Source organism: Lontra canadensis, unplaced genomic scaffold (genome assembly GCF_010015895.1).
Source record: "Lontra canadensis isolate GAN:19392208 unplaced genomic scaffold, GSC_riverotter_1.0 scaffold155, whole genome shotgun sequence".
NCBI lineage: Eukaryota > Metazoa > Chordata > Mammalia > Carnivora > Mustelidae > Lontra > Lontra canadensis.
In genome coordinates, this window is record NW_022631149.1 from 675893 (window position 1) to 747981 (window position 72089).

Consider the following 72089-nt stretch of genomic DNA (forward strand, 5'->3'; position numbering starts at 1 on the left):
TTTGGCTATTGTGGACATTGCTGCTATAAACACTGGGGTGCACGGGTCCCTTCGGATCACTACATTTGTATTTTTGGATAAACACCTAGTAGTGCAATTACTGAGTCATGGGATAGTTCTATTTTTCACTTTTTGAGGAAACTCCATACTGTTTTCCAGAGTGGCTGCACCAGCTTGCATTCCCACCGGCACTGTAAGAGGTTTCTCCTTTCTCCCCATCCTCACCAACATCTATCGTTTCCTGACTTTTTATTTTAGCCATTCTGATCAGTATAAGGTGTTCTCTTGTTGTGGTTTTCATTTGTATTTCCCTGATGATGAATGATATTGAGCATTTTTTCATGTGTCTGTAAGCCATTTGTATGTCTTCCTTGGAGAAATGTCTATTTGTGTCTTCCGCCTATTTCTTGGCTGGATTTTTTGTTTTCTGGTTGTCTTGTCAAGGCCTCTACCATGCTAGCTGCCTCTTCTTCATCGAGCCTAAACAACATAATAGTATCAATATAATGGATCTGTATGATGTTCTTACAGGATATCTAAACTGTCTGGAACTCTTCAACATCTATGACTATACAAATAGTATACTATGATTATCTATATAAAGGTATGTTGTTTCCGTTCAAACAGAACATAGACAGTTTGTAACTAAGATAGAAAAGAATGCATTCCCCTGAAATCATACCACGTAAGTGACGTAGTATTGATCTGCTCGAAACTGAGCACCATATGTCCCATGGCAGCTGTGAGTGGAATTACTGCGTGGGTGACCTGAGGTCATTTATGGCCATTATCAAGGATCTAACCAGTCTTGAGAAGGAATTGAAAAAGATAAGCTGAATACATCTAATGGTGTCAGACCAGGGAAACTAATAAGGTTTAGCAGGGTCATGTCAAAGAATACATAGGGCCGATTAAAGGAGCTCCAGCTAGCTAAAGATAGAAAAATGTGAGCATCACAAATGTCTGAAATTGACTAAAATACATCATTTTTCAAAAAAGTGTGCTTATAGTGATATTTAAAAAGCAAAAAGCTCATTGATCAGCACTGGATGTTGCTACAGCAGCAAGTCAATATTCTGATTTTGAGAAATAAAGGTTAAAGGAAACCTATTACTTATGGGGTATCTGGGTGTCTCAGTTGAGACATGAGTCTGACTCTTGGTTTCAGTTCAGGTCACGATCTCAAGGTCGTGGGATCGCGCCCTACATTGGGCTCCGCACTCAGCATGGAGTCTGCCTGAGATTTCATCTCCCTCTCTCCTCTACCTTTGGCCCTCCCCCAACTCTCATGTTCTCTCTCAAATAAAAAAAAGTAATAATAAGTAAAATCTTTTTTTTAAAGATTTTATTTTATTTATTTGACACAGAGAGAGAGAGAGAGAGAGTGAGAGAGAGTACAAGTAGGCAGAGCAGTAGTCAGGAGGAGAGGAAGAAGCAGGTTCTCTGCTGAGCAGGGGGCCCCATGCAGGACTCGATTCCAGACCCTGGGATCATGACCTGAGCCGAAGGCAGACACTTAACTGACTGAGCCACCCAGGCACCCCAATACACAAAATCTTTTAAATAAAAAAACCTATTACTTATCCCATTTTTCCTGAATAAACTGTATTTTAGAGTAATCACATAGTCAAAGAGGGAAAATTCTTTCTCATATAAGAATTCCAGCTTCTGGGATGCCTGGGTGGCTCGGTTGGTTGACTGCCTTCAGCTCAGGTCATGATCCTGGAGTCCCAGGATCGAGTCCCTCATCGGGCTCCCAGCTCCATGGGGAGTCTGCTTCTCCTTCTGACCTTCTCCTTGCTCATGCTCTCTCTCACTGTCTCTCTCTCAAATAACTAAATAAAATCTTTAAAAAAAAAAAAGAATTCCAGCTTCTAAATGCAGAACGAATGATAAGATTAGAAATTCACCAATTTGCAGCCTCTGAAGAAGTAATGCATCAAGGCAACATTACTCAATAGATGCTAGAACCATTAGGTTGGATGAGGGAATTTTATAGTGGGGAGACCTGACTGACAGCCATCCCAGCACATTATTCAAACGCCACATCATTAAAGTTGAGACATACAGATATAATTTACCTCATAAAATGATATAATAGAAAGTATACAAACAGCACCTCTGACATGTTGTGCCAAAAAAATTAAAATTGAATCTAATCTATCTCCCTGATTTAACTAGCAGTTTACAGGAAATAGAGGATAAAGATAAACACTAAGATAAGGAAGCAATCAGTCAAACGCTGAATGTATTTCACAGCTGAACTGCCCAGTTTTTCTAACAAATCAATGGTATAAAAATAAAGTGGGGAAAAATGACTCTGACAAACAACAGACAAATTCATATGTGGACCTTGACCTCATTTGAATCCTAATCTGAACAGATATAAAGTAAGAAGAAATTGAGACAATTTGGAAATGCAAATATGTAGGATTCAATATATAGGATTGAATATGGATTCAGTATGGGATGATATTAAAGCTTTTTTTAACATAGCAACAACGCCATTGTTCATCCATCTACAATGCCAGTATTGCTATGTTTAAAAAATATCCTCAGCTAGGGCCCCTAGGTGGCTCAGTGGGTGACTCAGTGGGTTAAGTGGCTGACTTTGGCTCGGGTCATGACCCCAGGGTCCTGGGATCGAGACCCACATCGGGCTCCCTGCTCAGTGGGGCATCTGCTTCTCTCTCTCTCTCTCTGCCTGTGGCTCCCCCTTCTTGGGCTCTCGGTCAATTAAATAAATAAATAAATCTAAAAAAAATCCTCAACTAGAGATGCATGAATGACATGATACCTGGGATTTGCTTTAAAATATTCTAGACTTCTCCCTCTTTCATCTAGAATATAGATGAAAAAAAAATTGGATGACTTTTGACAATTGTGGATACTATGTGATGAGTACATGTGTGTCCATTTAGGTTCATTTACATTTTGAGAATTAGATCCCTACCTTGTTTTCATACCTGGCACAGAGATAAGTGTTAAAATCAAAACTCTGAAATGTATAGAAGAAAATAGAGGATAATACGATTGTGATACTGGGTAAGAATTCCTTAAACAGGACACAAAAAGCAAGAAACATGAAGGAAAATTCCATAAATTTGACTAGGTCATATATTTTAAAAATATATATGAAAAGCTAAAAAAGAAGCTAGAGATTAGCAGATGATATTTGTAAACTGTATAACTTAAAACAAATTTGCATCCCAAATATATCATGTATTTTTACAAATCTAAAACCAAAAGGTATACACAAATAATACAACCATAGGAAATAAAGGGGTCTTTATAAATGACCAGCAAGAATTTGAGAAGATGCTCAATTTCAGTAGTATTTAGAAAACAGAAATATGTTGCTATTCCAAGCAAGTAGATTGACAATAATGAAAAAGTACGCCTATATCAAAGATCAGAGAAAGGAAAATGTTCATATGTTGTTAGAAGTAATATAAACCAGTAAAACAATTAGGAAAAGTAATTTAGTTATAACCTGTAAAACTGTAAATGTGCTTATCACTTCTAGATAAATCAACTTTTTACCTATAAGTAATTTCACCTGTACGAAAGGAAAAATGCACCTTTAAGGTTTAGTCCAACATTTTTTCTTATTAAAAAGCCAAGAACAATTTAAGTGTATACCAATGGAAGTCATGTACAGTGATGTGATATATTCATTCCGTGAAATTCTTTTTTTTTTAATTATTTATTTATTTATTTGACAGACAGAGATCACAAATAGGCAGAGAAGCAGGCAGAGAGAGAGGAGGAAGCAGGCTCCCTGCTGAGCAGAGAGCCCGATGTGGGGCTCCATCCCAGGACGGTGGGATCATGACCTGAGCCGAAGGCAGAGGCTTTAACCCACTGAGCCACCCAGGCACCCCCATTCCGTGAAATTCTAAAGAACAATAAATGGTAATTCACTTGATACAAATCAACATAGATTTCAAATAATGTAATTCTGATAGAAAACAAAGACTTTCAGAGATTCACATCATGACACACGTATATAAAGTTAAATAGAACACATACTTAATTATATATATCATATATATATATTCTAAAAATACAGACCTAATATATAAAAGGTTTTTTTTAAAGATTTTATTTATTTATTTGACAGAGATCACAAGTAGGCAGAGAAGCAGGCAGAGAGAGAGGAGGAAGCAGGCTCCCCGCTGAGCAGAGAGCCCGATGCGGGCTCGATCCCAGGACCCTGGGATCATGACCTGAGCCGAAGGCAGAGGCTTTAACCCACTGAGCCACCCAGGCGCCCCAAAAGTATTTTTTAATAAACATGAAGGAGGCACAATACACTCATGATAATTGCTTCTTCTGTATAGAAAGAAGAGAATCAGGGGCGCCTGGGTGGCTCAGTAGGTTAAGCATCTGCCTTTGGCTCAGGTCACGATCCCAGGCCCAAGGCAGGCTCACTGCTCAGCAGGGAGACAGCTTCTCCCTTTGCCTCTCCCCCTGCTTGTGCTCTCTCTTGCTTTCTCTCTCGCTTTCTCTCTCCTCAGCGGAGAACTTGTTTTTCTCCTCCTTCCTCTGCCTGCCACGCCCCCTGCTTGTGCTCTCTCTTTCTGTCAAATAAATAAATAAAATCTTAAAAAAAAGGAGAGAATTAGAACTGGAGGTGGGCTCAGCTCTCTATGTTCTGTCATTAAAATAACAAGTTGAAATAAATATGAAAATATAGGGTAATTATCAATTCTTGATGATGGGCACAGGGATGTTTTGATATTCTTTGTAGATTTTTTTATTTTTTTTTAAAGATTTTATTTATTTATTTGACAGACGGAGATCACAAATAGGCAGAGAGGCAGGCAGAGAGAGAGGAGGAAGCAGGCTCCCTGAGAGCAGAGAGCCCTATGTGGGGCTCGATCCCAGGACCCTGAGATCACGACCTGAGCCGAAGGCAGAGGCTTTAACCCACTGAGCCACCCAGGCGCCCCAGATTTTTGTATTTTTTAATTTGTCAAAATAAATAGAGGAAAAGAAGATTGAAAGGCCTCCTAACCTATAGGAAATTGAATAGTAAAATTAATAGGTTAAACTTTAAGAAGCATATTAAACTTTTTATATTACCATTGAGAATACATATTCATTTTAAATGCAAATATGATATTTTAACTGTACCTTTTAAGTAGATAACTCAAATAAATTCCTCAGTGTAGTAGAAATCATAATAGTCAAAATCTATGACTATATTACAAAAACCCTAGAAATTACCAAGAAAAGCAAATAACTTTGACTTTGAAAAAAAATCCAAATTGATCTTTCAAAAAGGTGGCATGGAAAAGGAAACAAAACTACAAGTAGTGTTATAATAGAAAATAATGACAATTAGATTTGTGATACAACAAAACTCTCCTCAGAAGATTTTGAGAGGATAAGTGCCTTTGTTATAAAACAAGACAATGTAAATAAATAAGCTAAGCTTTAAACTAAATAAATTAGAAAAGCAACAACAAACTAAACCCAAGGAAAATATTAAAGGATCAATTTAGTCACTGAAGCACAAATCCATGAATCAAGATAAAGAAAAAAATAGAATTAATGAATAAATGGAAATTGAGGCTAAGGCTTTCAACAACAGTTTTAAAAATACCGACACATTCTTCAACAAGGATGAATCTCAAAAACATTATGTTAAGTGAAAGAGCCAATCATAAAGGACCATATATTGTATGATTTCACATATATGAATTGTCCATATCAGAAAGCAGATCAGTATATTTGTCTGGGGCTGGGAATGAAAACAGGAATTGACTACAAATAGCACAGGGGATCTTACTGGGTAGTTGGAAAAGTTCTAACACTGGATTTTGCTGATGGTTAAACACCTCAGTAGATTTATTTAAAAAAATATTGAATTGTACACTGAAAGTGGGTAACCTTTATGGTATGTAAGTTATACCTTAACAAATTGCTAAGTCTAATTTTTCAGCCTTATACTTAAAATACTAACTTCATTTAGGAATGAGGAATATCTCCACTGGAATCAAATAGTTCCTGTGTTTTATCAATATTAATAAAGGTTAAATAGTTAATTTGGGGCAGCTATATGAGGAAAGAGGATTCATTTCAAAGAAGAGAAAATTCAAATTCTCTTAATCCAGTGCTTGCTTGGCATGTTTGGGAACTTTATAGATCAAAGAGTACATATTTCCAGTTATAAGAAGAGTAAGTTTTGAGATTCTAATGTAGTTAATAACACAGTACTGTATGCTTGAAAGTTGCTAAGATTAGGTCTTAAGCATTCTTATCACACACACGTAGAGTAAACTGAGGTAATGAGTGTGTCAATTAATTTGATCTTGGTGATCATGCCTATATATAAAAATATATAAACAACATATATTACAAATATATATAATATAAATATCATATATAAGATATATTATACATATAATATGTATAATATATTACAAATATATATAATATAAATATCATATATAAGATATATTATACATATGTATAATATATCTATATAAATATATAGATAGATAATCATTATGTTGTACACTTTAGATATATATAATTGTATCTGCCAATTGTTCCTCCATAAAGGGGGGGGGCGTGGAAACCCAATTTGGTTGAAGTGGAATGAGAATGGAAGGTAGCAGGTAAGGTAAGATGGTAGAGGGTCAGCTCTCATAGGAACTTCCCAGGCCATTGTTAGGATTTTGTCTTATTATCAGAAGGAGATGAGACGACATTGTATGGCTTTAAACAGAAGAGTCAAATCATTTGACTTAAGTTTTAAATGGATCACACGGGTTGCTGTTTGAATGACTGACTATAGGTGACAAGGGCAAAATGTAAGAAGCTAGTTAGAAGAGGCTACTGCAATAATCCAGGAGAGAGATTCTAGTGGCTTCATGACTTTTCTCTTTTCCAGAACTGTATTGTCTCTCTGACATCCAGGGTATCAAATCTAAATCCTTCTGTCCTAGAATTCCAAATCAATTCAATATTTATAAACACTTACTTGGCACAGTAATACGTAGAAGGTGCTGTATTAAGAAGTTGGTGCATCCGCCCACAGAGTTCATGGTTATGGCTGACCCCACTGTCATCAATGAATCCTAGATGTGTTGGATTTAGAGTAGCAAACCTCGTTTTATATAAATGGCTAAGGGTTGCAAGAAAGTAAGGTGGGGGTTGCTGGCAAAACAAAGAGAAAATCTAAAAAACAAAAAATAAAAACAAAAAACCGTTGCAAACAGAGCTGAAGCTTCAGCTACTCAGGGTGGGATGTTGTAAGGAGGAAAGTCTGCCTGTTCAAATTTTTTGGTAAGATTTTATTTACTTTGAGAGAGTAAGCGCAGGAGAAAGGCAGGCAGAAGGAGAAGTAGGCACTAGGCTGAGCCGGATCCTGGGGCGGGGCTCAATTCCAGGACCTTGGTATCAGGACCCCACGGAAGGCAGACGCTTCACGGACTGAGCCACTGGGGTGCCCCAGACCGCCTGTTTAAAAAGAAAAGTGGCCCAATAAATTAATTAATTAATTAATTAATTAATTTTTAAAAAGAAATTTAAAAAAAAGAAAAGAAAAGTGGCTTGGGGCCCCTGGGTGGCTCAGTCCGTGAATCGTCTGCCTTCCACGGGGGTCAGGATACTGGGGTCCTAGGATCTAGCCCCGCCTCCTGGCTCCCGCTCAGCGAGGAGCCTGCTTCTCCCTCTCCCTATGCCTCTCCACATTCTTGTGTTCACGCTCTGTCAAATAAATAAAATCTTAAAAAAAAAAGAAAGAAAGCGGCTTGGATTTCAACAATCATTACTTGGAAACAAGATGAAATCTTGAGACTGAGGAAGGTAGGATTTGGAACTAAAATCCTTGAAGAAAGCCAGAACAGCCATAGGGCTACATTGTTTGAAAGAACAGACTAGGAAAAAATCCACCTACAGATAATAATATGATAAAGTATGTGTATCCAGAATATACAAAAACTCTCAAAAAGGATAAACTCCCCAATCACCAAATGACAAAGTATTTGAACAAACACTACACCAAATAAGATATTTGGAAGATAGGAACATGAAAAGAAGTTTAACGCATTATGATTAGGGAAATGTAAGTCAAAACCAAAAGGAGATTCCACTTTGCACCTATTAGAATGGCTAAATTTAAAAAAACTAACCAGACTAGGGCACCTGGCTGGCTCATTTGGAAAAACATGTGACTCTTGATCTTGGGGAAGTGAGTTCGAGCCCCATGCCTGGGTGTAGAGATCACTAATAAATAAATAAATAAATAAATAAATAAATAAAATGAAAAAAAACTAACTGTACAAACAACCGGAGAGATTTGGAGGAACAGGAGCTCTCATTCACTGCTTGTGGGAAAACAATTTGCTAGTCTCCTGAAAGTTAAACCTACCAAAGGATCCAGCCAGTCTATGCCTAGATATTTACGTCAGAGTTAGGAAAATATATGTCCATGCAAAGTCTTGTGCATGAATATTCATAACAGCTTTTTTTGTGATAACCAAACTGGAAACAACCCAAATATTCATCAACAGGTGAACAGATAAGTCATAGGACATAAATATCATAGAATAGTATAGAACAATAAGAAAATGATGCATACATGCTCCATACAGCATAACACACATGACATGAGTGAACCCCAAATAATCATACTGAATAAAAAAGCCAGACCCCCCAAAAAAGAGTTAATACTACATTATTCCATTTATATAAAATTCTAGAAAATGAAAGCTAATCTGTAGTGACAGAAAACAGCAGATCAGTGGTTGCCTTGGAAGGAAGGTGGCACTGAAGGCAGGTACAATGAAAAGATCCAAAGAGCCTTTTGGGGTGACAAATGTGTTCATTATCTTGACTGTGGTAATGGTTTCTTGCTTGTAAACACCTGTCATATGTTCTTGACTAAATGAGTATTATTTAGGAACACATACATTGGTAAGCCAACTATAAAGGAAACAAGAAAACTATTGGTATAGAAGTCCAGAGTTTATCTCTGTCAGGAGGAGAAATGGAACAAGGGTCAGAGTAACACCTTGGAAATGTTCTATTTCTTGACCTCCGTGGTGGCTTTTTGGATATGCGTTTTATAATTATTCATTAAACTGTATGTGTATATTTCATGTAACTTTCTGAAATTACGTTTTATTTCATAATAAAAAAGAAAAAGAATAAGCAATGGTTAATAAAAACTGGTGGTTATCCTAATAAATTTAAATAAGTCTTGAGAATATAAAACAAACTTGAGAAGTTTTTAAAAACAGATTAGGAGAGAAGTCAACAGTTAGAACATATAAAACTTGGAATATTTGAGGATCTCTTCTCTATTTATCTCACTAAGTCCCATGGATTTAAGTATATTGATATGCTGACAACTCCCAAATTTTTATCCCCAGTTTGCTTTCCTGTTAATTTTCAGACTTGTATGTCCAAATGTCCACTTACATTTTTATTTGAAAGTCAGAAAGATCTGAAAATAACATCCTGACATCATATTGGCAAAATTATAAAAGCATTCCTATTAAATCATGAAGAATACAGTATTAGCTATTTTCAACACTACTATTTAACATTATCCTGGAGCTTGTAGTTAATGCAATAAAATGAGAAAGAAATGAGAAGGGAGGCAAGAAGGGGTAGGAGAGAGAAAGGGAGGGAGAGGGAAGAGAGGAATCATAAAGGAATGTGAAAGAGAAGAAAAATTGAAATTATTTGAGATGATTAATTTGTTACATAAAAAAATCTAAGAGAGGGCGCCTGGCTCAGTTGGTTAAGTGACTGCCTTCAGCTCAGGTCATGATCCTGGAGTCCCGGAATCGAGTCCGGCATGGGGCTCCCAGCTCCGCGGGGAGTCTGCTTCTCCCCTCATGCTTTCTCTCGCTGTCCCTCTCTCAAATAAATAAATATTTTTTAAAAATCTAAGAGAACCTACAAACTATTAGAACTAATAAATTTGGCAGGTTGCTTATACTATCTCAGTCAACAGAGATCAATAGAGCTCCCATCATTAAAATTTACCAATCAGATAATGTGATAGAAACACAGCTATAATTCAAAGTAGCAACAAAAAATTAGGTACCTACAGATAAATCAAGAAAAAGCTGTCTCCACTTTTTAAAGATAAAATTATACAGCATTCCTGAATGCCAGAAAAGAAAACTCAAATAAATAGGAATTTGTATCATGATTATGGATAAGAAGATTTATATGAAATTTTAAAATGACAATGTTTTCCAAAATAATTTATGAATTCAAGATAATTCCAATCAAATTCACAGTGGGATTTTTTAAAAGATATTATTTATTTATTTGACAGACAGAGAGCACAGCAGGGGAGTGGCAGGCAGAGGTAGAGGGAGAAGCAGGCTAACCAAGGAGGGAACCCAATGTGGGGCTTGATCCCAGGACCCTGAGATCATGACCTGGGCTGAAGTCAGATGCTTAACAACTGTGTCACCCAGGCACCCCCAGAGTGGGATTTTTTTTAATGGAACTAAATCAGTTGATTCTAAAATTTATATGGAACAATTAATATTTAACAGTAGCCTAGAAAATTCTGAGAACAAGAAGGGGAAACTTACCCAATCAGATTTGAAGGCTATAATAAGCTGTAATCATTTAAATATCAGGGTAATTTGCAGAGATAAAGTAGATGACTGGAACAGATACATTCAGAAATACATTTCATCATAAATAAGAACTTGTTATATAAAAGATGCAATCCTACACATCAGATTGGGAAAGGTAAATAAAAAGATGTTGGAAAAATTGACTCTGCATATAAAACTTTAAAATTAGATTCATATTCTAAATTTCTAATTTTAGGTTCTTCTACATCTACACCTGGTTAATTAATAATGCAAACATTAATGTTGTATAAATTAATCACTTAAACTAGTGATATATATTTTTAAAGATTTTATTCATTTGTGAGAGAGAGAGTGCACAAGTAGGGGGAGGGACAGGTGGAGGGAGTGGGGAAAAGCAGACTCCCCACTGAGTAGGAGGCCCGTTGTGGGACTCGATCCCAGGAACCTGGGATCATGACCTGAACCAAAGGCAGCCACTTGACAACTGAGCCACCCAGGCATGCCTAAACTGGTGATATTTTTTAGGGCAGTTTTAGGTTCACATCAGAAGTGAAAGGAGATACAGAAATTTCCCATAACCCCCTACCTTTCCCCCACACATAGCATCCCCAATTATCAACATTGGGGAGAGCCCAATAGTGGTATATTTATTACAGCTGATGAACCTACGTTAACACATCATAATCCCCCAAAGTCTATAATTTATCTTAGAGTTCGCCCTAGTGTTGTACGTTCTATGAGTTTGAATAAGTGTATCATGGCATGTATTCCTTATTATAGTATTGGTACAGAGAATTCTCATTGCCCTAAAATTCCTCTGTGCTCTGCTGGTCCATCGTCCTCCTCAATCCCTGGCAACCAGTCTCTGTCATTTGTCTTTTCCAGAATGTTGTATAGTTGGAATCATACACTATGTAGCAGCATCTCAATTGGGCTTCTTTCACTTAGCAATATGCATGTAAGTTTCCTCCACATCTTTCCCTGCATGGCTTGATAGCTCATTTCTCTTAGGGCTAAATACTATTCCGTTGCCTGGATGTATGCCAGTTTATTTACCTACTTACCTACTGAAGTACGTCTTGGTTGCTTCTGAGTTTTGGCACTTCTGGAAAAAGTTGCTCTAAGCATTCAAGTGCAGGATTTCGTGTGGACATAGGTTTTGCAATTCATTTTGATATATAGCAAGGAGTGGGATTGTTGGGTCACATGGTACAAGTATGTTGAATTTCATAAGAAAATTACCAAGTGTTTTCCAAAGTGGCTGTACCATTTTGCATTCTCACCAGAAATGTATGAGAGTTCCTGTTGTTCCACATTCTCCTCAGTGTTTAGTGTTGTCAGTGTCCCAGATTATCGCTTACAAGGTGTGTAGTGATATTTTATCGTTGTTTTAATTTGCATTTTCCTGATGACATGTGATGTGGAGCATCTTTTCATGTGCTTTATTTTCCACCTGTATATCTTCTTTTGGTGAGGTGTCTAAAGTCTTTGACCAATTTTTTAATCAAAAAATTTGGTTTTATTCTCATTTTTGAGTTTTAAGAATTTTTTACACATTTTTGGATAACGGTTTTTTATCAAATATCTTTTCCAAAATATTTTCTCCCAGTCTGTGATTTGTCTCTTCATTTACTTGACATTGTGTTTTGCAGAGTGAAAGCTTTTCATTTTAATGAAGTCCATCTTATCAATTATTTCTTTTGGATCTGTCTTGGATCTACTTCTGCCTTTGGTGCTGTATCTGAAAAGTCATTGCCATACCCAAGGCCATATAGGATTTTCTGTTATCTCCTAGTTTTAAAGTTTTGTGTTTTACGTTTAAGTCTGTGATTCATTTTGAGTTCGTTTTTTTGTTTTTGTTTTTTTTGAGAAAGAGAGTCTGTGCATGGGGGTGGGGGAAGGGCAGAAGGAGAGTGATACAGAGAATCCCCAGCAGGCTCCATACCCAATGTGGAGCCTGACATGGGGCTCGATCTCATGACACTGAGTCAAAACCAAAAGTCAGATGCTTAACTGACTGAGCCACCCAGGTGCTTCCATTCTGAGTTAATTTTTGTGAAGGGGATAAGGTCTGGGTCTAGATTCATTTCTTTGTATGTGGATGTCCAGTTGTTTCAGCACTATTTTTTGAAAAGATTTCCTTTGTTCCATTGATTTTCTTTTGTTCTTTTGTCAAAGACCAGTTGACTGTACTTATGTGGGTCTATTTCTGGGCTCTCTATTCTGTTCCATTGATCTGTTTATTCTTTTGCCAATACTACTTATCTTAATTACTGTAGATTTATAATAAGCTTTGAAGTCAGGTAATGTCAGACCTCCAACTTTGTTCTTCTTCAATATCGTATTCATTATTCTGGGTCATTTTCCTCTCCACATAAAATTTAGAATTAGTTTGTCAATATCCACAAAATAACTTGCAGGTATTTTTTGGTATTTGATTTTGGTAAGGATTGCATTCAATCTATAGATCAAGTTGGCAAGAGCTGACATCTTAACAATACTGAGTCTTCCCGTCCATGAACCTGGAGTATCTCTTCATTTATTTAATTCTTATTTGATTTCATTCATCAAAGTTTTGTGGTTTTCCTATATATAATCTTATATATAGTTTGTTAGATTTATACCTAAGTATTTCAATTTTCTGGGTGGTAATATAAATGGTATTGTGTTTTTAATTTCAAATCCCATATATTCATTGCTGGTATATAGGAAAGTGACTGACTTGAACATATTAACCTTGTGTCCTGCACCAGTACTAGAATCACTTATTAGTTACAGGAGCATTTTTTGGTTAGTTTATTCAGATTTTCTATATAGACAATTATATCATCTGCAAAGACAGTTTTATTTCTTCCTTCACAATCTGTATACTTTTTATTTCCTTGAGTGTTTAAATTTATAAAACTTATGGACAACAATCAACAGTATTGAAAAACAAGTCATTTTCTGGTTTTCTAGAATCTCTATTAAGTCTTTGGAATATGAGGGGAGGCTGGGGGGCTCAGCTGGTTAAGCATGTGCCTTTGGCTTAGGTCATGATTTCAGGGTCCTGTGACTGAGCCTTGTGTGGGACTCCCTGCTCAGTCTGCTTCTCCCTCTCCCTCTGCTGCTCCACCTAATTGTGCTCTCTCTCTCTTAAAAAAAAGACTTTAGGATGTGGGGATTTTTCTTTTTTTGTTACTGCAGCTTGAGTGTAAACATGAACATCCAAGGGCTTCAAGGACTTTAAACATAACATTTATATCATAGAAATTGGTTAGGGAAAGTTCATAATTACATATAAACAATTTTAATGCTCTAAAAAGAGATGAGTTTGAACCAGTGGGGAGAGAGAAAACAGAGGAGAACAATGAAATTAATAGACAGTGAGTATCTCTAATCATGAATCCTATGTTCTCCAGACTCATCTCAGTGGAGAGATGGGGTGACAAAAATCCTAGGTAAGTTGAAGGGAGCTCTCTAAAGCAGAGGAAATCTGTCCTGCTGCTCAGGTTGTTAACTGAGGATATTGTGAGACACACAGTAAGCAGAGGACTCAAATATCAATGATTTCGTGAAAGTCAAAGCCAAGCAGATGGATCTGGGGGTAGCCACACTGAGATCTATGTACCTTACTGTAGTATGGAAAATTCCTATTCCACAGATGAGTACAGAAAAAGGCTGAAATAAGGCAGGCCAAGTAAATGTGGGCTAGTGGTTAGAATAAGCAAGACACAGAGTACACAGTCTATCAGGAGCCCTCACTGGGACCAAGGTCATCAAAGCAAATGCAAGTGGAGGTGAAAGACAAAAACCAGCAGTTATTAGCTGCAGCTTAATTTATGCCTGCAGAAGATATAGGACAAACACGGAACAGAAGTGTATCCTACCCACTGCCATGCCAAGACAATATAGAATCCTCCCAACTGCATCCCACTTTTTGTACTGAGGACACAAAAAGGAATAGGTATTCCACAAATCATGTAATTCAAAACAAGAATCATAAAAGCAAAAAGGGAAATTTTGGTAACATGTTACCAGATGGTTCAGTTGATAGCAGTTCACTTGTGTTTTTTTGGTTGACGTGTTTGATTTTTGTGAATTTTTTAAAAGATTTTATTTATTTATTTGACAGACAGAGATCACAAGTAGGCAGAGAGGCAGAGAGACAGAGGAGGAAGCAGGTTCCCTGCTGAGCAGAGAGCCCAATGCGGGGCTTGATCCGAGGACCCTGGGATCATGACCTGAGCCTAAGGCGGAGGCTTTAACCCACTGAGCCACCCAGGTGCCCCAATTTTTGTTAATTTTTAAATAAATTTAGATTTAGGGAAAAGCTGCAAAAATAGTACAGAGAGTTCACATATATTCTTTACTCAGTTTCTCCTGCCATAAACATTTTATATAGCCAAGGTACATTGATCAAATCTAAGAAATTAACATTTATACAATATATTCAATAAATTATATACTTTTTTCAGATTTAATTTTTAAAAAAAATTTTTAGAAGATTTTATTTATTTATTTGAGAGAAAGAGAGGGAGAGTGACCATGTGAGAGAGAGAGAATGTACCAGTGAGAGTGAGGGGACACATAGCGGGAGAGGGAGCCCAACACGGGACTCGATCTCGGGACCTTAAAAGCATGACCTGAGCAGAAGACAGACCCTCAACCCTTAACCAACGGAGCCAATCAGGTGCCCCTACTTTTAACCAGTGTATCCACTAATACCCTACTTGTATTCCAGGATCCAGTTGTAGATCCCACACTACACTGGACTCCTCTGAGCCATGGAAATTGTTCAGTCTTATCTTTCATGTGCTAGTTGTACTGACCAGGTCTTTTCTGGAATATCCCTCAACTTGGGTTTCTCAAATATATTTTAATGATTAGATTAAAGTGAAGCATTTTTTTTTTGTAAGACCACTACTAAGGTGGTGTTTCACTTTTCTCAGTGAGTCATGTCAGGGAAATGTGATGTCTGTATGTCTTAGTACTGGTGACCATTAACCTTGATCACTTGGTTAAGGTAGTGTCTGCCAGCTTTCTCTATTATCAGGTTACTATTGTTCTCTTTGTAAGTAATAAATATCTTGGAGAAGGTATTCTGAGACCATACAAATATGCTGTCTCTCCACAAAACTTTGCCCACTAATGTTAGTATCCTTCAGTAGATTTTTCTAACAACAGTTGTTCCTAGGGTGTTTTAATAGTGATTTTCTTTTACTCTCTTTCCTTCTACATTTGTTAAGTGTATTTTTCTGTAAGGAGGAGTTGTTGTTTTTTCTGTAATTTATTTCTATCAGCGGACTCAGTGGTATTTACTCTGTGGATTATAATCCAGTATTATTGTTATCATTTAACTTATTCCATTTGTGATGTAAAGCCTAAAATGAAGGCCTAATAGGATGCGCAGCCTTGAGACCTAGTGAAATCAGGAGCGCCTCCAATGGCCTAATCACAGTTCCCCTCCTCATTCTGTTTCTGCAGTAAGTCCCCTAGCCAAAGGGGCCCAGGCTCTGTGCCTGCTTATCCCAGAGTAGAAGGTTTTAGTTCCTGCCGAACCATGGAATGACTCCAACAAGCCAGTCACATCTTCCTGCAGGAACCAAGGGTCATACCCCCCTCTTGATACCGCAAAACTCACCCCCCCAACACTCTGTACTTGTTCACTGTGCTCCCTTGTGTCCTTATATGGCATGTGATACCCTGGGCTGTGAGTGTATGTGACTAATACACTTCCTTCAGTCCCATCTGTCCAGGATTGGGTTCCCATGTTTGGCCATTCCCATACTACTAGGGTGGGAATCCTTCTCTCACTAATAGGGTGAAAAGGAAGAAATTAAAACAGCATTTCAAACCCCTAGTAGTTATCTCAGTCTGTTCCTGTACTCTTTTGACTTGCAGAAGTGGTTGATTCTTTGGCTGGGCAGGGAAAATTCCAGATGAGCCTTGAACATATTGTGATGCCAGTAAGAAAGTGTTTCTTTTCGTTTTACAAAAGAAAAACACAAATCAACATTGCCCCCCCCACCGCCAAGATTTTGGCAGTTTCCAAAGTTGTAGCCCTAATAATTCTCTGTTCACTCTAATCATTTTCATATCCTTTACTTTAATTATAATTCTCAAAGGACTTTGGGGGCAGTAATACTAAGGCCAGGCTTCCAAGAATGTACCAGACTTTTTCATTGCATGGAGTCTACTCACAATTGCATTTATAACACAACATTAGAAATGTCCTGTGCATGTTCAGTTAAAATGCTAGATTCTCCACATATCTTGCCTCCTCACAGAGAGCCCTGTAATGCTCCTTGGTAAGTCACGTGAAGTCATATACAGTAATCCCCATTTAACCAGTTATGGACTCCTTTGGCAACAGTCACTCCTGGGAAGCTGGAATCATAGTAGGAGGCAAAGGAGTGTCTAAACACTGGTACTCCAAAGATGCAGGTATAGAAGTTCATAGATAATCTTTCCAGCCTAAAGCAAGTGTACTTTGCTTTGTTTTATTTCTAGTTTGTCTGTTTTTGTTTTTGTTTTTAATCTGGGGCTTCAGATGGCTGAGGTGTATACCTCAAAATGAAATTCTATCTTATAAATGGAAAATACTAAATTATGAGAATGACTATTACGTAACAAAACATAATGTTAAAAACATTAATTTTGTTCAAGTGTTGGGGTTACAAGCACTATTTTTCTCTAACTAGCTGTTTTTTTAAAAAAGATTTTATTTGTTTGAGCGAGCGAGCATGTGCACGTGAGCAGGGCAAGGGGCAGAGGGAGAGGGAGAAGCAGGCTCCCGGCTGAGCAGGGAGCCCGAAGTGGGGCTTGATCCCAGGACCCGGAGATCATAACTTGAGCCAAAGTCAGAGGCTTAACTGACTGAGCCACCCAGGCGTCCCTAACTAGTTTTAAATAATAGACTTTTATGTTATTAATTGTGATTAAAAAACACATAGAAAAAAGTGTACTTCAAATGAAAGTGGGTCCCTTGAAGCTGTCATCTTAGAAAAATACACACTTTGCAACAAATATGCTATGGCTTCATGATCCTTTTAGAACTTCTTTTTGAAAAATGTCTTTAGAGAGGTTTATAAGCCATATAAGAAAAATAGGATCACTATTTGAATAGCCACCACCCATTTGTTTAAATCAAAATCACATTTCTTCGTTTATTCACCTACTTTATTCACACCTTTGCCTCCAAATTTTGGCTGATTCTATAAATAAAATTGAAACTCCCCAAAAGGGAGAAAAGCATGGGCTACGGCTCAGTCTATTCAAATAACCTGGGATAGACTGACTCAGTAAGATATTGCAGCTAGCTTCTAAAATAGTCCAAGTTTCCTTTACCATGTGGTATTAAAAAATTTATATACCGTTGTCCCCTCAATCATCACATCCAAGAGTGGCCCTCTTCCCTTCCTAATGTAAAAAGGTAACAAAGAAGTTCAGTCATTGTCTCAGAATACAATTTCATCAAAACTGAGATGGTAATCAATTTATTCACAGACTATCAATCCTTCCTCACCCTTTAGCGCAACACTTGACATATAATATATGTTAAATAAATGTTTCGCTACCAGGCAATAATTGGGCGAATAAATGATAGTATCCCCCTAGATGCTGATCTCTACCATTTATCAAGAACTCAAAGTTTCAAAATACCTGGACATCTGTCTACTGTTATCCCAGTGGTCTAATGGTCACTTACCAAAACTAAATGACAGTTTTTATTATGTTTCACGAGTTACAATTCACTTGCATTACTTTATTTTCCTCATAGTCTTCTGAGGTAGTTACTTTTGCTATTCCATACGAGAGATTATGAAACCAAAACATGGGAAAATTACAAAAACCTCATTGTAGATAAATGGTAGGATTGGATTTTATTCAAGCCTTTCTGTGTGTCTATGAAACAGATCGCTTTTGTTATTCTGACGACCCAAGACAATGAGCAATCACCTTCAAGCAAACTGACTGTGCTCCCTTAGCAAGATAAATTTTAGTTTTTGACCAGTAAGGACCCTTATTCACTAGTTTTTTTTTTGGGAAACCAACTAATCAGGGTAGAGGGATTTCTTTCTTGTTAGGTCCTCCTTTCCCCCTTCTACTTTATCCCAAGGAGGTAATGTGAGGACAAAATTCATATCCCTAATATTCACATAAAAATTTTTGCTCTTGCTTCGGTTTATATAGGGATAAGGAATCGAGAAGATGCACTACTGATTATCTCCTGGAATAACCAACCATCTGGTTTTCCTAGGACTGAGGGGTTTCCCAGGACCTTGGACTGAAAGTGCTGGAACTGAGATAGCCCCAGGCAACACAAGATGGTCGGTAACAACTTTCCATATACAAACCCAGAAAGGTCAGAAATTTTTTGAACTGAATTACAGATTTCTCCAAGACTGCCTCCATGTCCGATGGGCTGACTTTAGCACTTAATACACACTGTTTGTTTAACAGAGTGAAGAATTCACTAATTGTTACAAGAAAAACTATTCACCAGTTGTTAAAAGAAAACCCTTGCACTCCGACTGCTTACCAGGGAGGAAGGGTCTGAAAATAACCAGGCAATAGAAGATGGTGCTCAAATTCTATCTTCTTATAGCTCTTAGATTCATTAAGGACTGCAATGATCTATGCTACATTAACCACACAGTCACTGGCTATTTATTATATACTAGGTCTCTGATAAGCAAGGAAGGGGAAATCCTTGTCCTCAAGGAACTTGCAGTCTAGGATGGAAGGCATGTAAGTCAACAATTCCCAATGCATTGTAATAAATGCGGCAACAGAAACAAGCTCAAGTCACAGTGGCAGCACAGGGAAATGATTTTTTCTTTCTGAAGTTAGAGGAAATCTCAGAGAAGATGAAAAGCAACTGGATCATGGTAAGAGAAATGGAAGTTAACCAGGCAGAATGGTGCAGAAACAGCATTCCAGAGAAGGAACAGCATGTACAAAGATATGGGGACATGACTTAATAGACTATGTGCAGGAAATTACAAGCATTCTGATATTTATGGAGCATAAATTATATGAGTGGGAACAGTTTCCAAGAGAGGCAAAGGTGGAGATATTTGTGGGGCCAGAACACAAAGTGTCTGTTAAGATTATTGTGTCCGTTCCCAGAGGGAATGGGGAGGCATTGAAGGCTTTCGAGTAGGGGAGTGAGATGTTCAGATTTACTTTGAGGAACGATCGGGGTAGAGGATGGAAAGGGCCAGGTCCAGAGAGGTCAGAAGCTTTGGGACATCCCTCAATTAATGAGTGAGAGACCATAATGTTCTCTCATTTTTGTCTCAATTTTTCATAAGTGCAGAATGAAGAGAATGAAATCCAACTTTCTACTTCACCACATCCAGGCATCTCTAGTGCTATCTTATGTTCTTTGGCATTTGTGGCATTACATGAGTTCAATTTCTATCCATTCCCCAAGCTCAGCAGACAGTAGCTAGGCAAATCAAAGCCCCATTTGGTTAGTCAGTATTGCAATATGGTGACTGTAACACAGAAGTTATATTTGACTTCATTTACTCCTCTGGATCTTTTCCATTGTTAAAAGTTTTACATCTAGGGCCACCTGGGGGGCACAGTCAGTTTCTAACTCTTGGTTTCAGCTCAGGTCATGATCTCAGGGTCATGAGATCAAGCCCGTGTCAGGTTCCATGCTCAGCATGGAGCCTGCTTGAGATTCTCTCCCCCTCTGTCTCTAACCCCCAATAGATAAATAAATCATAAAAAAAGTTTTTCATCTAGAGAGTCTTCCCTTTTTCCCCTTCCAGGTCTCATCCCACAGAGGCAGATTCACCATAGGGTGCTTGCTAGCAGCTTGCAGATAGAAACAAAGCACAGCTGGAGTTCCCGAAGGCAGCAGTTCCCTGAAGATTTGCTGAGGCGTCACTCCGGGGACCCCATAATGGAGGGATAAGAAAATATGAAGCTGTGAGTTTAGTTCCAAGTGTCTTTTAGTTCTATGTCTGCTACAGTACTCACCTTGAATTTTCCAACTTCAAAGGGGTTTGTTACTTCACAAAAGTTGGCAGCCTCCCTTCACCTCTGCCTGTACCCCATCACCATGCCACCAGCAAGTTGAAGTGCCACAAATACTGATTTGTTTGGGCACAAGTACCACTCCTGAGAGTTAGCAAACAGGAGACTTATCTTTTGTTTTTACAAGGCAGAAATCCTTAGCCTTGCTGTGTGTGTGTGTGTTGACTAGAACTGTATCAGCGATTTCTTGGCTCAGTTCACATCCATATCTAACCCTTTCTAATTTCACCCCATCCTACATCACACACACACACACACACACATCTCTTCCCACCTCCCTTTCTAAGAATATCTTGTCTGCTCTGGTCATCCTGGTCACCCAACACGGCTAAGAATAGGTCCAACATTGTTTATCAACAAACCTTGGCCAATGCAGACCACGTCAATTTCAACTACCTCCATAGAGTATGTTCCATTCAATGTATACTGAGCCTATTAGCATCTTACTATGTGCCAAGAATTGCGCTAAGCATTGAATAACACTTATTCTCATTTGATCTCCAAAACAAACCTATAAAGAAGATGGTGTTATGGTACTCAACTTTTTTTTTTTTTAGATTTTTATTTATTTGACAGAGAAAGAGAGATCACAAGTAGGCAGAGAGACAGGCAGAGAGAGAGGGAGAAGCAGGCTTCCTGCTGAGCAGAGAGCCCAATGAAGGACTCCCCCTGCCAGGACCCTGAGATCACCACCTGAGCAGAAGGCAGAGGCCCAACCCACTGAGCCACCCAGGGGTCCTGGTACTCAACTTTTTAACAAAGGAAAAACTTAAGCAGGCACTAATTTGACTTCTTCATATATGCTATATTTTTTTATTTTTTTAAAGATTTTTAAAAAATTTATTTATTTGAGAGAGAGACAGAGAGAGAGAAAGAGAGAGAACATGAACAGGGTGAGGGGCAGAGGGAGATGCAGACTCCCTGCTGAGCAGGGAGCCTGATGCAGGACTCAATCCTGGGACTCTGGGATCATGATCTGAGCCAAAGGCAGATGCTCAACCAACTGAGCCACCCAGGCGCCCCATGTATGCTATGATATTAATTATGAGTGTGTATGTGTGTACCACTTGTTCTACATTTTTTCCCTTCTTTCTAGCTGATCTGGGTTTAATTGAACACTTCTATGATTCTATTTTATCTCCACTAATTATGTATTACTCATACCTCTTTCTCTCATGCTTTTACTCATAAAGGCAAATACTATTTTTTTTTTTAAACATTTTTTTTTAAGATTTTATTTATTTATTTGACAGAGAGATCACAAGCAGACAGAGAGGCAGGCAGAGAGAGAGGAGGAAGCAGGCTCCCTGCTGAGCAGAGAGCCCGATGCGGGGCTCGATCCCAGGACCCTGAGATCATGACCTGAGCCGAAGGCAGCGGCTTAACCCACTGAGCCACCCAGGCGCCCCAAGGCAAATACTATTATATGCACTTTTAAGTAAGTCCTATTTCTCCCTATAGGTTCCCATAGGTTTTTTTCTGGGTTTTTAGTTATTTGTTTGGACTACAAACTTAGTTCTCTGAAAGATTCAAGAAATTTCATTAACTGGCAGTTTATCCAGCTTTTCTTGTTTTTAGGGTGGGGGCAATGTTCAGTCAAATTCTCTACATCTCAGAGCTGAAAACAGAAGCTCCAATACATTTTTTAAAAATTATTTTCTTTAGCCAGTGCAGAAAGGAAAATATAATTTATCCTTTTTTTAATGTATCAAGTTTTTATTTTAATTCTAGTTAGTTAACATACAGTGTAATAGTTTCAGGAGTAGAATTTAGTGATTCCTCACTTACATACAATACCCAGTGAAAAATGGGTGTTAGAGAGGGCACGGATTGCATGGAGCACTGGGTGTGGTACAAAAACAAGGAATACTGTTATGCTGAAAATTAAAAAAAAATAAATTTTAAAAAATGTACATTTGTCAATAACATGATCAAAAATATCTAACAAATATGAACTCCACAGTTTTAAAATTATTTTCTTTTCATTAAACTGGAAGGTTGTATATATCTTCATGCTTCACTGATAAAATTGATGTCTAGTTTATGAAAGCACTTATTAAGTGCTTATATGATTTTGACATTTTAAATTTCACTTCATACTTAGAAAAAATAGCATAAATTATACCCTTTATTATACACATACACACAAAAATTATACACATGATACATATAGCAAATAAATGAGTTACTACTGAGAAACTGTCTGAATGCCAGTCTCTGCATACAGAGGAGAATTCACCAAGTTAATTGTCCATTTATGAGAACTGTCTAGAGAGTTAACCAGATTCTCCCGGCTGACTCCTTGCTCACCTTTTTAAAACTCTAAACTTTCTTTATAGAATGCCCTTTCTCTTTCCTTCTATAAAGACTAGTGCAAATGTTAACTTCTCCATAAAGCTTTCCCCATGGTTCCATCTCAAATAAATTGCTCCCTCCTTTGTACTCTTAAAACACTTTTCTAGATTCCTAGAATAGTTTCATCCTATAAATCCTAAAAGACCCTGGAAATGAAGCAGCCAAATAAATATCTTCAATGATATTTAGTTAGTATGTGTTTTTCCTATATATATTCATTCACATGGGTTTTTATGTATATATATATATATCCATTTCCAAAGAATGCTATGTGGGATATAAAGAAATTCCTCTGCAAATCTCAATTGTAGGTGAGCTATTGTTTAAGTAATTAAGAACCTGGAGTGCCTGGTGGCTCAGTCAGCTAAGCACCCACCTCTTGATTTCAGCTCAGGTCGTGATCCTCAGCTCAGGATCATGGGATCAAGCCCTGCATCAGGCTCTGCACTCAGCAGGGAGTCTGCTTGAGATTTTTCTTTCTCCCTCTGACTCTCCCTCCCTTGTACGCTCTCTTTCTCTCTCTCTCTCTCTAAAAAAGAAATAAACAAATCTTTTTTAAAAAGAAATTAAAAATTTTATTTAAATCAACAACAGTTGTATTATTACACATGATATATATATGATGTTACGATGATGTGCATTCTTCCTGGTTGGCATAGAGACTTGTCTATTATTTAATATTGGTCAGAAAAATCAGGTTATGAGATAGTATTATGGTATAATACTGTTAAAGTATGCAATTTATAGCATTCTCTATAATATTTATTAATATATATGCATACTTCTGGAATGATAGACACCAAAAGTGTAACAGTGGTTTTGTCCAAGTAGCAGATTTATAGATACTTTTCACATACTTTAAATATTTTTTGGTAACATCTGAATGTTTTATAATGAATGTGTATTGTTTTTAAAATCAGAACGCCTAAATAGTTATTTCATATTGGGAAAAATATATATGAAAATAGTGTTGGGGTGGTGCCTGGGTGGCTCAGTGGGTTAAAGCCTCTGCCTTCAGCTCGGGTCATGATCCCGGGGTCCTGGTATCGAGCCCCATATCAGGCTCTCTGCTCAGCGAGGAGCCTGCTTCCTCCTCTCTCTCTGCCTCTCTCTCTGTCAAATGGGTGGATAAAATATTAAAAAAAATAAAAGAAGAAAGATACTGAACAGAACACATTAGCCAAACATCTAACCTCAAAATATTTACCAGTTGCTGATGGGGTAGGGTAATTACAATATTGGGTATAAGGGCCTTAATTTTGTTGCACTCCACTATGAGGCACCATTCATTCTTTCCAGGTTTAAGACCAGGCCAAAATGGGATGTTCATGGGGAAGCAGTAGGAAAAAAAAAAAAAAAAACCCTTTCACTCCCTAGGTCATATATAACATGTAAGTTTAAATCCTTGAGGACCCCGGTTTAATTTACACCAGGTGATATGAACTATTTTAACCTGGGGAAAGGGGATTGTTCTGAGATACTGATGAGTTGTAGCAAGACAGAGGGAGAGCACAAGGTGGCATCCACCAGCCCATGTTCCCTGAGAGTGCATCCGCAGATCTCTAAAATGCACGTCAAATTTGAAGCCCACCACTTGGGCCAAAGCTCTAGGACAAGCAAAGAGGGCTCTTTCACAGAAAGACTAGGGGTGTGTTTCAGTCAGCTCTCTGTGCAGGGTCCTGGGGGTGGTAGCCTGCCAAGAACCATCTCTCCAATTGTTGCAGTCCCATGAGACCCAGGAACACAAGTCCTCTGGCTACCTTAGCCAGGTGATCCAAGGGCATTCCCCTGAGTGGCAGCTGCAAAAGCTGGGGCATCAAACATGAGTAAAAGCTACCCTCCAGGAGATACTGACATTCTAGAGTAGAGCAGCAGAGAGAGAGTGCAAAGATGGCACACTCCAGCCTCTGTCCCTGGAGAGTGGCGTCAGTAGGCCCCCAAATGTGTGTTAAAGGCCTACCCCTCAGAAAGTCTGACACATCTTCATTGGCTACTCTTTTCCTGGGTCCTGGAGAAGATTGGTTCTACTTTTCCTGGGCCCTGAGGCAGGTGAGCCTGAGCCTGAGTGTCCTTTAAGACCCATTTCATAGTTTGCTATAGCCTTGTGGGTTTTGTGAACATAAGCCCTTTTGGTTTTCAAAGCTAGATGTTTTGGGAGGTTTGTCTCCCAGGAGCAGGTCTTAAAATTCCCGATGTGGGGTTCAAACCCTCTGCTCCTTAGGAAGAAGCTCCAAGTTTTAAGTTCCTTCTGGACTGTGGCTGCCATGCCAGGAGCAGGGTTTATGGCAAGACTATGTCTTGACTTCACCTACCTGATTCCATGTGTTTGTTTGTTTGTTTGTTTCTTTCTTTCTTTCTTTCTTTTTTTTTTTTTTTTTCATTTGCCTGAGGTGTAGGAGTCACTCAGCTAGTTTTTGGGTTTTTTCCAGAGGAAACTGTTCCATATGTAACTGTAGAATCAGGATGTCTGTGGGAGGAGGTGAGTTCATGGTCTTCCTACATCACCAGCTTCGGTGCAGTTTGACTTTTGCTTAAAACCCTTGTATCTAGGAACTAGAATGTCTTGACTGACAGTCTGTCTTTCTTCCTTTTTATCTGTTTATTTATTTATTTATCTATTTATTTGACAGAGAGACAGCAAGAGAGGGAACACAAGCAGGGAGAGTGGGAGAGAGAGAAGCAGGCTTCCCATCATGCAAGGGAGCCCAATGCAGGGCTCAATCCAAGGCCTCCAGGATCATGACCTGAGCAGATGGTGGATGCTCAATGACTGAGCTACCCAAGAGCACCTCAGTCTGTCATAACAAAGATGGCAAGATACCCAGGGGCCAGATGCCATCTTCTCTGCATGCTATTTTCTTTCCCTCTAGTACCTGGGTCACCGCCACACTGGGGAACCCTCTGCACATGCTAATCATTTCAGGGCAGCCTCCGTTCAACTCAGCTCAGAGGCACAAAAAAGACACTGATGGAAGGAGGGTGGGAAGTGATCTACACGGGCATGCAGGTTTATGTCACTCTAGACTTAGAGTCTTGACCCTGGAATGCAGTGTACTTCTATGTTTATGGCTCCATATTTTTTTCTGTATCTGAGATAGCAAGCTTACGTTCCACACAGTGATTAAAGGTTGCACAACTCCCTAAACTGGCTAACTGGTAGTTGGATATTTTTGTCTTTAATTACTGAGGTGCCATTAACCCATCTCTTAGAGTGTCAGAGAGCCCAAATAGTTAAATTGAGCTTGTACACGCTTATAAAAGGAATATCTGACACACCAACCAATAGTTGTGACAAAATACTTGTCATTCCATCCTCTGGAAGCTTTTTGAAATTTAATTTAGCAGAAGTTCAAAAAATCATTTGGTAAATTGTCATTTGCTTGCATATTTTGTTCCTCAAATAGTTCTTCCTTTCCATTTAGAGAAAGAAGGAGGGGGAGGACAAGAAGAAGAAAAAAATGTATAAGTCCTATGATTTTTCTCCCCACCTGCTTTTCCTGCTTTTAAAATCACCTGATGCTGCAGTGGAGGTGTCTCTAAGCAAAATTAATCTAGTCTTTGTAGATCTGGAAAATTAAAGGATTCCCAGTGTTTGCAGTTGAGAACTCCCAATGTTTAGAGGGGTGAGTGGACTAGGAAAGGGAAGTTCAATACACTAGCTGTATCTCACCTCTCCTACTTCAAAAAACATCTCTATTTCTATCTTCCCTGTTTTAGGATAAGGAGAGTCATGCCTTCTTCCTGCCCTTGCAATATTCTATGTTGGAAAGTATTAATGTGTCTTTCCCAGTACAAAGGGCCCACCTTAGTTGATCCAGAATACTTACAAGTATCTGCAGGGGGTAGTGATGTCAAGGAAAAGGATAATACTACCAAAGAAATGCAAAGGAGAATATTCAACTCTTGACTTTCAAAATCTGATTTGGCACACATTCTAAATCGCTAGCTAGTACATTTGGTGAGTAGCAGACTTCAAGTGTCCCTAGGGATAAGGGTAGCACTATCAGAAACCAACCACAAGTTAACCCTATCCTTATACAATTTGTTTATAATATATTTTTTGGAGAGAGAGAGAATGTAAATGAGTGGGGAGGGGCAGAGGGGGAAGGAGAGAGAGAATCTTAAGCACGCTCCATGCCCATTGATGAGCCTGACACAGGGCTCGATCTCACAACCTTGAGATCATGACCTGAACTGAAATCAAGAATTGGATGCTTACTGACTGAGCCACCGAGGCACCCCAAGCTTGTTTATAATATTAATAATCTTTTTATTTTATTTTAAAAATAATTACAGTAGAATAAGAGAACATAGTCTATATGGTTGATTTTTTTAAATTTCAGACTTGATTTAAGACATAGAGGTTGTTCTACTTTCACATAAATGTTGTCATATGCTGAAGAAGGATATAGACTCTGTAAGTGCTAGAATGGGGTAACATACAAATATATGTCTTCTAAACCAATGTGTTGATTAAGTTTATCAAGCCTTTCAAAACTTTATTATTTTGTTCACTTCACCTAACAATTAGTGAAATAGACATGTTAGAGAAATTTTTCTCATGCTGGATCTGTCCATCTGTACATGAAATTCTGTCAATTTTTTTGTTACATATTTAAGGATAGATTATGACATTCACCTAGGTTTTAGAATTTCATATCATCCTGGTGAAGTTAAATTTTTCTCATCATGCTGTCAACTACTTCCCTCTAAATTCTATTTTACATGATATATGCGATCAGTATATATATATATTTGGTCTTCACAGCAACAATTTTATTAACTGATTCAAAAGCTAGAAAATAGACAATCAATGTATTTTTATGTTATTTTTTCCCTGGTGTATTTTTCCTAATCTTCTATTTTCAACATTTCTGTTTTTGTATCTAAGTTTACTTCTGATAAAACTGTACAGCTGTATCTTTAAAAAGTCAATATTAGAGTATCTGTCTTTTAATTGGTGATTTCGGTTACTTTACATTTATTGCAATTACTTATTGATTAGAATGCTTTCTCCTTTTTTTTCCTGCTTTCTTTGTATTCCTATTTTTTACTCTACATCCTTTAACCTTTTCTTCCCCTCACAGAGCTTGAAATCACAACCCTGAGATTAAGATCCTAGTGGAAATCAAGAGTCAGATGCTTAACCTACTGAGCCACCCAGGTGCCCCTTAACCTTCTTTTACTGCATTCTTTATGGCCGGGAAATGTTTTTTTTCTCTATTGTTCTGGAAGCTTTGTACTTAGTGCTTTTTTTAAAAAAACGCAAGCTTAAAAAAAGAAAAAAGTTAGATATTCAAAAAAATCAGATTGTGCAGGCAAAAAAGTCTTGCAATCCAAGCAGCTGTCTTGTAGATTCCCTCCCTCTCTTCCTCCTTTGGTGTATTAAGGGCCAGGCTAACACAGAGTTCTATGGAGGGAATAGGGAATAAGCACTCAGGAAGAAGAAAGAAAGATCTGAATTTTTCTTGCCCCAGGGGATTATGACAAGGAGACCAGTGGTATTTACTAAACAAATAACAACCAAATTGTGAGTCCCAATTAGTGTATTAAAGTAGTGAGGGTAACCCTCAGGGCAGAGGGCATTCTTCCTCCTTATTCCCCACTTAGGACTCCAGAGAGCAATATCCTCTCAGATTGTCTCTGCTTTAACCCCAGGCACTGCCTTATCAGTTTAGCTGTGCAAACTGAACTCCTAGGGTTTGGCTTTCCTGAGTTACCCTCTTCTTAACTGGCTTGGAAAGCAGATTAAGAGTCAGTGGCACTGCCCGTGGACCCTCCAAAGCAGGAGAAAGCAAATCAGCAGAACAGGCTTCATCTGGACCACTGGGTGAGTTGGCTTAATAGAGGGCGTAGAGACAATGAGGAGTAAACAGCCAGTGCAAATTGAGGTGATTTCAACTTTATCAAGAATGGCAGCAGCCCTGAAAAAGCCCAGAGAGTGAGATGGGGACCATCAGATATGCTAGTCACATCTTTGACTCTGAGTGACAGCACAGTGATGTAGGTGGCAAGGGGTATCAGCACAGAGAACAGAGGTCAAGGACCTGACATGCGAGGGCCCCACATTCCCTCTGCCATTATGCTACCTGAGCCATATCCCTCTCCCCCCATAAAACTACACTTCAACCCAGAAGGGAAGCAGGGAGGAGGGGAAGTTGCCCTAGAAACTAAGCTGATTTACCAAGAGAATCTGAACTATTTCTAAAGAGACTGTTTAATTTTTAGCTCAGACTAAGGTTTAAACTGGATTGGACATTAATTTTCACCCATCAACCAGAGGGTGGGGAATTCCAGAAGGAGGCCAGATTAGTTATAGATAAAATAAGTTACATTTTCTCTGCACGATGAAGTTTTAGTGTGAGGTAAAGTTTTTAATATTGCTTTTGAAACATGAAGAGGATGGAAATGCTAGATGTAAACCATGCTTCTCAGTGATTTTCAGCTGGCTATTTTTGCTTCAAAGCAGGACAAAAAATGCTTAAAGAGGGAAGAAATTATAGGAGAGTTCAATTCCACTTAAACTGATCCCTGATTCCTGTATAAATCTGAGTGAATCCCCTGTTCTTAGCAAATGGTGTTGAAAATATAAAGTTTAAGAAGGATTTCCAGAGATGGATTGGGACCCAGATGCTTGCATAATGTTCCCTTCCTGGTTTGGAGTAATAATAAAGGGAAGAGAGTACAAACTAGACCAATGTATATGGTACCTCAATATCATTACATATTGGGTAAAAGAGTAAGTAAAAAAAAAAAAATATATATATATATGTATATAAAATTAGGGTCTAAACTTATTATCACTTGGATGAAGGTTTAGGTAATAGATTTCATGACATGGTGTGCCTGGGTGGCTTGGTTGATTAAGCATCTGTCTTCGGCTCAGGTCATGATCCCAGGATCCTGGGATCAAGCCCTGAGTCACTGGGCTCTCTGCTCATCTGGGAGCCTTCATTCCCCTCTCCCTCTGCCTGCCAATCCCCCTGCTTGTGCGCTCTCTTTCTCTCTGTGTCAAATAAATAAATAAAATCTTTAAAACATAGATTTTATGACTGTTACAAACCATTTGATTTACTTAACGCAGATTATTGCAAAGAGTAATTATAAGAATATAATGTGGATTGAAAAGTAGGAAAAAATCCAACTTGGAAAAATGTTACTGTTATTAATAACCCATTTTTATATCATACTTTATAGTTTATAAAGCTCCTTCATATTCATTTAGAAGTGATAATTGATTTTTAAATATGCAAATGAATAAAAATTATTAACTAAAGTATTTCAAGTGAATTTGAGTGAAATATACTGAAAAGATAGGTCCAATATTTAAATGTCACATGAATCAAGTTGTATTTCTAGAATTAATTGATTCAAGTGAAAATGATTATGAATTTCTTACTCTTATATACAATATTTTCTCTTTTTATATATTGGTTCTTCTTGGGAAAATGAGACTCAGATTTTTTTCTCACACATTTCTCCCATTACAGTCATAACAAAAAATATATGTTATATTCTCTGTGAATTAATTTGAGATTTGGGGTCTCTGACATGTTTAGGTCTCTAACCTTGGTGGAGGCAGTTACCTAAGCAAGATGTAGTTTCCTTATTGCAAATTGGGAAGGTTGGATTAGCTGCTAAGACTATTTTCAACTCTGACATCCTATATTCTATGAAATATTCAATATAGTCTTTGTACCGTAAGTGTATCTACAACTTCTCATCACTGACATGTCCCCTCTAATTTATCAGCTATCACTATCAGGGAGAGCTTACCCACATGCTCCATGAACACACTTTCAATGAAGTGGAAAACAAAACAACAAAGCCTGGAAGTACTCTCTGGATACTAATGCTTCAGTGTTCATCCATGTTCTAAATATGATTTCATTCAAGTGTCAGTGAACACCAAAGACCATCTGTCTTTCAAAAACAAAGCAAATGCTTTGATGCTATAGAGATTGCAGAAGGGCATAATTGGTGGAGAAGACTTAGAATGGAGTACTGTTTCCAGTTTTTCACCGGGATCATTGAGAGAAATGGGTTCCTTCATCCATCTACTGGTTTCTCCATTTGTATAATCAGATTCTGTATCTGGACCTTCAGATGCTTTTTTTTTATATTCTATGCTCTATACTAAATGCTTATTGTAAGAAATTTTGGAAGTCTAACAGGTGCTTTCAAAAATCACTTTTTTATTATGTCTGAAGCCTGTAATTCAAAGCTCATTGGTTTTAAAATAGAGATATTTAAGGAACTTGACCCAATAATGAAGAACTATTTAATTTAACCACCTCTTTAATGGGAAAACTAGTGCTTTTTTAAAGGAAAATATAATTCTGGAAAGCCTTTATTTGGTCACATTATTACTACCATTTCTAGGTGAGTCAACATTTGATACACTGATTAAGAAGCAAATTTCTACCCAAATACTTGACACTGAAGAAATAAAGATATATGTTCTCTTTGGATAAGCAAACAATTGATGAGGCTAAATAAAACCATACTTTCCTTCCTGCCCAGCTTTGTTGAGATATAATCGACATAAAACTTTAAGTTTGTGGTATACAACATGATGATTTGACCTACATATATGCTACAAAATGATTACCATAGTAATGGTAGTTAACACATTCATTACCACATATACTTACTTTGTGTGTGTGTGTGTTTTGAGAACTTTTAAGATTTATATTCTTAGCAACCTTCAAATATAGTATACAGTTTATTAACTATAATTGCCATGCTGTACAATAGATCTATTATTCTATCTCAAGATGCCTCAGCTCTTCAGGGTCTTTTGTGGTTCCATACAAATTTTGGAATTTTTTTTCTATTTCTGTAAAAAAAAAATGCCATGGAATCTTTTTTTAATTTTTTATTTGATTATAGTTAACACACAATACTATATCAGTTTCAGTTGTATGACCTAGTGATTCAAAATCCCTATACATTATGCTCTGCTTACCACAAGTGTATCTACCATCTGTCACCATACAACACTATTACAGTATCATTGACTATATTCCCTATGCTGGACCTTTTATCCCCATGATGTATTTATTCCATAACTTGAAGAATATATCTCCCACTCCCCTTCCTGATTCTGCTTTTTGTTTGTTTGTTTATATATTTTTGTTTTTAAGATTCTACATGTAAGCAAAATCATATGGTATTTTTCTTTCTCCGTCTGACTTATTTTACTTAGTATAATACCCTCTAGGTCTATCCATGTTGTCACAAATGGCAAGAGCTCATCCTTTCTTATGGCTGAGTAATATTTCATTGTGTGTGTGTGTTTATGTGTGCATGTATATATAGATAGATATGTATATAAATCTATACATATATAGATATACATATACATAGATATGTATCTATATCTATATATATCTTCTTTATCCATTCACCTATTAGTGGACACTCAGATTTCTTCCATATCTTGGTTATTGTAAATAATGCTGCAATTAACATAGTGGTGCATATATCTTTTTGAATTAATGTTTTTGTTTTCTTTGGGTCAATACCTAGGAGTAGAATTGGACCAAATGGTAGTTCCATTTTTAATTTTGGGGGAAACTGTATTACTGTTTTCCACAGTGGCTGTGCTAATTTACATTCCCATCAACAGTGCAAGAGGGTTCCCTTTTCTCCATATCCTTGCTAACACTTGTTGTTTCTTGTCTTTATTATGGTAGCCGTTCTGACAGGTGTAAGGTGATATTGCATTGTGGTTTTGATTTGCATTTCCCTGCTGTTTAGTGATACATAAACAGTCAATTCTACTTACTAGAGTCAGGGGAGTAGAAAGAAAGTCAAGACTCTTTCCCCATATTAGAGTTAAAATAAAATGTCAACCACATCTCAATTATTTGGGTCGATTGGCTGAATCAGACTAGAGAAGAGACCTAGGGAATGTTCACCACACAAGGATGATAACTAATTAGACTATGGTTGGTCATCTGTCCCTCTTTCCTATCCTCCTCCTTCAGGCTGAGCAAGTAAGCCCATGAAACTGGGGAGCAAGGGGATGAAAAAGGGAGAAAAAAAATTTTCATAAGTCCAGAAAATAATAAAGAAAAACCAGCATTATATTTTATTTAAAAAACTAACAGAGTAAGAAGTAAAGTGCTCTGGAAAAGGAATGAAAACCGAACAGTGAGGATACTTTGAAAGAATTGGTTTCTTCTGCCTGGAAGAGTAAAGATCTCATAGAACAAATTCCATATGACCTTGACCTAGAAGGATGGTTGGGAATAAGGATTTGGACATTGAGGAGGGAATGGAAGGCATGTGAAGTGGGAGTAACATGTAGAGACATGGGAAAGCACAGGGTATATATCTCAAGTGATCTGTTCATTCTGTCTAGAGTCTGAGATGGTAAATGAACGAGAGAGAGAGAGAGAGATGTAGGAGATAAAGATTGTAATAGTTTAAAGCTAGATTGTGGTGGGTTCAGAGGGCAGACATAGAGATTGAAGCTTGTCCTGAAAGCAGTGGAGAGCTAGTGAAAGTATTTGAGCAGAAAAAATGACAACTTCACCATCAGTAGCTTATAGAAGGCAAAGAAGATTGGAGGGAAAGCTAGTAGAAAGAGAACTAAGAGTATGTGGTCACAGCTGGTGAAAGTAGAGAAGGGAACGTGAAATATGCTATTCTGCTCTGAATGGAAGTCTCTCTCCCAATCTGCCAACTATCCTTTTCTTGGTTCATTTGATTTCCTCCTTTCACTTGATTATAATTTTCCTGATGGCATTTTTATGTTGGTGTATTCAGTAGGGAGCTGGGACCAATATTCTCTTCCTGCAAAACGTGCTGCCTCATATCTAGAGAATTTCACAGACCTCCCTGCCTTCCACATTCTTCATACTTAGACTTCCTGAGATTTGCAACTACTACGGCAGTTCAATGTCTGAGAAGGAACTAAAGGACAGAAGCTAAAGGGATACAGAGAAGTGACTTGGTAATTTTTTGTATGCTAAGATGAGTTGATGCAGGGAAATTGATGAATCTCAAAGAAAAAGAAAATTATGTCCAACTTTCCAGCCTGTGCCTATCATGACAGTAGTAGAAGAGGGTCCTTACAGAATATTGAGGGGCTCTTTACTCCCTTAAAACACCTATGCACCTCTGAAGAAAACTTGATGGAGAAATGAGCTGCTCTGAAAACATTTGGACAAGGCCCACTACTACCTGGAAAATCATTGCTACTGTATCATTGACAGGAAAATTGCCAAATAATTTTTGAATGAATTATTTTTCTCCTTTCAGGCATGAATACAGATCAGCAATATAGTTTGATTTCTTGCAAGAAGGGATAGAAAACAACTTGCTCAGTGAGGTAAGTTCAAAGAGATATTGCACACATGTTTTAAAATGCCAAAGCAAAAACAGGGGCACCTGGGTGGCTCTGTGGGTTAAGCACCTGCCTTTGGCTCAAGTCATGAACCCGGCCAGAGCCTGTGGTGGGCTCTCTGTTCAATAGGGAGCCTGCTTCTCCCTCTCCCTCTGCCTGCTGCTCCCTCTGCTTGTGCTCTCTCTCCCACAAAATAAATAAACAAAATCTTAAAAAACAAACAAACCCCACCAACTCCTGACAATGCCAATTGCTGGTAGGAATGAAAAATGGGACAGCTACTTTTTTTTTAAGATTTTTATTTATTTATTTGACAGACAGATCACAGGTAGGCAGAGAGGCAGGCAGAGAGAGAGAGAAGAGGAAGCAGGCTCCCCACTGAGCAGAGAGCCCGATGCGGGGCTCGATCCCAGGATCCTGGGATCATGACCTGAGCCGAAGGCAGAGGCTTTAAGCCACTGAGCCACCCAGGTGCCCCGGGACAGCTACTTTCGAAGACAGTTTAGAAGTTCCTTATAAAGCTGAATATAATCTTACCATGCAATCCGTCAATTATACTCCCAGATATTGACTCAACTGAGTTGAAAACTTATGCCCACACAACACATGTACACAAATGTTTATAGCAGCCTTATTAATAGTCTTCCAAAACAAGCAGCAACCAAGATCCTTCAATATAGGAATGGATAAACAAACTAGGGTACATCTATAAGGTGGGATATATTTACTAAAAACAAAACAAAACAAAAAAACAGACAAAACACAAAAAGATGACCTCTCAATCCATAGATGAATCTTAAACAGACATTCTTAAATGGTAGAAAGCATTCTGAAAAGGCTATATATTACATAATTTCATTCATATGACATTTTGGAAAAGGCAAAACTATAGACAGTAAATACATCAGTGACTGTTGGTGCTTTGGGGGTGGGTAATAAGCAGGTGAAGCAGAAGGGGGTTTTTTAGGGCACCAAAACTATTCCATATAATACTGCAATGGTGGATACATGACATAATGCATTTGTCAAATCCCATAAGACCTGACAGTACAAAGAGTAAACCTTAATGCACTCAAATTGTTAAGTCTATTAGGAAGTTAAGGGTTATCAGAATGAAATACAGAATATAACATAAGATTTTAACTGTATTAAAAAGGCATGAAATGACCTCACTGAAGGAGTAGGAGAATAACATGCTGACCTAAATACCTTAGAAAATAAATAGACTGTAGGAATTAAGTCGAAAGGAACTGCACTCTGCTTGATAAAGGGATTTCCCGTGGAGGTGAGGGTTAACGGTTTGAAACCACTATACCTGTATACCAGAAATGAACAATTCACTAAATGGATGGCAGATGGGAGGAGCTAGGTTTCTTGCTGTTGGAGTTGGGAGGTTACAGGTAAGCAAGAAAATGGGGCTAGTGGGATCCACATAGTAATGGATTAGAGTTGGAAACATCCGTAAAAACCCATATTTGCCTTAATATAGATAAAGATAAATTTCTGTAGAAATACTTCTAGAATGTGTATTTACATGGGTTAGTATACACAACTTTCTTTGCTCGCTCAGTTGGGAAGGCCTACAATAAAGGCCACTGCACTGACAATGAAGATGCCTAGCACAAAGATCTTTGTTTCTAATACCATTCTCCAGTAAAAGGAACCAAGAATTCTTAGAGAAATGACTCATTCTAGGACTGGGGCAGGAAATACCCATTTTTCTAGTGCCAGAACATCCTCTCGTGCAGAAAACTAAGGTCGTTCTCAAAACGAAACAAAACGCAAACACAATAATGGGGATACATCAAACGGACAGAGAAGCCAAGGGAGAGCACTCCCAACGGCCAACGCTGGAACCATTTGGGCAACAAAATAAGGTCGTACTGGATTATAACACAACTCATAAAAATAAATTGTGAATTCATACTAATAAATAAATGATGGAGGGGTACCCGGGTGGCTCTGTCGTTAAGCAGCTGCCTTCGGCTCAGGTCATGATCCCGGGGTTCTGAGATCAGAGTCTGACATCTGGCTCCCTGCTCAGCGGGAAGCCTGCTTCTCCCTCTCCCACTCCCCCTGCTCGTGTTCCCTCTCTGGCTGTCTCTTTCTGTCAAATAAATAAAATCTTTAAATACACACACATATATGATTGAATAAAGAAAACAACAGGTGGGGGAAGAATAGACAAACCTTCCTTGTGATAGATTTATGTAGACTGTCTGCTTTCAAGGAGATGGAGCATAGTGGAGATTGTGTTCCTTTCCAAGAGCTGAGTACGAAAGAGAGTGAGGGGGATAGTAAATTTACATTGGAGAAACCTGACACCACCACCTCAGCCAGGTGATCGAGGTTAATACTATCAGCGATAAAACACGTGGAGGTTCACCCGGTGGTTCAGTCAGTTAAGTGTCTGTTTTCTGCTCAGGTCATGATCTCAGGGCCCTGGGCTCCCTGCTCAACGGGGAGTCTGTTTCTCCCTCTCCCTCTCCCCCTCCCCCTGCTTGTGCTCTGTCACGCTCTCTCCCTCAAATAAATAAAATCTTTAAAAAACAAAAAAGGTGGACAGTAGGTACCCTTGATACGAAGTGACGAGAGTGGTTTACCTGTGATCTTCCTTCATGGAACCCATAACATCAGTCTAATTATGAGGAAAACTCCAGAAAAGCACCAACTGACAAAACGTGTGACCAGGGTTCCTCAAAAGTGTCAAAGTCTTCACTAACAAGGAAAGCCTGAGCAGCGGCCACAGCTGAGAGAGCCTCAAGAAACCAGACGACTAAACGTAATGTGGCATCCCCATAGAACCTGCGAGAGAAAAACAGTAGGTACATACTAAGGAGATCTGCATAAACTATGAGCTTTGATTAATAATAATGTATCAGTATTTGTCCATTAATTGTGACATTTTTCTTTACTAATATAAGATGTTAAAATAGGCAAAACTTGGCATAGGTTACTCAGAAACTTTATATCAGCTCTAGAAATTCTGCCAGTCTAAAAATGTACTAATATGAGTAACTATTTAGGGGCGCCTGGCTGGTTCAGTCAGTTAAGTGGCTGCCTTTGGCTCAGGTCATAATCCTGGGGTCCTGGAATCGAGCCCCGCATCGGCTCCCGGCTCAGCAGGGAGTCGGCTTCTCCCTCTGCCCCTCCTGCTGCTCGTGCACGCACTCTCCCTCAAATAAATAAATAAATAAATTTTAAAAAAGAATCTATTTAAATCAAAAGACATAGCAGAACCATTTGAGGTTATTAAAATCAATCTATTCTTAATCATTAACAAGGTGTTGGACTGAGGTTCAGAATTTGTTGACTCTCCTCTCGGCCTTTATACCCCTCCTTTCTTAGGAAAATTCATCTGAGTATTTTCTTAGTGCCTTTTTGTTTTTCAGGGTTTGTTTTGTTTTGTTTTGTTTTTTAGGCTCTTTAGGGAGGGTGGGCTCAAGTGAAGAATAAAAACGGCCCGATTGGGACTCCTGGGTGGCTCAGGTTATGATCCCAGCGTCATGGGATAGAGTCCCACATCAGGCTCCTTGCTCAGCAGGGAGCCTACTTCTCCCTCTCCTCTGCCTGTGCTCACTGTCTCTGACAAATAAATAAATAAAATCTTTAAAAAAAAAAAAAATGGCCCGATTGTGAATATAGCCTTTTGCTGGAAGAAACCACACTTAAGGTTTGATCGTAACTTCTCTTTGGGGCTTGCATTTGGCACGATTTGGAAAACGAAGCCCCTGCAAACTCCAGATGGAGAGGGAGGGAGGCAAAGAAAGCCCGCTGTTTCAGTTTCCTTTGAGCATTAGTCATTCCAAAGCCCATGTCAGACCTTAGGACTGGGCTCTGTCATTCAGGTTCCTTCCCTGTATGACAAGATGGTAGACTTTGGTGAATTCTCAAGCCTTGGGGAAATGTTTTCTGGTTCATTTTAGAGGATGAGATGAAAGCCTTCTGTATATATTGGGTTCACCTTCTCTTTAAACTGTCGCCTAAACAGAAACATACGAAAGTTTGAAAGCTTCTGCAAAGATGCTAATCTCACTTCTGCACAGGTGCTATACACAGAGCACGGAATAGAGCTGCCTGGTCAGAGAATCTTATGTCTCAGCTAAAGATTAGGTCAAACTCTTTTAAAGAAAATTAAAAAAAAAATTTCACTAAGCCTACATATTGATTAAATCAATGGAAGGGGCAACATTCCAGGACTATTTGAACCAAGATCGAAGTCAATGGCAGAGAGGAATGCAGTTTGGGGAGCAGAAACAACTACTGAAGAATATTTAGGCATCTCGCTCCCTCGATTCATGAAACAAGTCTCTGCAGAGAAGAAGGCTAAAGGACTATAGCGTTTAGCAAATGAGAAAAGTATTTCAGGAGGGAAAAGGTATCCTGTTAAATGGAACTTGAACAAAGAAAAATCAGAACTTTAAAATATCTCAAACTTGGAGCTCAATAGGATATATTGTATATGGTGCTGATAATTTATAGAATTGATCTTCCCTTTATCATAAGTTTCTTTAAATCCCCAGCACCACTCCACTGCCTCCTGCCATTACCCATTTGATACTTACATGTTACAAGAATTGTCCTTTTCTTTTTATTTATAGATTGCTGATTCTGCTGGTTCCTTGCCTCTTTCATGTTTCCCTGTTCTCTTCTCTGTTCTGTCCACTGTTTATATTTAGAAATAAGCTAGCAGCATCCACAAAATGGTAGGAAATATGACTCCAAAATCCACATGCATTGACCCTCAGAACTTGGGAAAGAAGTGTGCTGATACGAATTGGGTAGATTTTTTTTTTTTTAGTGGATTTCGTGAAACTAGCAGGTTTATGTTTTATACTTCTAGGAATTTTAAACTTTTGTTTACAACGTATAGGTCTAAGTGCCATGGTTTTGGGTTTTTTTTTTTAAGATTTTATTTATTTGAGGGAGAAAAAGAAAGTGAGAGAGAGAGCACAAGCAGGGGGAGCAACAGGCAGACTCCCCATTGAGCAGGGAGCCCAATGCAGAGCAGGGCTGGATCCCAGGACTCTGGGATCATGACCAGAGCCAAAGGCAGATGCTTAACCAACTGAGCCACCCAGGCACCCCTAGAATATGGTTCTTATTCTGCTTTGTAACCCTTGTATTTTATTTGGTTTCATTTTATCTTTTTCAAAGAGTATATCTCTTATAATGAAAGTCAAGGCAAAAAGGGATTCAAAATATATACATTCAATTATGAAAAAATAAGGTCCAAAATGTGAATGAACTCCCCCACCCCCACCCCTGCCAATAAAAATCAAAAAAAACAAAGCCTATTATGCCAATGTGTTGACTTTGGCCTCTAGAACTTCTGCAGTTCACTGCCAAGATTTAGAGACTTAGAGAAGCGTCCAAACTGTGCTTATATGGCAGAAATATGGCAGCATGATTGAATCAGTGTTTTGGATAACTAGTCCTTTATCTGGACAAGTGTTGTTAATGTAATTAAAATCATAATATTGACAACCAAACTGGTGGTGTGATTGACTCAGTTAAATCATGGAGATTATGGAGTCATGTCTTTTAAGTAATAATAGTGCTTAGTGAGAAAGGATTCTCAGGTTCTTCTGATGGATATCTATTCAGTTTCCTGACTCTGAAAAGACACTAGACTTATTCCTCTCCTTTTTCTCCCTCTTCTACTTGCCTTCTTTACTTCTATTCAACATATAAGTCTATACCATACTCCTCCATTAAGGTATGGAGATAGATAGATACAGATACAAATAAAGATTAGATGTAGCTATTTCAAGGAAGAAAGATGGTTTGGGTTTGTGGAAGAGAGAAAGGGGGATAGGCAGAATGGAATTCTCTTAGACCATCTGCAAATGGAAGGGAGAAATGATAAGCTTTCTTGATCAAAGACTTAATCCATTTTGCAGATTTACCCATTTCCCAAGGACTATAGATCAAAGGTGTTTTATTTGCAGTTTTCATAGACTTTTATGAAGGAAGAGGTGGTAGGCAAAAAGGAGGTTGTGCAAAAAAATATTTTACAAGGAAACAACTTGGTTTATTCCTTTCTTATGATACTTCAGACATTCTAGTAGATAACACACTAATGTGGGTTAATGTTGTACCTCTCCTCCTGTACTTTAAGCTCCTCAATGGTAATGACAGTGTTTTATTCTTATTTTATCCATCAAGGTGGCTGACATATCACCTGGTACAAAGCAAGACTCTTTAAGTGCTTCTTGAATAAATGAACCCTAGGGAGTGGAGGGCTGTAAGACAACTTTTTCTCTTTGAAGAAGACTGTAGTCCTTGAGGTACATTACCTGGGTTCTGTATACATTTCAAAATGATTCGAAAGGTGAAAACTTAGCCTCATTAATTATAAAGGTTTATGTTGGCAACCACTTAGTTCCTATGGTTACATCTCCAAGAAATTATAAAATAAGCACTTCAAGGATTTGGGAACAAGAACAAATTGGCTGTTATAGAATTCATGAATGCTAATAACTCATTTACTTATAATGCTTATAATTAATTGGTTTAAAATCATCTACTGCAATCTTAAAATGAATAGAATATTTAAAGGTCACCATTGCTCTTGGCTTTCATTTAGAACTCTAATCGAACAAAAATACATTGCGGATATCAATTAAAACATTTGAAAGTCTTCTTTAGCCAAACTTGGCCTAGAATACTAAATGAGATATTCACTTACTATCTTTTAACTCTAATGATCTATACTCTGTGATTAAGTTATTATAAAACCATAATTTCCAGGATTTAGGATGATGGAGGATATGCCCATAATTTATGAAATGGAGTGAAGTAGAATGAATTAGGTACACATGAAGATAATGCCTTGTGAGATGTTGAGCAACGAATCTTCACTTTTTTTTCCTTCACTGGAAATGCCGATTGATAGCATGTGCTACACCAAGTTTAACACTAAAGCTATGAAATTCAATGAGAAAGTCTTTTTCTCAATGGAGGATACAGCACATAACAATAAATCTCAACAAATGAAGCAGCCTATCTCCACATAATGTTAACACAAAGAAACAGCATTTCTTGTCAGAATTTTTGACAGGAGGTGTTCAAGCAGGTGTATTGATACTATGAAAATTGCCGATTTGTCATTTTTAAAATTATAAATCTTTACAAAGAATTATGGTTTGTAGCAGAAATCCCCAATGGAAATGGAATGCTGTTTTGGAAAATGTTGATAGAAGTGCTATTGATAAGGCTTTGCAACCAAATACATTGGGAGAATTGGGCATATTGGTTGTTTTACTGTATCTCCTTAGTCTAAACAGGTTTCTCTATAGACCCACTTAATGATGTCTTTTCTATGAAAACAAACTACTGATCCCAACATTTAAAAAAACCACATTTATTCAGTATGATGCCTAAATCAACAACATATAAAGAAACACAAATGCCAAGTCTGACAGATTGTATTTTCCAAAGATAACTACAACAATATCTCCCACCCCACATGTTCTTCTTACAAAGTAATGTTGACATTTTCCCTTTGGAGAAGTGGGGTCTGCATTGCGTCTCCTTAAATCTGGGTGGGCTTATAACTTTGTAGTACTCTGCATGCAGAAGTAATGCAATTTGACTTCTGAAGCTAGGTCACACCAATGATATGGTGTCTGCCTGATTCTTTTGGATACTTGCTTGGAGCCCCGAGCTGTCACGTAAGCAGTCCAACGGTCTTGAGGGCTCCATGCAGTGCTATGAGCATGGCTTAAACTAGGCCATATGGAGAGGCCACGTGGAGAGGCCCTGAGACTACATAAAAGGCAAAGAATGCCTGGCACTTTCACTCCCCTAAAATTCCAGCTCCAATCACCATCTGACCCCAATTACATGTGAGACTCTGAGCCCAAACCACTAAGCTGAATTCTTCCTGAATTTTTTGGCTCACAGAAGCCAGGAGAAATAATGAAATATTTTTTTGTTGTTTGAAACCACTAAATTTTTGGATGATTTGTTATGCAGCAAGAGCAGCTGGAACATTGGGTACCATGTTCAGTATAATCTATAGTAATAATACTAATTCTTTCACTGTCATAATAAACCATTCATAGTTTCTTTGACCGTCAGCTTTTATCATTGTGAAATGACAAATTTTTGAATTAAAAAAATGATTATGAGAAGCAGAAAATATTTCACAAGCTCCAAATCTTGAGATCTGTTGTAGACAAGCTGTGCTCACTGTCCAAAGTATTTCCAGGAACATAATTTAGGGTTACTAAGTCACCAGGAGCATATGGTTTAACTGTTCTTCTTGAATTATTTAAATACAAGAGGATATTGGGAATTTTGGCACCTGTTTCTTTACCATTCACTGCCCACAGAGACCTTAATGTGATTCAATCACTCAAAAGGAGTTGAGCCTTCAGATGCCTATCTAGACTTGAAAAGGCCCCATGAATACCTAAGAGCAATCAGATTAATTTAAGGATGATGATTCAAAGACTTCTTGCAAAATAATATTCCCTCACATGGAGGAAAACCAAAAACACACTGCAAGATTTCCCAAAGAGAGGAATCCAATATGCTTCATTAGTGATAAAAAAAAGCCTGTTCATTTGTCTGGTTGCCAGTGTTCCTCCTGGGGAAGGGAGGGAGACTTTGTAGTCATTATTTAGCAAATTTGAAAAAAGCTATGTATTTTTTATTTTTAAAAGATTTTATTTAAATCCCAGTTAACATACAGTGTAATATTAGTTACAGATATACAATATAGTGATTCAGCACTTCCACTCATCACCCTGTGCGCATCAGACAAATGCCCTCCTTAATCCCCACCCCTGTTTCTTCCACCACCACCACCCCACGCCCCGAACCCACCTCCCTCTGGGAACCATCAGTGTGTTCTCTAGAGTTAAGAGTCTGTTTCTTGGTTTGCCTCTCTCTCTTTTTCATCCCTTTGCTTTTGTTGTTGTTGTTCCTTAAATTCTACACATGAGTAAAATTATATGGTATTTGTCTTTGTCTGACTGACTAATTTAACTTAGCAATGTACTCTATAGCTCCATCCATATCATTGTAAATGGCAAGGTTTCATTCTTTTTGATGGCTGAGTGATATTCCATTGTGTATATATACCACATCTTCTTTATCCATTCATCAGTCTACAGATACTTGGGCTGTTTCCATAATTTGGTTGTTGTAGATAATGCTGCTATAAACATTGGAGTGCATGTGTCCCTTTGAATTAGTATTTTTGTATGTTTTTTTAAAGATTTTATTTATTTATTTGACAGACAGAGATCACAAGTAGGCAGAGAGGCAGGCAGAGAGGTGGAGGGTGGGGAAGCAGCCTCCCCACTGAGCAGAGAGCCCGATGCGGGGCTCAATCCCAGGACCCTGGGATCACGACCCAAGCTGAAGGCAGAGGCTTTAACCCAATGAGCCACCCAGGTCCCCCAAGTATTTTTGTATGGTTTAGGTAAATACCTAGTAGTGTAATTGGTGGATCGTAGTGTAGTTTTAACTTTTTGAGGAATCTTCATACTGTTTTCCAGAGTAGCTGTACCGGTTTACATTCCCACCAACAGCACAAGAGGGATTGTTTTTCTCCACATTCTCGCCAACCCTTGTTATTTCTTAAGTTTTTTATTTTAACCATTCTGACAGGTGTGAGGTGATATCTCATTGTGGTTTTGGTTTACATTTTCCTGATGATGAGTGATATTGAGCATCTTTTTGTGTGTCTTCTTTGGAAAAATATCTATGTCTTCTGCCCATTTCTAAATTGGATTTTTCAGTTTTGGGGGGTTGAATATTATAAGTTCCTTAATATTTTGGATACAGATCTCTTAATGGTTACATCATTTGCAAATATCTTCTCCCATTCCATAGGTTGACTTTTAGGTTTTTTGATCATTTCCTTTGCCATGCAGAAGATTTTATTTTGATGAAGGCCCTATAGTTTATTTTTGCCTTTGTTTCCCCAGACTTGGAAGACATATCTAGAAAGAAGTTGCTATGGCCAATGTCAAAGAAGTTACTACCTATGTTCTTTTCTAGAATTTTTACGGTTTCCTATCTCACATTTGGGTCTTTCATCCATTTTGAATTTATTTTTGTGAACAGTATAAGAAAGTGGTCCAGTTTTATTCTTTTGTATGTTGTTGTCCAGTTTTCTCAGCACGATTTGTTGAAGAGACTATCTTTTTCCTATTGGATATTCTTTCCTGGTTTATCAAAGATAAATTGGCCGTATAGTTGTGGGTTCTGAAAAAGGCCATTTAAGAGAAGAGCTGATGATATGCACTTAAAGTAGGGAACAATATATGCCTGGGAACATATTTTAAGCTTTAGAAATCCAGTGTTTGTCTAAGAGTGTGAAATATTAACTACCTCTTTATAGTCAAAATTTGTAATTTTCTTTCTTCAAATATTGACAGGTAATGTTATCTTAATAAAGAAGCAATTTCCTCTTTATCATCTAACCAGTGAATGATTATTCATCATCTTCATTTATGGGCAATACTACCTAGCATTTATGCATCTTTTCCCAAGTACCTGGTACATGTATTAACCCTTTTAATCTTCATAACTCTATGGGAAAAGTACTGTTATTCTCCCCATTATACAGGGGAGAAAACTGTCTGCTCAAAGCTTAACATGATCACACACAGAGACACACAGGGACAGATATGTAACTCAGCAGGCATTGGATGATGTATTTGAGGAGGTGAAGACCTCAAGCTTCAGACAGAGATGATTCCCTTGGGCTATCCATCTGCCCTATGGCATCAGAAAGAAGCAGATAGAGTAAGGGAAAGGCCTAAGACAGTTCACTGATCCTAAGTCTCCCAAGTCCGTCCTTCCAAGGTTTATGCAAGAGCAAGGAGGAATTGGCAGTAAGATTGTTGGATGCATCTTTGAACATGTAAATTTGAAGTTATGATTGCAAGAGTAAGCATTTTCTTAGGAAAGCTCATTTGTATTTTAAAATGTGCTGAAAATCCATAGAAACATATTAGAAACAGCTTAAGAGACTATAATTATAAACAATAACAGAAAATAATTATGATAATGATATTCCCAAAGTCTTCAGATAATCTTTTCCTTTAGAAATGATTTTGGACTATTTATAGTATTCTATGGGAAAATATATCTATTTTTAAAGTGCTTCAGTTAAATAACTAGGACATGATAGCAATCTTGTGATTGCTTTATGATGACTAGGTGAATATATTGATAAAACATCTGTATGGAAAAAAATCAGATGCAAAATACCCATGTGTTTAGTAACATCCAGATAAGCTTGCTAAAGTTGACAATTGTTTTATGGTTTAAATGTCACAGTGGGCTTTATCCCTACCTCCTTTACACAAACTTATTTCTAGGAATTGTTTTCAACAAGACGAGTTAAGAATTTGGAAAACTAAATATATCCACATCCCCCAACCACTAAACCCACACTTTTAAAGGTGCTTTAATTATTTTAAAGAAGAAAAACTACCAGTTATATTTTATTTTACTCCTCTTGAATGAATTCCTTAAAAACATTTTATTGACTGTAAGCAGAAGCAAATGAAAATCTCATTTAATAATTATGTTTGGTAAAATATACAATTTGACGATATCAGCCATACCAGTAATTTGTCAATGAAATTTACTGAATTCACTTTGTAGCACCAAAGACAATTAAACCCTGAGAAGAGACACAAAAGAAGCTGAAGACATACAATTATGTATTAAACTCTGTTTCTTACATTTTAGCCTTTATAAATATAACTTGAGGAGCTTGTTTAAAATGGAAACTCTTGGGTCCTCTCTCCCAGGAATCTAGACTTATTAGGGCTTGGGTAAAGTCCTGCAATGTGCATTTCCAATAATCTTCCCAAGATGATTCTGATACAAGTGATTCTTAATTAACTACTTTTAATTCTAGAGATAGATATATTCATGCACACAGTGGGTTTTTTTTTTCAGTATTTGCAGTGCATTGGAATCCTCTGGGAAGATTAAAAAATACAAATGCTTAGTGACCACTTCTAGACTGTCATTGCCAAAATATATGAGAGAAATACCAATCTAGGATGTGCTAAGAATGCTCTTATCTCCCCCATTCAATCTCTTGTTTACCTCCTATTGAATTTACTCCCAGTGGATTAGAAGAGGTCTGTGTCTGCAAATTTAAATTAAATTCCATTTCATGCAAAGCATATGCATTTAACCCTCTTACCAGTTTTTCTTGAGGCATGAACCCATGGTCCAACTATATCAGAATTATTTTTGTATCTTCTTAAAAACGCACATATGTGGTCCATATACGCCATGGAGTATTATGCCTCCATCAGAAAGGATGAATACCCAACTTTTGTAGCAACATGGACGGGACTGGAAGAGACTATGCTGAGTGAAATAAGTCAAGCAGAGAGAGTCAATTATCATATGGTTTCAGTTATTTGTGGAGCATAACAAATAACATGGAGGACAAGGGGAGATGGAGAGGAGAAGGGAATTGAGGGAAATTGGAAGGGGAGGTGAACCATGAGAGAATATGGACTCTGAAAAACAATCTGAGGGTTTTGAAGGGGCGGCGGGGGTGGGAGGTTGGGGGAACCAAGTGGCGGGTATTAGGGAGGGCACAGATTGCATGGACCACTGGTGTGGTGCAAAAACAATGAATACTGTTACGCCGAAAAGAAATAAAAAATTTTTTAAAAATGCACATACCAAGGCTTAATCCCCAGATATTTTAATTCAGTAAGCTTTGGACAGAGCACAATCTACAGTAATGAAAGTGACCCTTTAGATGATTACAGTCCAAATGGACCATTATCTATACTGAGAAATAATGATTTTCAACAGCCCAGAAAATGCATCTGTCTCCTCTACTACAACATCTCCAGTAAAAAAAAAACTCACAAGTTCCTCAGGTAGCCAATTCTTTTGAAAAGTTTTGGTTTTTAAGTTCCTCCTTAAATTCAACCTTTAAAATTCTTCCTTAAAGCGTGCCTGGGTGGCTCAGTGGGTTAAGCCTCTGCCTTCAGCTCAGGTCATGATCTCAGGGTCTTGGGATCAAGTCCTGCATCGGGCTCTCTGCTCAGTGGAGAGCCTGCTTCCCTCTCTCTCTTCCTACTTGCGATTTCTCTCTGTGTGTGTCAGATAAATAAATAAAATCTTTTTTCAAAAATTCTTCCTTAAAATCAACCTCCTAGGGGCACCTGGGTAGCTCAGTGGGTTAAAGCCTCTGCCTTTGGCTGGTCATGATCTCAGGGTCCTGGGACCAAGCCCCGCATCGGGCTCTCTGCTCGGTGGGGAGCCTGCTTCCCTGTCTCTCTCTCTCTGCCTGCCTCTCTGCCTACTTGTGATCTCTGTCAAATAAATAAATCTTTTAAATCTTAAAAAAAAGAAATCAACCTCCTAGAGACTTTGACCTATTGAGATCTTTTTTTCTCCCAGGGCCATTTCTCCAGTGCCCACCCCACACTCAATCCCCACTCTCAATACATTTCCTATTTTGCAAACTAGACATCCCTTGACCTCATATGACATAGACCAGATGTCGATATTATTTGTCAATGTGTGTTTCTCCACCACCTACACCACAGTCATGTGAAGGGACTTATTAAGATTGAGACATCTGAGCTCTACTCTAAAACTATTGAATTAAAATCTCTGGTGAGGAGACCTGAGGGCCTACTATTAACAACCTATGTGGAGGGTGTTCATGCTGCATTGGTTCCCACAGGGGTTGGTGTATCTAGGCTGTGGGCTGGAGGAAATGATGTCCACCAGTTCCTTTATTCTTGGAGAAGTCTCTCAAAGATCCCTGTCCCTCCAACACAGACCCTGAGATTAGCAAACAAATTGTTCCCATACACCCAGGCATCTTTCAAACTGCTTCTTGCATGCTGTCTCCCAGTGGGGCTGTTTGTTGTGCTGGCTCTTCAAGGGTGAGGACTCAGTTTCCCATCACCCTCTGGCTCTCCCAGAGCTGAGCCCACTGATTTTTAATTTTCCAGGTGTTAAGCCCCCTGATTGTAAGAACTCCAGAAATTAAGCCCCTCTGGTTTTCAAAGCCAAATGTTATGGGGATCAGTCTTCTAATTGTAGATCCTTCATGCTTGGTGTTCCTGGTGTGGGCTCTGCTCCTCTCTGCCTCCATGTCTGTTGTGGTGTCCCTCCCTCCCATGAACTGTCCCATGAGTTCATTTGGCTCTTGGCCATGTCTTTGCCTTTCCTACACTCTTCCATGTGGCTTCTTCTTTACCTTTAGCTGTAGAGAATCTATCCTGCCTGTCTTTAAGTTTTTTCCTAGGTTATTCATACTGATGTGGGTGCTATCTAGGTGTACCCTTGGGATAAGGTGAACCTAGGATCCTCCAACTCTGCCATCTTCCCCCTAGCTCCAAGGAACATGTATTTTTGACCAGAACACCAGGCCAGATTGATGCAGAGGTTTGTAGATCATAGTTTGAGAAGCACAGATCTAGGAGCTTATAATGTAATAAAGGCAGCAAAATAAATACTTATCTTCTCAGACTGTATCAGATGAATGCCAGCCATGGGCTAGTATTATTGTAGAACCATCAACATGTACACAACGACTCTTAGCTCTAGAGATAGACTCATTCTTGTATAGTGTTTTTCAACTCGTATTGTGGATATTTTTTTCAAATATAGAGAAATACCATTTAAAATGTGGAAATGCTGATGTAGTTAGAGGTGGGACCTGCCTGTTGTCGCTTATAAAGCTCTTCAGGTGGTTTTAAGGTATAGCTCAAACTGAAAAGGTGTATTTGGTTGGGGCACAGGTGGGGACATGGAATGAGGAAAGAATCTAGAGCCAATAAAGTAGTGATTGCAGAAACTAGAGACAAGCTGTGTTCACCTCAGGGGGGAAAAAAGAGAGCTGGGTATTGGTGAAGAGAAACAGCATCATTGAGTGAAATTTAACCATTGTTTTTTTTTTTAATATAAATCACATTGTTTATTAAAAAACTCATTCAACAAAGATTTTTGAGTGCCAAGCAATGCACCTGGGCTCTGGAGGTATACACTGGAAGACAACATATAGAGTCCTTGCCTTCATGAGACAGTCTGACATATGCTTTCATACATCAAAAAATAATTAAACAAATAACTAATTGCAAATATTATGCATGCTCTGAAAAACATATCAAGAGTATTTAGCCTAGTCTGGGATGTCAAAGGAAAGCTTTCATAGGGACAACTTTTAAAAAAAAATTTATTTATTTTGACAGAGAGAGATCACAAGTAGGCAGAGAGGCAGGCAGAGAGAGAGGAGGAAGCAGGCTCCCTGCTGAGCAGAGAGCCCAATGCGGGGCCCGATCCCAAGACCCTGAGACCATGACCATAACCATGACATGACCATGACCTGAGCGGAAGGCAGAGGCTTTAACTCACTGAGCCACCCAGGCACCCCAGGGACAACTTTTAAAGTCTAAACTTGATGTATGACTAACGGTTTGTGTGTGTTTGAAGGCTCTGAGGCAGTAAGAAAAGCCATTGCAATAGTTCCCAAAGTGTAGTCCCCAGACCAGCAGCATCAGCATCATCTGGGAACTTGTTAGAGATGCCAGTTCTCAGGCCCTACCTTAGACCTACTGAATCAGCAGAAACTATGGGGTTGGACCCTAGCCATCTGTGTTTTGATAAGCCCTCCAGAGGATTCTGATTCAAGCTAAAGTGTGAGAACTACTGGCCTACTCTGAGAGCCTGAATGACAGCCAGAGTGGTAGAGCACAGGGAGCAAAGGGGGAAATGGCAAAAGAAGAAGCTAGAAAGATAAATAGGAGTGAGATTTTACAAAGCTCTGTAAGACCTATTTAAGATTTTTATTTATTTGACCCCAATAATAACAAACCACATTTTCTGAATGTGCATTATGTATAAGATTCACAATAACCTTATGAGGTAGGTTATTGTTAATGTTTCCCTTTGTAGGTGAGTAAATGGAGTTTCAGGTTGCTTTTCCAATGTTCTATAGCTACTAAGTAATGGAGCTGGGATTAAAATCTGAGTTTTTCTCCAGAGACCAGTTTGTAAATCATTCAACGATACTGATTATTTTACGTCAATGGGAAGCTATTGAAGGATCCTAAGTAGGAGAGAGAGATAATTGTGTTGAACGTTAAAAAAAAAAAAAATCACCCTAGTTGCTGTGTGGAGGGTGATTTGTAGAGGTCAAGTCAAGCAGCAGGAAGACCTGTTAAGAATCTATTGTAGAAATTCCTGTGAAAGATGATAATGGCTTAGATCAGGATGCGAATGAAAAGAAGTGGATAAACTCAAGGTATGTTTTAGAGGTAGAATTGGTAGACATAGAAATATCTTCATTAATTTTTATGCATTTCAAGGTTACTCTGGCTGCAATGTGAAGAATGTATTAAAGTGGGCAAGAGTGGAGGCAGGAGACCAGTTATCATCCAGTAATGGAGAGTTAGTGGTGTGAAATATAGAGAAGTGACAGGAAATAAGGTCAGAGAGGTAGTCTGGGGCTAAATTAAATAGGATCTTGAAGGTCATGATACAAAATATGGTTTGTATCTTAATTCAACTAGAAGCCACTGGAAGGTTTTAAATAGATAATGACACAATCTAATTAATCTTTTTAAAAAAAAAAAAAAAAAGAAAAAAGATCATCTTGGGAGCTATGAGCGGAATTGATGGAGAGTGTGGGGCATGAAAGGAGGAAGACCAGTTAGAAGGCTATTGTGGTACAGGCAAAACATGAAGAAAGAATGGTAATAATGTGGATGAGAGACAACAGGTCATAAAAGTGCTATGACTTTATGATGGAGGTTTCTGGAATGAAATACTGGGCACCACTGGCTAAAATAAGGATGGTAGGGAAAATGAGAAGTGCAGCCAATTTGAGGTACGTGTGTGTGTGTGTGTGTGTGTGTGTGTGTGTTTGTAGGCAAGTGATAAATATACTTCTCATAATTATCACAAAAAATCTGTTGAGGATTACAGAGATGAATAAAGTAATTTGCTCAATCTCACACATTTGGTGAATCGCAGAGATGGATTCAAATCTAAGTCTGTCTGATTCTGCAAGTTACGTTCTTTTCATTTATACCACATGGCATTTTCATGGCAGGGAATCTTTAGTAGAATGTGTAAGGCAAGAAATAACATGGCATGGCAGAAAGGAAGTAAAAAGGGCTCTTTCATTGGACTTCTGGCCTGATGGACAATGTGGAGGTGCCAGGAAGGAAAACAGGTTTAGGTAAAGGAGTCCATGCTGAAGAACTGAGTGAGAATTTTGAGCAAAGTAAGAGATGTTAAGTCATAGAGTGTAGCTTTTTGGTGAAGAGCCTAAAAGTTCACCCATACACAAGATTATTGTTTGGATTTGACACGCTATTGGGTGGTATACTATGGGCTTGAAAATAGGGGACTTACATAATCTGAATATCACATAAGGAATATATTTGCTCACTAACATGGGAAGAGGACTTGATGTCACTACAGAGATAAGCAGTCATCCAGCTGATAGCAATTTGATTTGGGGTATAGAGAGGAAGGGGCACATCTGAGACCTCTACATTTTCAGAGTTCCTTGAAATTCTTGAGTGTTATGTCTTAAGATTTTTGCAGGTTTCCAAATTTATGAATACCAATATAGCATATAATATCCTTATGAAATATAGCAAAGTATGACTAAAAATTTTAAGGGAGCCCTTTGGGCCTGTAACAATCCTATAAATACAAGTCTAAAATAATTCATAAAGCTCTTAAATTCTACCAATAATATAAGCCACCATACTCTTAGATTGCTTCACTTATCAGCAGTATTGCAAATTGGCATTCTTTGTACAGCCTTTTTACAAGAAAGTTCCCTTCCCCACCCCACCCAATGTTTAAAAATTACTATGTTTTCCATTTCCAATAGAGAACAACAAACCCATGTTATGGCGCGGACACCTAAAGCAAAAGAAAATGAGGTCTGTGGTGGATGATCAGCTAGGTACCCTCACTAGCTAAGTGACTCACCTCCACACACCAGCCACAGAGAATACATGGTGCAATTTCATGCCCCAGCACACTGACAAATGACTATGTGCCATGAACCTTCAGAATCACTTGAGAATAATTGGAACCGAGTTTCAAACTTGGGAATGCTTAGTCAAGGTTGACCATACATTAACCCTGTGTCATTTAGTTAAGGTAAGACTATTGGTCTAAAACCCTACTGACCCAGTAATCATAATCACTCTTTTGGAGCCCTTCTGCTTGTAAGGATCAAATCATATGTCCAAAAGGGACACTGCATACGAGCATGCAAGTGTCATCTCTCTTGTATAGCACTGCTTGGTTATATATGTGAAAACCCTATTCATTGATTTTACATTCTAGGCAACATTTGGCAAGAGTGGTTGTTACAACCTGGGGAGTTGTGTCAATGGCATCTAGTGGGTTGAGGCCGCCAAACATCTGACAACACACATGACAGCTCCCTACAAGTCAGAATTATTCAAACCAAGATGTCTATACTACTGAGGTTGAAAAACCCTGCCCTATGTCAAGGCAACTGTCTAATCAGGGAGAGACCACTTTTAATTTTTCTGACTTGAAGCTATGCTTGGTTACCAGTCCTTTGTTCCTTTTGGTTCTCTCAGTCCTATGACTGGAGATTCTGAATTCCTAGAGTAAAGGATGCAATATTTTTCTATCTGCAAACTCACTTCCTTTTTTAATTAATTATTTTTATTAACATATAATGTATTATTTGCCCCAGGGGTACAGGTCTGTGAATTGCCAGGCTTACACATTTCACAGCACTCACCATATCACATACCCTCCCCAATGTCCATAACCCAACCACCTCCTCCACACCCCTCTCCCCCCCAACAACCCTCAGTTTGTTTGGTGAGATTAAGAGTCTCTTATGGAGCAAACTCATTTCTTTTAAGTAAGTCACTGACCTTCAAGATGTAGACATCAATTCCATGCATAAATCTTGCTATAGACCGAATATTTTGACACCTCAAATTCATATGTTAAAATATAAATCCCGGTGTGCCTGGGTGGCTCAGTGGGTTAAAGCCTCTGCCTTCAGCTCAGGTCATGATCTCAGGGTCCTGGGATTGAGCCCCGCATTGGGCTTTCTGCTCAGCAGGAAGCCTGCTTCCCCCTCCCCCTCCGCCTGCCTCTCTGCCTACTTGTGATCTCTCTCTCTCTCTTTCTCTGTCAAATAAATAAAATTTAAAAACTTTAAAAATATATTAAAAAAATAAATAACATAAAATACTAATCCCAGGGTGATGATATTAAGAGGTGGGGCCTTTGGGAAGTGATTAGGTCATGAAGGTGGAGCCCTGAATGGGATTAGTGCCATTAGTGCCCTCATGGATGGGATTAGTGCCATTATGAACAGAGACCAGAGACTGAGTCTGCTTCCTTTCCACTTCTGGAGGATACAAGGAGTCAGCCATCTGCCACTAGGAAGAGGGCCCTCACCAAGAACCTGACAGTACTGGCATCCTGATCTCAGGCTTCCAACCTCTAGAACTGTGAAAACTATGATTGTTGTTTAAGCTACCCCATTTATGGTATTTTGTTACAGCAACTCCAGCTAAGACAAATATTTTGTATCTACTGTGCTAGTTCTTGAGTTATAGTGGAGAATAAGATGGACAGTCTTTCCTTATGGTCCCATAGCATTTATATTTTTGTGAGGAATATAGACAAGCAAGCAGATGATTGCAATGCTGAATGATCGGTGCTGTGATGGAGAAAGTCCGGGTTCTCTTGGAGCTTGGTATGCATCGGTTAAGAGCAGGCATTTGGGGACAACTTACCTTAGAAGTGTAACTATTCTCTGATAGTTCCTTTATCTCCTTTTCACTGGGTGGACATTGAACTGGGCCAACAGACAACCTGCTTGCCTGGTCCTTGATTCAGTCCTGCCTTCCAGGGAGGATGAGTAGAAGAATGGAGGAAGATGGTGCAGAATGGCATGTGGGTGTATCTTTCTGGAGGAAATGTCCTCTAGGCACAAACAGCAGGAAAAGAAGAAATTAACCGTGGGGAAGGAGGAAAAGAAGGGTATTCTAGGCTGAAAGGAAAGCACGTGTGAGAGTTTGGACTCATCAGGGAACTGTCTTGACTTTCTATAGCCTAAGCTATTTTGAATTGGTATTGGTGGATGAGAAGAATAGAGAGTTCAAGGGCAAGGCTTATGTGGGTCACACTGATCTCATCTCTAGTCCTGCAATTACCTTAATTTTTTTCCTTCTTATGTACGTTACAAAAACAACCCTCATTCATTGTTAAAAACTTCCAAAGTATGTGAAATGAGAGATGAAAGACCCCATTAACACTTGTCAACTTCCCTTACCAAAGGTAGTCAGTATTCATAGTGTGTATCCTGCTGGCCTTATCTTCATTTCTTTTGAATGTCTTTGCCTTCACATACTATTTATCGTCTTCAGAGTTTTAAAACATCAGTTGTATCATGAAAAAGTTAAAGATATAAGCCTTTTCCTCCTTTCACTTTTTTGTAGTAATTTCTGGAAATTTCTTATATGGGCACATATGGACCTACCTTATTCATTTAATATCAGCTTAATATTCCATTATATGATGTATCATAATTTATTGGGGCTTTTACTTCACCAGCGTTCCCCCAGTTATAGATTCCTTTTCTGCTAAGTGGGCAGGGCAGTGGATTGCCCACTAAGGAAGCAGTGGGCTGTGAGAAGATGGGGAAAATAATGAGAAGTCCTTAGCTGAGAATTACAGACAGTCTGCACCAGAAACCTCTCTCCTACACAACCGTCCCCTGCTTAGGGCATTTTTCCCTTCCAATTTCTACACAAACCCTTTAAACTGCAAGTTTTTCTCTGCCCTGCCCCCTCAAGAATGCCTCTGGTGTTCACTTTAATGTGATTCCATTGGGATAAATGTATCTGAGGAAGGAAAGAGAGGGAGGGAGCCAAACCTGCTCACCTCCCTTTCCCAGCTATGCTTTAGAGGGAACACAATCAGTTGCTTTCAGGTATAACTGAAATGATAATCAGGTTTTTAGAAATATGAATAAGGCAAGGAAAGAAACTTGGGAAATTCTCAAAAACAAGCAGAATGCAGTTAACAGGAAGCAGAAAGTGGAGACACCTGACTGTGCAAGTCAACAGCAAAATCACATATGTTTAAAAAAAGCCCCAGGCTCAGAGGGATTTATCTGAATTGTTAACTATACCACGGTTTTCTTCTATTCTTATCTTTGCTGGGTTTATTGGTATGTGCTTACAGGATCAAGAAAGCTGGCAGTCTGAATTACTGTTTGAAAAATATCTGGACACCATCTTTCACTTGTGAATGATGGCTTCATCATTCTAGAGGATCACAAAGCAGAATCAGATTTCAGTATTTGTTTCTTTTCAGCCCCAAATCATGTGGACTAAGGCAGGTGTGATCGTTGGAGAAGTAGACTGTTCAAAGTATACTGGGAAACCCAGAGTTGACAGGAGAGACGAGAGGCTGGGCTAGACCCTTGTGGAGAGAACGCAGGAGAAGGAAAAGGGAGGTAAACTGAGAAGGGCAGGAGCCAGAGCATAATTCAGAAGTCAAGAGAGGACTCAATCAAGCCAGTTGGGGACAGGAATACAGAAACCTAAGCACTATTCAAGCAGCCCACCAGTGGACCAGGTTCAGTCTGCAGGGAACAAGATTGGAAAGAAAGGGTCCCTGCTGAGAAGTTACACTACTGAAATGAGTTGCACCCAAATTGCTTGATCTTAAGTTTAAATGACTCTGAAGATCCCACCGGAGTGAGGTAGGAAGAGTGCAGGTTTAGTGGGGCAGATTAAAGGACATTGGGTGAAGCCTCGCAATGGCTGGTTAATTCTCAGATGTAAAGCACTTTGTTCCATATTCTTACCAGCCCCCTAGGTACTTAGTCATCCTTGTGTAGAATTGGGGATCCAGGCTAATCTGTATTTCATATTCTTCTGAGAGGAGTAAGCTTCAGAGAGGAGTAGTTATAATCACGGTAAGAGGAGAACAGAGTCAATTGTAGTTGGAGTGAGCAGAGAGCCCATCACGACTACGGACAGTACCTATAACAGAAATGTTTCAGGTTGAAGAGCCTTAACAATGTGGAGAGCTCTATGGAACAGTCTCCCAGTTTCTTGAAGAGATCAATTGACGTGGAAACACAGCTGCCCATCCTTTCCAGGCATCTCACTGGTGCAGGCTCCTTGCTGGGATGCCCTGTGTTTGCTTAAGCTTTGTAATCAGCTTTGCCCTACTAAACTTTGAACTTCAGAGTACATTTAGGACAATAGTTTCTAAATTTTATTTTTAACAGGAAGTTTTACTGTTATCAAATGGAATCTTACAGAAAGCTATAATATGTAAGCATGTTAAAATATTTTAAATTCAAATTTATGCCATTTACTTAGGGCATAATCAGTACATGAATAAAGTTTTGATAAATACAAACCTTGGAAATATGGGGTTCTGGGTGACGGTTGTATTCTTATGTTTAGCTTCAGAATCGAATTTGTTTTTTCTACAAGGTTTTGGTCGCACAGTGCAGAGACACTCCTAATTCACAGATAAATTGCAAATAGAAGCAGTGTTTTGGATAGCTCAACTTACAATCTCTGGGGACTCTTGAATTAAATGGAAATGGTAGGAATAGCTTTCAGTCAAGGTCTGCACTAAAAACTAATTTACCCAGTAGCAGAAATTAACACTGTAGTGGTTTCCAATACATTAAAACTTGGTATTTATTCCATTTGAGTGTTTTATTATTTTATTATGTTTTGAAGGATATTTAACAATATGAGTATTGTAATTCAAACTGAATACTCTCAGAAACACCATAACCTCTTTAAGGAGTCTTAAAGGTCTTTGAATCAAAGTTGCAAAACCCCTGACCTTGGGAAATGCCTGCTCTGGGAACAGCATTGTGAGAAGCAAGTGTGGGAATTGAATTAGAGGACAACTGCATCTTGTACAAAAACAATGTTCCAAATCAAGTTGGATGATCATGTAAGCAAATTCTGTGACTCACAAGAGGCATACTCCGTTGTTCTGTGGGTGATGGAAGATTGGAAAGACTGCCTATCTGACGATTCATGGGTGGGACCCAGTGGAGGTTCGGTGATCCCCAAAGTAGGTCCTTGCCTGGAGTGCACAAGAGACAACGCCTGTGGAACAGGGAGGCTAGATTATAATAATAGGCCACATTTGTTCAACACATGTTGTGTGCCAAGCACTGAGCTTGGTACCTCGTATGCTTTGTCTCAATCCTCACAGAACCCAGTGAGGTAGGTACTGTATTTTTCCCCATTTCACAGCTGAGAAAACTGAAGTCAATCAAGGAAAAATTAACTTGCCCAAGGTCATAAAACTTGTTAGTGTGAGCTCCAGAATCTGATTCTAAACCCTGGCCACCGAATTACTTCTTATACTCTTCCCTCACAAAACAGCTTGTAAGAAGGAAGCGTGTTATTAGCAAAGAAGTCATTGTTTGGGATTCTGGCTCGAGTCCAGACTATGTACAGGCTTACAGAATGAAGATCAGGGCACCGCTTTTTATAACTCTCTCGCTGATAAAATTCCCTGCGTTCCTTTATCAGATTCGGGGCTGAAGGGTGGTCTTGCTTCTTTTGGCAATGTGAATATAAGTGGCACTGAGAGGGCAAGAGGCTATCCCTGAGTCACACGTCTAAGGTGTGGCAGAAGCAGGAACGGAACTTGTGAGCTGGCAATCCTGACTCACCTACACTCGCAGGCTATGCCTAGATAAGGGACACTGGGAATTTCCAAGTGTGCTTGAGAATTCTGTATTACTTTCACAAAATACCTTCAGTGGGCTCTCTTCCTTTGCTACCGATGCCATTCCACATAAATTATTTTCCTTAGCAAAAATTGTTTGTGAAACCACAGCCCACTTATTCCTAATTTCCATGGAATTTTGTGGTGAGTTCCATGGTCTTCTGCAGATGGGATTATCTCCTGTCTGCCTCTGTCTCTTCTTCCCTGGTTTGGACTCTTTTAGGCTAATAATATTCCTAATACATAGTGAGCGCCTTGATGTGCTTCTCTTCCAGACACGAGTATAAAAATCACCAGGTTTGGGGCCTGTGTATAGGGAATTGAAGGTTGCTATGTGAATGTAGTGTCTGCTCAGGGCCATTAAAAGTCATGGTCATGTCCCTGTGGCAGCCTACAGAAGCTCCGTGTCAGGACTACCGGTAATAGTAACAATGTAGAGACAGGCTGGAGGCTAGAACTGGGAAAACAAAGGCAACTGGATGAGCAACTGAATAGGTCAGTGCTTCTCATTTGCATATTTGATAACTTTAGCCACACCACCAGAGAACGTGGAAGTCAAAGTACGCTTGCTTCCTTTCCTGGACTAATACCGTCTTCCTCCAAACCTACGAAGAATCATTAGTATTCATAGGAGTGTGGCATATCCCCTTTGTACAGGAGGAAACAGTAATAATTAACATGAGTTAAATAACTACTAGGTGGCAGGAACATAGTGTTACGGTATATTAATTCATATATTCATTATTCACTCACTCATTCATATATTCAGGTTCAGTAATTCAAAATGCATTCATTTCATCCACGCATAGACTTTATGGAGTAGGGGCTAGTGTTATCATTTCTGTTTCATTTGGTGAAGCGGAGACACAGAAAGGGCTGGCGACCTGGCCACGTTCACGTGGCCAGTAGGTGGTTAGGTAGGATTTGAATTACAACAGTCTGACTCCAGAACCTACCTTCCCCCCTGCCCCACGCTCCACTCTGCTACACTGCATCTCAGAGGCATGGCTACTTGGATGCTGTGTAACACGGATAAAGAAAAGGTAGGTATAGGGTGTCTCACATATGTCTGTCTTATTATAAGCCACTTTAAATTTCTTTCTTTTTTCAAGGTTTTATTTATTTATTTGAGAAAGAGAGAGACAGAAATAGTGACAGAGAGCATGAGTCGGGAGGAGAGGGAGCAGAGAGCCTGATATGGGGCTTGATCCCAGGACCCCAGGATCATGACCTGAGTTGAAGGCAGACGCTTAACCAACTGAGCCACCCAGGTGCCCCGCCACTTTAAATTTCTTCTGGAGAGGCTCAAGGGGCAGAGAATGCAGAAAGACAAAAATCATTCTGGGGAGCTGGGTAGTGACGGAGACATTCACAAGGAACCCCAAGGAGACTATCTGTAATGAGTTGAGGTTGAAGGAGTAATTTTGCAGCAACTAAACAAGATCTCTGCTAATGTTTGCTCCAGCATTTCCTGGAGTGTGTCTGATTCCTTTAAATATAACTGATACTCTTGGCCTCTTATATAATATAATTATTTTTTTTCTCAAACAACCCAATTAATTAGGCAATGCCTTGGTCCTCTTCATCTCAGAAGAACAGACTGAAATCCCAAGAGGACAACTATCTTGTTCAAAGTCACAGAGCTGGTCAGTGGCAGAGCAGCCTGTACTTAAACTTCTGTAGTTTGTTTGCAGAACCCACGTGTTTCAATGTTGCTGATGATGTAGGAATTCGGGAGTCCAGAGGCTCAGGCAAATCAAAGGTCAGGGCAAGGAGTCAGCAACCTGGAAGAAAACAAGAACTTGGAGGACCAGCCTATTGAAAAGCAAACCCAGCAGCTAGTCAAAAGGCCAAGTTCAGAAAAGCCTCAAACAGTGAAGGAGCAGAGCTGGGCAAAGTGGATTGGAAAACAACCTGGTGGGCTAACACAAAGGACATTCGAATTTCATGTGAACACCTATCCCAGCCAGGAAATTTCATGTTGTGTTTTCTGTCAGGGCAGTGATGGGCCCAGGGCTTATCCAGCCTAAGAGGGAAAAGCAGGTTAAGTAGGAATGCCTGGATGGAGGGCAATGGTATAAAAGAACATATTCAGGGTCACCTAGGTGGTTAAGCATCTGACTCTCAATTTTGGCTCAGGTCATGATCTCAAGGTCGTGAGATTGAGCTCCACATGGGACTCTGCTCAGTAGGGAGTCTGCCTGAGATTCTCTCCCTCTGCCCCTCCCCTGCTCGCTCTCTCTCAAAAATAAATAAATCTTCAAAAAAAAAAATAAAAGAACATATTCAAATACATACTTGCTAGAGACTATTTAGAAAATGATGAAATTATGGACTATTAGGGGTCAGAAAAAATCCCAGGCTCCTCTCTACTGCATTTGTCTTTGAGTCCTTCTGATGACATTTCTGGCAAGGTCATCTAGCTTCTGCTCAAACACTATCTCCTGGGGCAGCCAGTTTGATTTTCAAGCAACTTTTCACAGTTCCAAAGTTACTCTTTATGTTGGCCTGAAATCTGCCTCCCTGTCCTTTCCTCCTTTTGGCTCTCGCTATTTTCTCCAGGGACATGAATATGTCTAATTCCTATCCACATGACAAGAGACTTTGGGGCACATTTTGAAGACAGATCACAGGAGGATATATTGTGCTATTAGTCTAGATTGGAAAAGGAAGCACAGACTGACTTTTCTCATGGAAAGGCTGGTTTCTTGACCATGGAAAGTTGAGTTTCTTAAGCCATGACTTCTCCAAGAGGGGATTATATTTTGGATTTCCTATTGTCTGAGCTCATTCTTAAGGATCTTCCAAAATACCCTCAGAGCAGTTTGTTCCCATGGTAAACTTGGTTTTAGTTTGACTTTGTTTACTTATTTCTGGCCCTGAGGTCTTGGCCTCATTCAGTGAAGAGTATGAGTTCCTGTTCTAAATAAAGCAAAAGCTCACTCACTTGTTCTCTCTCTCACACCACCCTTGTTGTATCCCCAAATAAATGCTTTCTTTATAGCTAACCTGGTCATTCGGGATAAACACTCAGTATTTACAGGGATACAGCATTAAGTGTAATAAGGACAGAAAGAAGAGGTTTTGTCTTATTTTGCTGACAATTTTAACAGTGAAATCATTAAGATAAAGTATAGGCGGGTTAAGGGGACACAAAAGTCATGCATTCATTGTTTCATGAGAAAGAGAGAAATTGAGAGACAGAGTGAGTACCAGACAGTAAGAGGAATGTGTCATACAGGATAGTCTGGAAAGATCATCCAAGATATACAGCTTCTTGGCCTCTGTATGATGAGAAAGGAAGGAAAAATTGAAACAATGGCAACTATAGATGAAAAATGGAGTTTGTGAATCAAAATTAAGATGGATTTATGAACCACATAAAGAGAGAAATTCCATACTGGATACTTGTGAATTTTTCCAACCAGAAGACCTGAAAATTAAGAAAAGATGTATTAAGAAGTTGAGGCAGTATAAATTTAAGAAGGAAAGAAAAGAATGATTGGGTTTAAATTGGAACTCAAAGTAACAGAAAAAAAAATTATTTTAACAGAAGCTTGGAATTATGTTCCATGAAGTTTCTTTTCTTTTCCCTTGGGTGTGTGCAGAGGCTGGGGCTGGGCCCCAAAAGGGCCACTGTGGCCTTTGTCATGGGGTGTCAGGGTACAGCTTGGGTGGCAGTGGGGTGCAGAGCAGGACAAACCTGGTTTAGGCCCAAAGGGAAGGGGTAGCACAGAAGGCAACACAAACAGGGAGGAGCCCTCTGGATAGGCCAGAAACTACTGGATCTTCTACGAGCCCTTTTTTGGTTCTGCCGCTGCCAAAGCCGGGTTTATAAAAGGCAAAGGAGGGCCATGAGGCAGTTTGGGGAAATAAGTAGACACTGAGGATGTGGGAGAGGTAGACTAAAACATACGTGACGAAAGCCAAGTTTACCAGACACCCAGTAGGGCCCATCCCCAAGACCTTTGGTCGGCACCAGGGAAACGGTTTATTCCAAAGCCCTCTTTGAAAGAGATACAATGAGAGAGGAGGGAGGGAGAGAGAGTGGGAGTGGGTTGGGGTGGGAGTGGAAGAGAGAGAATCTCTAGCAGATTTCGTGCTGAGCGCAGAGCCTGACATAGGGCTTGGTCCCATCCCTCAGTTGATCATGACCTGAGCCGAAATCACAAGTCCGACACTCAACGAACTGAGCCACTCAGGTGCCCTGAGTCAGGAGGTTTTTAAAGGCAGGTAAGGTGAGGAGGAGAGGTGGGTGAGGAGGAGAGGGCCAGTGACTCAAACTCAGATAAAGGAAGTCACTAAGGAAAGGAGAGTTAATCTCATTTTGTTGAGCTCAAAGAGGGGGTCAGTGGTCCCAGCTGGTGCCTGCCAGCTCCTTGATGGAAACTTGAGTTCCTGCAAACACCTAAACGAACACTTGAATATCATCTCAGGCAAGGATACTATCTCATAGGATCTTGGTAGCAGACAGCATGCAGTGAAGACGCAAAAATGGGAAAAAAGAGTTGCAGCTTCGCTTTTCTGCCCTGTTAACTCCTTGGTTATGGGATGTCTCTCTCTCTCACACACACACACACACGCACGCACACTTGGTGAGTGGCATTATCTGGAATTGCCTCTACCCCAAGCCCAGCAGCAATTTAGGCTAAGGACACAGTCCTGTACGCGGTTCAAATACCAGTGTGAGCTGGTACTGAGAAATTTCCCTTTACCCTGATCCACAGAAGGCAAACCCCGGGTCTACCAGCAGGCCGCACTGTTGTGAATTGTTCCTGTCAGAATTTAGAAGCCTTGGGGAGGAGATACTTGAGGGTTTTTTCAAGGTCACAGAAAAAGAAAAGTTACACTGAGTGCCCCAAGCAAAGGCAGCTGGCAGAATCTTCTCATCCCTGTTGTTGCCAAGCACACCCTCCAGAAATCTTGAGTGTATATTGTGTGGAACATGAGGCAAACTCATCTGACCTCATCAGTTTGCTGAAGATGATGACAAGGATGAGTGGGTCCTCTCTATTTCCAGTAGCAACAATTGGATAGCGGGAATGGAGACGCTGCTGCATCTAGAATACGGGATGGGAGAACAAAAGGTCAAAGGGACCTTTATCAATAACTGATCTCCCTACTCTGATTATTTAATACCTTCCTAGTGCAAAATCGTTTGTAATTTACCCCAGATAAGAAGTACGTTTTCCGGCCAATGCTCGAGATGCAGAGATCTTCAACACTGAACAAATTAAAAGCAACATAAAGTAAATGACCTTTATTCATGATGACACTCTCAGCTCTGGCTGAATAAAGAACATCTTTTTTTGCCAAAATTTTAAATGACAGAGTGCCCTGGATCAAAGTCATAATGACACATATCCTGTTATCTGATGCCTCTAAGAGGTTGAAGGGATTCGTAAATACAGTTGTCTTCATGTTTCAAACACATTTTTCACTCTTTTTGACAGTTACTAAATACATTAATTTTCTGATGGTAATTTCAATGTAATAACCATACGAAAAATGTAAGTCTTGTTTTCCCATCAGAAAAGAAGAAACTGAGAAGCATCTTGAGAGCCATAAATCAGAATATGAAAGACCTGGACGATGTCATTCAGGGAGTGGGCTGGAATTCCATGTGTCAGAATTGAATTGGAGCAGAAATATAATATGATCACAGTTCAAGGGACTTTTCCACACAGTGTTTCCCTAACCCAGATAGCTATGGAAGCCTTACCAGAATAATTAGTAAGCAAGATACACACAAGGTCTTGAAGGTCTTGAATTCTTGGTTGACTCTACCAAAGTAGAGTCACAAATAATGTAGGGGGAATGGTTTATTGAAGCGGATAGCTAGAAAATCAAATAATTTGGGAGTACATGTTGGCTCCTAATGGTACAGCACTCTCCAAAGGATTTGAATTTATTTCCTTGAGGTGAGGTAAGTCAGCTCAGTCCTGTTCCATGGCTCTAGGCAGTACTCCCTAACCTGAGCTAGGTCTCTCGGAAATACAGGTGCTGGCCCAGGGTAATTAGACCAAACAGCTGGTAAATGGCCTATATCCACCATAACAATGTTCAAACGATCCAAAGTGCATTCCTTCTCCATAAGTGAAATGTAGCTCATTATGAGTAATGGGAATGCCACTTTTATTCAGAAACATCTATTTTAGAATATGGATGGTTCTTTTTTTTAAGGTTTTTAAAATTTATTTATTTGAGAGTGAGACAGAGGTAGGGAGCCAAGCCAGGAGGAGAGGGAAAAGCAGGCTCCGCTCTGAGCAGGGAGCCTTATGCAGGGCTCCATCCCAGGACCCTGGGACCATGACCTGAGCTGAAGGCAGATGCTTCATGCACTGAGTCATCCAGGTGCTGGATGATTACCCATCATTAACATCATTGTCAAAAGCCCCCAGATGAGCCCCAGAGAATAGTTGGAAGCAAGCACAGTCGAGCACGTTTTCAGTTCGGCCGGTACCATTATCCCTATCATTGCTTTTGAGGCAAAACAAGCTGATTTCCTGTTCATTTTAAAGATCTGTCTTCCTGATACACCCAGACTCTTACATTCACTTCCTGGTTCTTTGGCAATTCATTTCATTTGACTTCATTACTATCCTTCCTTCGTTCCCTTTAAAAAATTTTTAATGTTGGGGCGCCTGGGTGGCTCAGTGGTTAAAAGTCTCTGCCTTCGGCTCAGGTCATGATCTCAGGGTCCTGGGATCGAGTCCTGCATTGGGCTCTCTGCTCAGCAGGGAGCCTGCCTCCTCCTGTCTCTCTCTGCCTGCCTCTCTGCCTACTTGTGATCTGTCAAATAAATAAAAAAAACTTTATAAAAAATTTTTTTTAATGTTACCAAAGTATACAGGCAGACAAAAGATGAAGTTTAAATTTTAAAAAAAGCAGTCCCTTTATTCATATTTCTCCATTCCTCAGTCCCATTTGAAACTTTGAGCTGTTTCTTTTAGTATTTAACTCCATATTTCTAAATGATATGCTTTTGTTGCAACTTCTTCATTTTTTTCTGTTTTAGGCTGCTCATCATCACTTCTTTTTATTACTGAAGTAACTTACATACAAAATCCTATTAGTTTCTCGTGTACAACATAGTGATTGGACATTCGTATACATTGAGAACAGATCAACGCAATAAGCCGTTACCATCCAATTTCTTGGTTTATCAACATTATGCATTGTCTATTAACTTTTTTTATTGGAAGATGAGAAATTTAAGCTATTTTCCCTCTCACACACATCCACTTCTGTTATTATTTAAAATGCCATGCCCATGTAAATACTATACACTGTTGAACCAAGTTGTCTACCATCTTTGGTAGACAAAAGTTGTCTACCATGATTCTATTTCTTTTCTCTTACAATTTTTGGTCACTAGTTCTCTTTTTCACCTGTTTTCATTTGCCTTGTTTTCTATATACCTAACATTAACTTTCCCCCGAAACATCCCACCAGACTTGTCAAATGCCTATCGATATGTTTTGCAACTACTCAAGTAATTAGAGAAATATTACCCAAAACCTGCCATTTCCATTTTCCCCTGGAGGCCTTTTTCCTAACACCCTGTACCATCCTGTTTCAACCTAGAATGGCTACTTCTGCTCTGTAGACCTGGGACACAATTCTCATCCTATAACTTCCTTTCATCATTCTGCATTAGATCTCCTCTTTCCTAGGTTCTCATCGTTCTAGGTTTACTCCCTCAGCTTGATGAATCATATGCAACCCAAGATACATGGAGAGTGAAATTTTGAGTTCTTATAACCTGTCTTTTATACGGTTTCTCTCAAGTTGGAGAATTTCTTGGCAATTCCTGGCAATATAACAGTGATCTATGATAAAAGTGATTAGAAGTTCTGTGTGAATGTGAGGTGAAGGCTTGAGGCTTGCTGACTGGTGGGTTTGCTGGAATGGGGATCAGGCAGAAGTACACCTCTTCACAAAGACACCCACAACATCAGAGTCTTAATTTCTCCAAGCTTAGTTGTCTAATTCGTTATCCTGAGCAGAACAGTAGTGGTATCTACCCAGCTGTGTCTAGGACCAGGGTTGAGAGAAAGAGTGAGGATCCCACTGTACTTTACAAGATTTTCTCTTGATCTCCTTGTTCCCAGTTCCATGCTTTATCCCTGTTCTACACTCCCATCCTGGAGTCTGGAACCTCCCCAAGTTCAGTTTTTCCAAAGACTAAACTTCTCCTCTCCTATCGGAGAAGGAAAGGTAGTCACCATCTGTGCAGATCAGAAGGTGGAAATCGGTGAGTCCAAGCACTCTGTAGATTATCTTTCAACCAATCATTCTGTGGTACCCAGTGCCTCTACCCCTCAGCTTCTGTAGGACTACAGGGCCCATCTCATTGCTCTTTCCCCTCCACAGGGACTTAGGTTATAAATTCTTTTACTCTGTGGAATTGACCTGAACTTTTCCATCCACTTTTGCTTTTCTAAACATCTTTTGAAATTTTTGGTCTGTTGTTGTTTCCTCTCCCATTTTCTTAGTCCCTGTTGGATAATGTCTTTCATTATGGATCTCCTTCCCATTTTGATCAGCGTTTGGGAGGCTAACAAGGTAAATCCACGTGGTTATTTTGCTATATTTAACTGCAAGGCTGTTTATCCATTACTTTTGTATAAGCGAGGTGGTTTGTACCATCTTCTCTGTTTATCTCTGATTATAGTCGATTTAGTGAGGCTTTAAGTGAAAGGCCAGAAGGCTAAATTAAAATAGTTTATATATGAAGATTAATTTTGACTCTAACTCAACAGTACTTTTTAGGGTCCTTTAGAAAGTAGTTTATGGACGCCTGGGTGGCTCAGTTGGTTGAGCCACTGCCTTCCATTCAGGTCATGATCCCAGAGCCCAGGGATTGAGTCTTGCATTGGGCTCCCAGCTCTGTGAGAAGTCTGCTTCTCCTTCTGGCCTTCTCCCTTCTCATGCTCTCTCTCTCTCTCTCTCTCAAATAACTAAATAAATAAATAAAATCTTTAGAAAATAAAAAGGAAAGTAGTTTATTTTTCTATTCTTGGAGGACATCATCAGTACCATCTTGGGCCTGTGACTAGTTAGCAAAAATGATATCAGTGTACCCTTAATAGAATGTCTTCAGTTTGTATCCTAAACATTCTGATGAGAGAATTAGAAGAAGATAGTAGGTTAAAATTCCATAAAGACAAATCCAGACATTTGTATGGGAATTTTTTCAGCTAACTTTCATTTATTATGTAAATTCAAACATAAGAAAATTATATATATAGCTTCAAGTTGCCCTGAAAAGTTTCGTGTAATTTCGTGACCTACTAATACCTCAGTCATTTATTTTAAAATGGCCCTGCTAGCAATAACTGATATAGTCTCCATTGTTTCCTACTTACCTGGGTAAGAAAAATCTATGGCAGGAGGTTGGATTCTTTTTTTAAAAAATGAAAGGAAAACACTGTATAACTCCTTTTTCAGGAACTTATTATATTGCTAAATGTTTTAAAGCAGTGTAACAGTTTTTAAAATGGTCTTTTTAAAAAGAAGCTGTGGGAGGCAGAATAATCCTCCCCGCCAAAAAAAGATTTCCTCTTCTAAATTCTGGAGCCTGTGCCTATGTTATACTATTTGGAAAGGGCGAGTGTAATTGAGTTCCCTTGAAATGGGGAGAGTACCCTGAATTATTTAAGCGGGCCCAATGGCATCACAAGCATATTACTTACAAGTGGGAGAGGGAGGCATGAGAGGGCCAGGATGCTACAATGTGACAAAGTCTTGACCGGCCATCACTGGCTTTGAACATGGAGGACAAAGACCAGGAACCAAGGAATGCAGGCAGAAACTGGAAAAGGCCAGAAAATGAATTCTTCCCTGGAATCTCCAGAAAAGAAATGAAGCCCTGTTGATGACTTCATTTTCATCCAGAGGGACTTGTTTGGACTTCTGACTCCCAGAACTATAAGATAATGACTTAGTGTTGTTTGTAAGGCTCTCAGTTAGTAATAACTGGTTCCAGCAGCCATAGGAAGCTAATATAGAAACCATATGCTGAAAAGTTCACTTTATCCATTTAATCTGCTAATCAAACATTAACTTGTACAAATCACTATGCAGGTAATATGAGGGCTGCAAGGATGAAACATGAAGACCTTGATCTTTAGGAATTTACAATCTAGTAGAACAGATGAGATACTGTACTGCTTCAGGTGTGTTACAGATGGGTGAGAAGACCTCTTTTTTTCTCTTTCTTCCCCCCCCCACCCCCACCGCCTCTACTCTCCCTCCCTCTTTCTTGGTCTCTCTCTCTCTCTCTCTCACACACACACTCCCAGAACCCTGGGATCATGACCTGAGCCAAAGGCAGATGCTTAACCAACAGAGCCAGCCAAATGTCCCATAAATTCTTGATTTATTTAGCCAAAGATTCACAAATTTAGCAGAAGTGAGGTGCCTAACAGAGCAGGAGCAAAGCAGCATTACTCTGTTAGCCCTTTGAGGCCCTTAACATTAGGCAAACAATAATAGGAAATCCTGCTTGAATAAAACGAAGTTTCTGGGTGCAAGAAATCTGATTTTGTGCTGCACCATATCCTTTTTCTGTGTGTGGCTTATATCACAATAAATAACCTTTGTACTTTATAAACACTAGGTTCTCTTGCTTCTTCAGCTGAACTCAGTGTCATGAGTCTAAATGTTACCCCAGGTGAAAAAGCAGTCAGTGAGTATCCAGGTGCCCCTGAGAAGTATTTCTTCCTTGAGCTCCACAGGGTACCAGAAAAATCCATTTCCCCATGGGTATTTATGTAACTGAATTTAATCACTTTATGTAGAAGGTGGGGATTGATAAGAGAAATATGCACGCCTACACAGAAACATATAGACATGTGGCTCTAGATACTTACAAACAAATGTTGCTAAGGTGATTAATGTATTCTCTTAAGTGAACAGATGCAAGGCAACTTTTGGGGTAACTCTGGGCCTCAAAGGGTAAGAGTGGAGAAATTAATCATGTAGCAAAGAAAATCTCTCGATTAGGAAAAAGAAGACAGTGACAGAAACTGCAAATATTAGGTCATGTTTATAATTTTTCTTTTTCTCTCTTCTTGGTTTGCAATGGGGGATAAGTATAGTGACAGGGAAAGGCTAGGAAACTATAAAGGCCTGGCAAATCTATAATAAGGGAAACTGAGGTGAAATTAGATAGTGGTTAATGGCCGAGTTGAGTGTGGCAATCACAATCATTACAATCAACTGTGATCCTTTGACCCCTACTAGGTGCTCAGGAGATTTTGTGAAAATCACAAAGGTGAACAGGACCACGTTCTAGTTCTTGATATTAAGTAATTTTCAATCTAGCGTTTGGGTATGAATCCCCATATAACTCCAGTGCAAGGCCAGATATAGGGGCTGTTAGCAGCACAGGGCCATGTGACTTAGAGATCAGACTGATGGCAGGGCCACAGGGTGCGAGCAGGGAGGGATGATGGAGGGAAAGAGAAAAGCCTCAATGAGGGAGGAAGTATTCCAATAGAACTGAAATGATGAGTAAAAGTTCAGTAAGAAAACAAACAGCACAGCACTGAGAATTCAACATTAATTTGATCCCTCATTCATTCATCAAGGCCTCTGCTCTGTGAAATCGGCTCTGCTCTGACCAAGGTTACCATGGGGGAAAGCAAGGAGTGTCTGATGTAAGCACATCTCGAATTTTGATAGCACAGATGGCACTTCTCTATCTTTCCCAAACAGGCAAGGTGCATCCTTCTGTACTGAAGCGAGGAAAGCAAATGCATGAATTAGAGGAGAGCCCTGATATACTTCTGACATAAAGCCGTCATCACTGCTTCTCGAATGAATATCTTGCTTTCTGGGTGACTGTGAGTGGTGCTCATTTCTACAACAAAGGGGTTGTCTACACCATAACAAGCACTTCGGGGGCACAACAGGGAGACAGGTTTGAGTCTCCGTCCTCAATGAGCTCAGAGTCTTTGGGGGACTATGATGGGGTGATCTGTAGAGTGCACATTATCCTTCTGGAGCCTCACTTTTCTCTTTTTTGGGAACGGAGCTTGGCTGGCCTTTCCTACATAGGGATGCAGTGAGACTTAAAAAAAAATAGGAAGAGTGTTACAAATATTCAGTGATATAATCATGCAAATTGGCATATTATTCCCCACTCTTTTTCCCTCTTCATTGCACAGAGGAGTCTCCTGGGTCAGACTGAACCAGGGTAAGTGGCCATCGTCTTCTCTGCTGCAGAGACGAGTCTGACTCCAACACATTCGCCTGGCTCTCTGATGCTCACTAGCACTCTTTCTTGAATAAGGATCTATTTGATTGACCCACTGGGAAAATGGATTCTTAGCTGGGAGTACTGTGGTGTCTGAACACTCAGTCTGAGCTGTTTCTGCTGGGGCCCTTGGCCAAGTCTCTTTCCCCAGTGCGGACCTCAGTAAGCTCTACAGCTGAAGTCTTTTCTTCCCAGGGAGATGTGCAGCTGCAAACTGAAAGCTTTCAGAAATCTGTATGTGGATAACTCTTACTGAAAATGTTGCTATTAATGCAAACACAATCACCTAAGAGTAATAGAACAAAAGCCAGCCTACAGCTCACTGCTTTTAAAGGAAGGGGGAGTGGGCTTTTGAAATTGATTGCTTGGGTGCACACAATTTGTACTAAGTTTGCCTCTCAATTGGACTTGTGACAGCTTTCAGCTAGGTTTGAAACACCAGAGAAATTTCTCTTTTGTCCCTTGAAGGGGAAGTGGCTAAATCGATTTGGGTTATTTGTCTGGGAAACTGTCTCCCTGGACGCATCAAACACCCTCTTTTATAAAGACAGGGCCCTGGGCCATGGCTACCTTCTATAATTACTAAGTACACAACATTTATCAGCAATCAAATGTATAGTTTCTCTTTGGAAATGTTCTGGCTGAATTTAAGTTGTTCATCATCATTGCTAAATAAAAAGCTCTGAATGGGTTGTGACAACTGCCAGACAGGTGTTATTTAAATAAATAAATAAATAAATAAATAAATAAATAAATAAACAGAACACTGGAAGAATCCTGATTACACTTTTCAAAGAAGTGTCATCTCAGGGTGTTAGAATAATAATCCTGAGCCCAGGTCTCCCCCCAACAGCCTGCACCTGGGGAAGATGAATGACAGCTGGGGTGTATGGGGGGGCCTGCTTTAAAATATCATTGTGCTGGGATTATATGGGTGATGGAAGGATCATAAAGTTTGGATGGCCTCCTGGTAATTTGCCTATTTCCAACTGGTACTTAATGAGTAAATTGGATGAAACTGGATGTGCCCCTTTATGTAACTAGAGAGTGATATCTTGAGAAGTGATACCTAACTCCAAATATAGAGGGTTTTTTGTTTTTTTTGTTTTGTTTTGTTTTTGCAAGATAGAACCATTGTCATGGGATCTGTCTCAGTTTTCCAGTCTATAAAATGCTGTCTCTCTACCTCTATAGGTCTTATGTGGTTTAAGTTCAACAAGACACTGCTTGCAAAGCAATTAGGTTTTTTTTTGTTTTTTTGTTTTTGAAAAACGAATACATGAACAGAAGTTGGGAAGCTCCAGTTGGGTGTGTCTCTTTGGGAAGAAGGAGAATCAGTTCCTGGGTGGACCTCTGAACATCTTAAATGGAAATAGGTGAGGAGTCGATCAGGAGAAGAGAGTTCCATGTAACAGTTATATGGATGGCCGGACAGTCAGGAGCACTATCTCTATCATGGAAGGAATTACAAAGATTCTTCTTTGACTTCCCACTGTAATTCCTCTACCTTCTTAATCTTGCAAAAGTATCTGACCATTGAATATCTCTATTTGCTTCTCCTATATTAAGCACGGAGCATCATGCCATTAGAGTACTATTATTTCCAATTTGAGTTTCCCTCCTTTATGAGTAGTAATAATATTAATAACATGTGCAATTTATTGAATGCTTATATGCTAGGCACTTGGAGAAGCACCTGTGCATGCCTTATTTCATTTAATACTTG